At 38.8% G+C, this 72,089-nt stretch overlaps 1 protein-coding gene across 2 annotated transcripts; it reads left to right on the top strand.

The window, feature by feature from the left end:
• Nucleotides 1–21,499: 21,499 nt before the first annotated feature.
• Nucleotides 21,500–62,370, top strand: NUCB2 (nucleobindin 2). Of its 2 annotated transcripts, XM_043901896.1 has the most exons (14): nucleotides 21,500–21,646; nucleotides 26,746–26,899; nucleotides 39,488–39,631; nucleotides 40,239–40,346; nucleotides 44,097–44,223; nucleotides 50,502–50,605; nucleotides 51,651–51,836; nucleotides 52,123–52,213; nucleotides 52,787–52,845; nucleotides 52,943–53,035; nucleotides 54,180–54,269; nucleotides 61,318–61,488; nucleotides 61,760–61,838; nucleotides 62,255–62,370. In XM_043901896.1, the coding sequence occupies exons 3-13, from the start codon at nucleotides 39,488–39,490 to the stop codon at nucleotides 61,832–61,834; spliced, it is 1,248 nt and encodes a 415-aa protein (XP_043757831.1). In that variant the 5' UTR covers nucleotides 21,500–21,646; nucleotides 26,746–26,899; the 3' UTR covers nucleotides 61,835–61,838; nucleotides 62,255–62,370. The 2 variants fall into 2 exon arrangements, with proteins under 2 accessions (XP_043757831.1, XP_043757841.1); XM_043901906.1 differs by lacking the exon at nucleotides 26,746–26,899 and having other exon boundaries at nucleotides 21,514–21,646.
• The last annotated feature ends 9,719 nt before the right edge of the window (nucleotides 62,371–72,089 follow it).

The raw sequence follows: 72,089 nt of genomic DNA, 5'->3' as shown, positions 1-72,089 counted from the left end.
GAGGGCATTATGCTAAGTGAAATAAGCCAGACAGAAAAAGACAAACACAATATGATCTCATTATATATGGAATCTAGAAAATGAATATGAAAACAGGAACTCACAGATACAGAGAACATATTGGTGGTTGCCAGAGGCAATGTGGATCAAGATCAAGTGAAATGGGTGAAGGTAGTCAAAAGGTACAAACTTCCAATTATGAAATAAATAAGTCCTGGAGATGTCAAATAAAGCATGGTGACTATAGCTTATTTTTATTATTTTATTTTACTTTTCATTGGAGTATAGTTGATTTATAATGTGCTAGTTTCAGGTGAACAGCAAAGTGAATCAGTTATACATATACATATATCTACTTTTTTTTAAGATTCTTTTTCCATATAGGTCATTATAGACTATTGCATAGAATTCTCTGTGCTAAACAGTCAGTTGTTTATATAGTTTAAAATACTGTATTTCATATTTAAAAGTTGCTAAGAGAGTAAATCTTAAGTCTCATCACAAGAAAAAAATCTTATCTAGGTGTGGTGATGGACATTTAACTAGACATTGTGGTGATCATTTTGATGTAGGGACTAGCAATACTGGTATCACCTTGATATTTATGAGAAATGCATCATCTCAGGCCTCACTGTAGACCTACTGAATCAGAATCTGCATTTTTAACAAGACCCCCAGGTAGTCTATATGTACATTTAAATTTGAGAAGCAATGGATTAGGGGATTTGATGAAGGTGAAAATTTTTGCACTCAGGATACTGATGATAATTCTGGGTGAATTGTCAGGATCAGAGGTTAGCAAAAAAAATTTTTTTTCTCCCGTAACGAGTCAGGTAGTAAATATATTTGGCTTTGAGAGCCATACATTCTCCATTATAACCACTGAACCTTACTCTCGTGGTACAAAAGTTATCAGAAACACTACATAGGCAGATGAGGCTGGCTGCTGAGAATGGCTGTGTTCCAATAACACTATTTACAAAAAACAGGCAGTGAAGCAGTGTCAAAGGCCCTTGCTGAATCATCTAACTTCAGAGAAAACAAAACCGAACTTTAGGTCCCGCCCTGATGCTCCAGGCCGGTTGTATCTATCTGAGACTTATCACCTCCTGCCCAGGGGACTTATCACCCCCTGTTCTGAAACCTTCCACCCCCTACATCTGCCAAGATTTATCACCCCTGCCAGAAGACTTATCACCCCCTGCCCAACTACAAATGCCATCTCAACTAAAGAGTACCCCAAACATCCCACCTGACTAACGTTTCCCTTATCGCTTCCACAAACCTCCCTTTAAATATGAAGCCTCCCTGATCCCTCTTGCGCTCAACCTGGTCCTTAGGCTGACTGTCGCCCCTCCTTGCCTGAATAAAGGTAACCTACTTTCGTTGTGGTCGTCTCTCCTTCTTTTCTGCCTTGGCCCGAACTATACCTTACATTCTTGCTGCTGAAACCCGAAATCTGGGAGAGAGCGAGACACCTGTCTCCTTTCTCTCTCTCTCTCTCTTCCTCCCTCTATTGTTTTCCTTTTTCCTGGAGTCTGGGAGCCTGAACACCTGCAGAGCTCCTTTCTTCCAGGGCTCACAAGATCCCCTCAGGGATGCCTAGTGCCTTTGTGAACAGTACAAGCCTTTTTCTAAGGCTTTATTGGTACTTTGCATAGCCCCAGGTCTCGGCTCTACCCCCTTTCTCTCTCTCTCTGACAACCTCCGGAATAGGGAACTCTTGCCATTCAACCACTCTACATGCAACACTCCACTCAAGCCGCCCCCTAGATTAAGGTAAGATCCTGACCGTGTTCTAGAGGCGCCCTAGAACTCAGTCCTCTCTGTGTCGCAGGGAACCCCGGTCTAGGGCCACTCTGTAGGTAAAATGGTGGAGGATGTTCCACCTCGACACAGAGCTCTGTTCTCATAACTCCTATTGTGACTACGGGTGACGACTTGAACTCCCAATAGGAGCCTCTGCTTGCCTTTCAATTATGGGGTCTGGCCGATCTGTCCCAAAAGATTCCCCTCTGGCCTATGTTCTCAAAAATCTCAAATTGCTCTTACTCACTGAACTCAAAGCTAACCACTTAAAACAACTCTGTATACAGATCTGGCCTCAATACCAATTAGACAATCAAGACCGCTGGCCTGAATTTGGCACATTTGACTTTAATATTCTTCAAAATCCCACCAACTTCCTTAAACAGAATGGCAAGTTGTTGGAGGTCCCATATGCTCAAGCCTTTTGGGCCCTTCAGAGCAGGCCCTCCCTATGCAAAGCCCTTTCCACCCATGAGGTCCTTCTATACACCTTGCCTCCCAAGCAAAAGGGCTCTTCTTCAATTAACAGCCAACTGCAACCTTTCACACCCCCAGAGTTCAACCCCACGGACAAGCCCCCTCCCTACCCACCACCCTACCAACCCTCTCCTTCCCTCTCATCCAACTCACCTACTGACCCCAAACCTTGTCTGACTCCCCCTCGACCCTGCTACCCCATCTCCCCAACTCCCTCTGCCCCATTCCCTCCCCCTCTCCCCACATAGTCACGTACCCAACACGTTTCCCCTGAGAGAAGTGGCAGGACAAGAGGGCCCCACCCAAGTCCATGTGTCATTTTATTTTTTTTTATTTCCAATTAAAAAAAATTATTTATTTTAATAGGAGGCTAAGTAGTTTACAATATTGTAGTGGTTTTTGATATGAATCAGCCATGTGTGTACATGTGTTCCCCATCCTGAACACCCCTCCCACTTCCCTCCCCATCCCATTCCTCTGGGTCATCCCAGTGCACCAGCCCTGAGCACCCTGTCTCATGCATCAAAACCGGAATGGCAATCTGTTTCACATATAATAACATACATGTTTCAATGCTATTGTGTCAAATCATCCCACCCTTCCCTTCTCCCACAGAGTCTAAAAGACTGTTCTATGCATCTGTGTCTCTTTTGCTGTCTTGCATACAGGGTTATCGTTACCATCTTTCTAAATTCCATGTGTATGTGTTAATATACTGTATTGGTGTTTTTCTTTCTGACTTACTTCACTCTGTATAATAGGCTCTAGTTTCATCCACCTCATTAGAACTGATTCAAATGTATTCTTTTTAATGGGTGAGTAATATTCCACAACTCCATGGAATTATGGCCACCTCATGCGAAGAGTTGACTCATTGGAAAAGACCCAAATGCTGGGAGGGATTGGGGGCACGAGGAGAAGGTGACGACAGAGGATGAGATGGCTGGATGGCATCACCGACTCGATGGGCATGGGTTTGGGTAGACTCTGGGAGTTGGCGATGGACAGGGAGGCCTGGTGTGCTGCGATTCATGGGGTCGCAAAGAGTCGGACACAAATGAGTGACTGAACTGAACTGAATATTCCATTGTGTATATGTACCACAGCTTTCTTATACATTCGTCTGCCAATGGACATCTAGGTTGCTTCCATGTCCTGGCTATTATAAACGGTGCTGTTATGAACATTGGGGTATATGTGTCTCTTTCATTCTGGTTTCCTAGGAGTGTATGCCCAGCAGTGGAATTGCTGGATCATATGGCAGTTCTATTTCCAGTTTTTAAAGGAATCTCCACACTGTTCGCCATAGTGGCTGTACTAGTTTGCATTCCCACTAACAGTGTAAGGGGGTTCCCTTTTCTCCACACCCTCTCCAGCATTTATTGTTTGTAAACTTCTGGATAGCAGCCATTCTGACCAGTGTGAGATGTTACCTCATTGTGGTTTTGATTTGCATTTTTCTGGTAATGACTGATGTTGAGCATCTTTTCATGTGTTTGTTAGCCATCTGTATGTCTTCTTTGGAGAAATGTCTGTTTAGATCTTTGGCCCATTTTTTGATTGGATCACTTATTTTTCTGGAATTGAGCTGCAGGAGTTGCTTGTATATTTTTGAGATTAATTCTTTGTTGCTTCATTTGCTACTATTTTCTCCCATTCTGAAGGCTGTCTTTTCACCTTGCTTAGAGTTTCCTTCGTTGTGCAAAAGCTTTTAAGTTTCATTAGGTCCCATTTGTTTATTTTTGCTTTTATTTCCATTACTCTGGGAGGTGGGTCATAGAGGATCCTGCTATGATTTACATCAGACAGTGTTTTGCCTATGTTTTCCTCTAGAAGTTTTATAGTTTCTGGTCTTACATTTAGATCTTTAATCCATTTTGAGTTTTTTTTTTGTGTATGGTGTTAGAAAGTGTTCTAGTTTCATTCTTTTACAAGTGGTTGACCAGTTTTCCCAGCACCACTTGTTAAAGAGATTGTCTTTTTTCCATTGTATATTCTTGCCTCCTTTGTCAAAGATAAGGTGTCCATAGGTGCGTGGATATATCTCTGGGCTTTCTATTTTGTTCCATTGATCTATGTTTCTGTCTTTGTGCCAGTACCATAGTGTCTTGATGACTGTGGCTTTGTAATATAGCCTTAAGTCAGGCACATTGATTCCTCCAGTTCCATTTTCTTGCTCAAGATTACTTTGGCTCTTCGAGGTTTTTTGTATTTCCATACAAATTGTGAAATTATTTATTTTAATTCTCTGAAAAATACCATTGGTAGCTTGATAGGGATTGCACTGAATCTATAGATTGCTTTGCATAGTATACTCATTTTCACTATATTGATTCTTCCGATCCATGAACATGGTATATTTCTCCATCTATTTGTGTCGTCTTTGATTTCTTTCATCAGTGTTTTATAGTCGGACACGACTGAGCGACTGAACTGAACTGAACGTATATAGGTCTTTTGTTTCTTTAGGTAGATTTATTCCTAAGTATTTTATTTTTTTCATTGCAATGGTGAATGGAATTGTTTCCTTAATTTCTCTTTCTGTTTTCTCACTGGTGTATAGGAATGCAAGGGATTTCTGTGTGTTAATTTTATATCCTGCAACTTTACTATATTCATTAAGCTCTAGTAATTTTCTGGTGTAGTCTTTAGGGTTTTCTATGTAGAGGATCATGTCATCTGCAAACAGTGAGAGTTTTACTTTTTCTTTTCCAATCTGGATTCCCTTTATTTCTTTTTCTGCTCTGATTGCTGTGGCCAAAACTTCCAAAACTATGCTGAAAAAATAGTAGTGGTGAGAGTGGGCACCCTTGTCTTGTTCCTGACTTTAGGGTAAATGCTTTCAATTTTTCACCATTGAGGATAATGTTTGCTGTGGGTTTGTCATATATAGCTTTTATTATGTAGAGGTATGTTCCTTCTATTCCTGCTTTCTGGAGGGTTTTTTATCATAAATGGATGTTGAATTTTGTCAAAGGCTTTCTCTGCATCTATTGAGATAATTGTACGGGTTTTAGCTTTCAATTTGTTAATGGGTGTATTACATTGATTGATTTGCAGATATTGAAGAATCCTTGCATCCCTGGGATAAAGCCCACTTGGTCATGATGTATGATCTTTTTAAAATTTTGTTGGATTCTGTTTGCTAGAATTTTGTTAAGGTTTTTTGCATCTATGTTCATCAGTGATATTGGCTTGTAGTTTTCTTCTTTTGTGGCATCTTTGTGTGGTTTTGGTACTAGGGTGATGGTGGCCTCATAGAATGAGGTTGGAAGTTTACCTTCCTCTGCAATTTTCTGGAAGAGTTTGAGTAGGATAGGTGTTAGCTCTTCTCTAAATTTTTGGTAGAATTCAGCTGTGAAGCCGTCTGGTCCTGGGCTTTTGTTTGCTAGAAGATTTCTGATTATAGTTTCGATTTCCATGCTTGTGATGAGTCTGTTAAGATCTTCTATTTCTTCCTGGTTCAGTTTTGGAAAGTTATACTTTTCTAAGAATTTGTCCATTTCTTCCAAGGTGACAATTTTATTGGCATAGAGTTGCTGATAGTAATCTCTCATGATCCTTTGTCTTTCTGTGTTGTCTGTTGTGATTTCTCTATTTTCATTTCTAATTATGTTGATTTGATGCTTCTCCCTTTGTTTCTTGAGGAGTCTGGCTAATGGTTTGTCTATTTTATTTATCCTCTCGAAGACCCAGCTTTTAGCTTTGTTGATTTTTGCTATGGTCTCTTTTGTTTCTTTTGCATTTATTTTTGCCCTAATTTTTAAGATTTCTTTCCTTCTACTAACCCTGGGGTCCTTCATTTCTTCCTTCTCTAGTTGCTTTAGGTGTAGAATTAGGTTATTTATTTGACTTTTTTCTTGTTTCTTGAGGTAAGCCTGTATTGCTATGAACCTTCCTCTTAGCACTGCTTTTACTGTGTCCCATAGGTTTTGGGTTGTTGTGTGTTCATTTTCATTCATTTCGATGCACATTTTGATTTCTTTTTTTTTTTTCTCCTTTATTTATTTTTTTTCCCCAGTGGGTTTTGTCATACATTGATATGAATCAGCCATAGATTTACACGTATTCCCCATCCTGATCCCCCCTCCCACCTCCCTCTCCACCCGATTCCTCTGGGTCTTCCCAGTGCACCAGGCCCGAGCACTTGTCTCATGCATCCCACCTGGGCTGGTGATCTGTTTCACCATAGATAGTATACATGCTGTTCTTTCAAAACATCCCACCCTCACCTTCTCCCACAGAGTTCAAAAGTCTGTTCTGTACTTCTGTGTCTCCTTTTCTGTTTTGCATATAGGGTTATCATTACCATCTTTCTAAATTCCATATATATGTGTTAGTATGCTGTAATGTTCTTTATCTTTCTGGCTTACTTCACTTCATGGTTTGTCAATTTTGTTTATTTTTTCAAAAAACCAGCTTTTAGCTTTGTTGATTTTTGCTATGGTCTCTTTAGTTTCTTTTGCATTTATTTCTGCCCTAATTTTTAAGATTTCTTTCCTTCTGCTAACTCTGGGGTTCTTCATTTCTTCCTTCTCTAATTGCTTTAGGTGTAGAGTTAGGTTATTTATTTGGCTTTTTTCTTGTTTCTTGATGTAAGCCTATAATGCTATGAACCTTCCCCTTAGCACTGCTTTTACAGTGTCCCATAGGTTTTGGGTTGTTGTGTTTTCATTTTCATTCATTTCTATACATATTTTGATTTCTTTCTTGATTTCTTCTATGATTTGTTGGTTATTCAGAAGCGTGTTATTTAGCCTCCATATGTTTGAATTTTTAACATTTTTTCCCCCTGTAATTGAGATCTAATCTTACTGCACTGTGGTCAGAAAAGATGACTGGAATGATTTCAATTTTTTTGAATTTTCCAAGACCAGATTTATGGCCCAGGATGTGATCTATCCTGGAGAAGGTTCCGTGTGCACTTGAGAAAAAGGTGAAGTTGATTGTTTTGGGGTGAAATGTCCTATAGATATCAATTAGGTCTAGCTGGTCCATTGTGTCATTTAAGGTTTGTGTTTCCTTGTTAATTTTCTGTTTAGTTGATCTATCCATAGTTGTGAGTGGGGTATTAAAGTCTCCCACTATTATTGTGTTACTATTAATTTCCTCTTTCATACTCGTTAGCGTTTGCCGTACATATTGCGGTGCTCCTATGTTGGGTGCATATATATTTATAATTGTTATATCTTCTTCTTGGATTGATCCTTTGATCATTATGTAGTGTCCTTCTTTGTCTCTTTTCACATCCTTTATTTGAAAGTCTATTTTATCTGATATGAGTATTGCGACTCCTGCTTTCTTTTGGTCTCCGTTTGCGTGAAATATCTTTTTCCAGCCCTTCACTTTTAGTCTGTATGTGTCTCTTGTTTTGAGGTGGGTCTCTTGTAGACAGCATATATAGGGGTCTTGATTTTGTATCCATTCAGCCAATCTTTGTCTTTTGGTTGGGGCATTCAACCCATTTACATTTAAGGTAATTATTGATAGGTGTGGTCCCGTTGACATTTACTTTGTTGTTTTGGGTTCACGTTTATACAACCTTTCTGTGTTTCCTGTCTAGAGAAGATCCTTTAGCATTTGTTGAAGAGCTGGTTTGGTGGTGCTGAATTCTCTCAGCTTTTGCTTGTCTGTAAAGCTTTTGAATTCTCCTTCATATCTGAATGAGATCCTTGCTGGGTATAGTAATCTAGGTTGTAGGTTATTCTCTTTCATTACTTTCAGTATGTCCTGCCATTCCCTTCTGGCCTGGAGGGTTTCTATTGATAGATCAGCTGTTATCCTTATGGGAATCCCTTTGTGTATTATTTGTTGTTTCTCCCTTGCTGCTTTTAGTATTTGTTCTTTGTGTTTGATCTTTGTTAATTTGATTAATATGTGTCTTGGGGTGTTTCGCCTTGGGTTTATCCTGTTTGGGACTCTCTGGGTTTCTTGGACTTGGGTGGCTATTTCCTTCCCCATTTTAGGGAAGTTTTCAGCTATTATCTCCTCGAGTATTTTCTCATGGCCTTTCTTTTTGTCTTCTTCTTCTGGGACTCCTATGATTCTAATGTTGGGGCGTTTCACATTGTCCCAGAGGTCCCTGAGCTTGTCCTCATTTCTTTTAATTCTTTTTTCCTCTCTGCTTCATTTATTTCTACCATTCTATCTTCTACCTCACTTATTCTATCTTCTGCCTCCATTATTCTACTGTTGGTTCCCTCCAGAGTGTTTTTGATCTCATTCATTGCATTATTCATTATTGACTGACTCTTTTTTATTTCTTCTACGTCCTTGTTAAACATTTCTTGCATCTTCTCAATTCTTGTCTCCAGGCTATTTATCTGTAACTCCATTTTGTTTTCAAGATTTTGGATCATTTTTACTATCATTATTCTAAATTCTTTTTCAGGTAGACCCCCATCTCCTCCTCTTTTGTTTGGTTTGGTGGGCATTTATCATGTTCCTTTACCTGCTGAGTATTTCTCTGCTTTTTCATTTCGTTTAGATTGCTGTGTTTGTGGTGGCCTTTCTGTATTCTGGCAGTTTGTGGTTCCCCTTTATTGTGGAGGGTCCTCACTGTGGGTGGGGTTGGACGGGTGGCTTGTCACAGTTTCCTGGTTAGGGAAGCTTGTGTCGGTGTTCTGATGGGTGGAGCTGGATCTCTTCTCTCTGGAGAGCGATGAAATGTCCAGTAGTGAGTTTTGAGATGTCTATGGGTTTGGTGTGAGTTTGGGCAGCCTGTATATTGAAGCTCAGGGTATGTTCCTGTGTTGCTGGGGAATTTGCGTGGTATGTCTTGCTCTGGAACTTGTTGGCTCTTGGGTGGAGCTTGGTTTCAGTGCAGGTATGGAGGCTTTTGGATGAGCTCTTATTGATTAATGTTCCCTGGAGTCAGGAGTTCTCTGGTGTTCTCAGGTTTTGGACTTAAACCTCCTGCCTCTGGTTTTCAGTCTTATTCTTACAGTAGCCTCAAGACTTCTCCATCCATACAGCACTGATGATAAAACATCTAGGTTAATGATGAAAAGATTCTCTACAGTGAGGGACACACTCACACTGTGAGTGAACCGGAGAGGTTCACAGAGTTACATGGAGAAGAGAAGAGAGAGGAGGGAGATAGAGGTGACCAGGAGGAGAAGAGGGGGAATCAAAAGGAGAGAGAGCAAGCTGGTCAGTAATCAATTCCCTATGTTCGCTCCACAGTCTGGACCCCTCAGAGAGGTTCCCACAGTTACATTGAGAAGAGGGAGGAAGGAAATAGAGGTGACCAGGAGCAGAAAAGGGGGAATCAAAAGGAGAGAGACAGATCTAGCCCATAATCCGTTCCCTAAGTGTCCTCCACATCCCAGAACACACAAAGAGATTCACAGCATTGGGTAGAGAAGAGAAGGGGGAGGGAGGAGAAAAAGGAGAATCAAAGGGGGGGAGAGAGTAATCAAGCCAGTAATCACACTCCTAAGTAAAAATGGGTACTGAAGATTGGATTCTTAAAGGTACAAAAATTGGTAACAAATACCAGAAAGCAAAGATTAAAAATCTAGAGTAGAGGTTAGACTCTCAAAAATACAATCTTAAAAAAACCATACAAAGTAACAAAAATTATTATATATATATATATATACATATATATATATGAAGTTTGCTTTAAAAATAGAGTCTTTTTTTTTTTTGCAAGGTAATAATAGGTTATAAAAATGAATTAAAGGGGTAATAAAGAACTTAAAAATAAAAAAAAATTTTTAAATGATAATAATAAAAATACATCTAGGAATTTATCTGGAGCTGTTGCGGGCAGTGTGGGTTCAGTTCAGTTTCAGATAGTTCCTTGATCTGGCTTATACTTCTCAAGATCTATAGGCCCCTTCCAATGTAGTCAGTGCTAAGTACAGGGTTTTAACCTGTTGCACCTGTCACTTCCAAAGCAGTTCCCTCTGTTTATTTTAGCTTCTTCTGTTTGCTGGTCTCTTCAGTGTCTAATTTCCGCCCTGACACAAGGGGGCAAAGGTGGTCACACATTTAGGCTCACCTGTTCAGTCGTGCTGTGGGGAGGGAGGAACACTGCAAACAAATATCACTGGTGTGTGGGGTGCGCTTGCAGTGTCTCGGGCACACTGGGTTTGGCCCTGCTCTTGACGTGTGTGCTTTCTCAGTCTACACTTCTCAGGCTCTAGGTTGCTCTGCCAGGGAACTGTCTGAGGCGGGCCTTGGGTTGCGTGCACTTCGCAGGTCTAAGCTGCTCAGGTGCAGGTTCTCCATTACTCCACAAAGGTGCAGACTCAGTTGGGCCTGCGTTTTGTGCCCTTCCCAGGTCTGAGCAGCTCAGGCGACCAGGTGCTTGGCAAGCACCAGGTGGGCGGTGAGTCTTATCACCTCCCTGGTCCCAACCACTCGGCTTCCTGGGTGGCAGCAGGCGCACCCGTCTCAGGTGTGCCATGTGTCTGTCTCCTCTGGAGAGCTGGTCTCTGGCTGCAACCCTCCCGGCGGATGTCAACCGTCCAGAATCCCAAAAAGTGTTGGTTAGCAACTGGGAGCCTGCTCACAGTTTGGTAGAGGATGCCATCTCTGGGGCCGAGATTGCCCCTTTCTGGCTCTGGCTGCCCCCCACCTGCCTCCATGCCTCCGGTGGGGGTTGGGCCGGTCCACAGCCGGCTAGCTCTCCTCTGGTATTCACTTAGTCCCCTGTTCTGTTAGCGGGCCTGGCAGTGCCTCAGGTTAGGGCTTTTTGTGGGATAGTTCTCTCTCTCTCTCTTTTTCTTCTCTCTCTCTGGCTATCCCACAGTTTGGGTTGCTATCTCACATTAGTTCCCTTAGATTCCCCTCAGGGCATTCAGGCCCAGTTACCCTAAGCAGTGCAGCCCACGCCTCCCTGTTCAGCCCCTGATTGCTGGTGGCAGATGCAAGCGTCTGGGCTACTTCTCTGCTGGGAGTTGCCATTGGGCATGTAATCTGTAGGTTTTATTTATTTATTTATTTTTCCTCCTGGTTATGTTGCCCTCTGGTATTCCAAAACTCCCCACAGACCCACTGGTGAGAGGGTTTCTTGTCTCTCTTTTTATCTTTTAAAATATAAAAGACAAAATATGTCCTACCTCCTTTCGACGACAACAGGCTGCCTTTCTGAGTGCCTGATGTCCTCTGCCAGCATTCAGAAGTTGTTCTGTGGAATTTGCTCAGCGTTCAAATGTTCTTTCAATGAATTTGTAGGGGAGAAAGTGGTCTCCCTGTCCTATTCCTCCGCCATCTTAGGACCGCCCTTCATGTGCCATTTTCATTGTCAGACATGAGCCACATAGAAAAAAAGTTAGTATCATTTTCTGAAAATCCTACCAGATACAGAAAAAAATTCTTGAGACTCTCCCAGAACTATAACCTCACATGAAGTGACATATATTGTATCCTAAATGCCACTCTCACCCCAGATGAAAAAGACCGTATCTGGCAAGTGGCGCAAGCCCATGCCAATCACTTACATAACCAGGACTGGGATAGCCCAGTTGCTGATGTGGTGGTGCCTCAGTTAGATCCCCACTAGACTTACCAGCCTGGTGACCCAGGTTTCAGGAGATTCAATCATATGATTACCTGCCTTCTAAAAGGAATGCAGAAAAATACTCATATCCATGTCAATTATGATAAAGTCAGGGAAATCACCCAAGGGGCAGACGAAAATCCAGCCTTATTCTTGGCACGCCTCACAGAGGCAGTCCAGAAGTATACCAACCTAGATATTACCACCCCTGCTGGGTTACTCTACCTTCATGTTCAATTTATCAGCCAGTCCACCCCTGACATTAGATGCAAGCTTTGACAACTAGAGAAGGGCCCTGAGACCTCCCCCAAAGAGACCTTCTAGAAGTAGCCTTCAAGGTGTTCAATAATAGAGAGGAGGCGGCTAAGAGAGAAAAAGACTGTGAGAGAAAAGCTAAGTATGCATTTTTGGCGGCAGCAATTAAGGGAAGAGATCAGCCCGGCCCAAGTCATCCCAGAATGGGGGTTAAGATGCCACCCTGGACTCTGCTTCTGATGCAACCAGTCAGGACACTGGGCAAAGGCATGCCCAAACCTGCAGCCCCCCACAAAAGCATGCCCAACCTGTGGTCAATGGGGACACTGGAAGATGGGCTGTCCCCAGGGACACCCTGACACCCCTGTGGAGGTCACCACCTCCCAGACCTGGAGAGTGGAATGTCCACAGGGGCGCCCTGGCGCTCCTGGGGAGATCCCCACTTCTCCCCAAATCCCCAGCACAACCCTATGAGAGTTGTTCCAATGACAGGGCCCGGGTTCCAGCCCCTGACCCGTGTACCAGACACAAGCTCGGAACTTAGGGTAGATGGGGTAGTGGCCAGAAAAAAGACCTCCTTTATAGTAGACACTGAAGCTGCTTTCTTTCTCTTAACTTCCTACTCTGGCCCAACTCAAGACTCAGAACTCACAATCAAGGGGGTCTCTGGAGTTCCCTTAAGGCCAAAAATCAGCCCTCCATTACTCTGTCAATTTGGAAAATCGACCCTCATACACTCATTCCTCATAATGCCTCAATGCCTGATAGCACTCCTAGGGAGAGATTTGTTATCAAAAATGGGGGTCTTTATTACCATAGCCCATCTTGATACAGTCTCTATATTCTGTATGCAGATGGCACCTGGACCATCCCTATCCCTCACGCCTGACCTTCCCTTGGATCTACCCACTGTAGACCCCCAAATCTGGGACACTGATCACCCATCTATAGCCAAACATCATCCCCCAGTCCACATTTCCCTAAAGGACCGCTCGACTATAACCACCCAACAACAGTACTCTCTCATCCCAGAGGCCCACGAGGGACTTAAGCCTATCATAGACCGTCTTCTTCAAGCCTTTATCTTAATTCCTACCCATTCACCACACAACACCCCTATTCTGGCAGTAAGAAAGGGATCAAACTCTTGGAGACTTGTCCAGGATCTGTGAAAAATCAATGAGGCCATCATGCCAACATTCCCGGTAGTCCCTAATCCTTACACCCTTCTGTCTGCCATACCTCTGACTGCAACCCACTTCACGGTATTAGATCTCAAAGACACGTTTTGCACCATCCCCCTCCATGCCCTCTCCCAACCCCTTTTTGCCGAGAAGACCCCGAGACTCACATTTCCCAACAACTGACACAGACAGTTCTCCCCCAGGGGTTCAGAGACAGCCCCCACTTTTTTGGACAGGCTTTACAAAAGGACCTACAGACACTCGACCTAGCCCCGAGTCATCTCCAATACGTAGATGATCTCCTCCTTCGAAGCCCAACTCGAAAACTCTGCCTCCAACATACTGCCAAACTCCTTGGGGCCCTGGGATCCTGGGGTTATTGGGTGTCCCGATCCAAGGCCCAAATAGCCCAGACAGAAGTCACCTACCTGGGGCTCTCCACATCCCACCAACAAAGAACTATTCCCCTAGAGAGAATCCAGGCCTTAATTAACTGTACACTTCCAAAAACAAAAAGGGAACTCCTGTCTATCCTTGGCCTCCTGAGCTTTTTCCGTATCTGGATCCCTAACTTCTCCCTCATTACAAAGCCGCTCTATGAAGCAACTAAAGAATATCTGGATGAGCCCCTCTTTAACCCTTCCTCACTGGCCAATCCTATTTGCCAGCTCACCCAGAGCCTCCTCTGAGTGCCAACTCTCTACCTGCGAGATCACACCAGACCATTCTTTCTCTTTGCTCATTCCAACCAAGGACAGGCCCTAGGACTTCTATGTCAGCAGGCTGGAGACACCTGGGTTCCCATAGCCTATCTATCAAAACAGCTGGACATGGTGACCAAGGGGTGGCCTCCCTGTATACAGGCTGCTATTGCAGCCTTTGTACCCGAAGCAAATAAACTCTCTAGGCATGCCCCTTTAACAGTCTGTTCTCCACACACCTTCTGAGACTTACTATCACATCGGGCTTTCCTTTCCCTTCCCCCTTCCAGCGTACAGGTCCTACAAGCTTTTCTCCTCGATCCTCAGCTTTCATTCTCCCCCTGCTCTCCCCTTAACCCCGCCAGCTTATTACCCACATCCTCTACAACAGACCCCCTCCTACATAGCTGCAGCCTAACAGGAGATCTTACCCCAAACCCCTTCCAACATTTAATAGATCAGCCTATCCTAGACCCAGACACCCCACACTGGTTCACTGATGGCAGCTCTCAAAAATCCCCACCCTTCACAGCAGGATATGACATCATCCAGGGGACCTTCGTCACAATCACGGGACCCAGACAATTGAAGCTTCACCTCTGCCACCTCACACCACCTCCCAACAGGCAGAACTGATAGCTCTCATCAGAGCTTTGACTCTGGCTAAAAATCTAAGGGTTAAGATCCACGTAGACTCCAAATATGCCTATAACATACTTCACTCAAACATCCTAATATGGAGAGAAAGAGGTTTCCTAACCGAAAAGGGATCCCCCATTATTAATTCAGACCAGATCCACAAACTTCTAGAGGCAGCACTCTTACCAAACAAAGCCGCCATGTAGGGGACATCAAAAGGGAAGTCTCATATCAGCCTACAACAATGCTGCAGACCAGAAGGCAAAGGAGATAGCCCTGTCCCATCCTTCCCTCCAGTCCCCTGTCATCTTAGCCCTGACTCCATCCGACCCTCCCACCACCAGAGAAATCCTCTTTTATCTATACTCACTCTTTCATTCCTTGTCCAAAACACTCCAACAGTTCCTCCATAACCACTTCCCCATATCCACTGCTGACCAACAATATTTAGATAACCTTACCCGCTCCTGTCAAACATGTCAATGTACTAATCCCAATTCCAACCTTAAACTGACATCCTTTCCAACCCATCAAATGCAAGGCAGCTTCTCAGCACAGGAATGGCAGATAGACTTTACTCATATGCCCCTGGTTTGAAGAGTCAGATACCTCCTGGTCCTTGTGGACACCTTTTTGGGATGGGTAGAAGCATTTCCCACTACAAACAAAAGAGCCCACACCGTGGCCCAAATCCTCCTCACAGAAATTATCCCCAGATTTGGTCTGCCTTCATCCCTACAGTCTGATAATGGCCCGGAATTTACGTTCAAGGTCACCCAACAACTTGTCCAATCTTACAGATTTTTTTTTTTTTTTTTACAGATTTTTACAATCTTACAGGTATTCTTACAGATACCCTGGAAATTTCACATTCCATAGTGTCCCCAGTCCTCAGGAAAGGTAGAAAGGATGAATAGAATAATCAAAGAAACTCTTACCAAACTAACCCTTGAGGTACATCTGGATTGGACTAAACTTTTGCCAATTGTTCTCCTCAGAGTACGCGCTTTGCCCAGAAAGCCCCTAGGGCTGAGTCCCTTTCAAGTGACGTATGGAAGGCCCATGCTCCCTCCTGGACTTCCCCCTGAACCTCCTCCCATACCAAGCTTCCTACATCCCCCTCTGCTGGCGGAACTCCGCAATGCCATCTGGAAATATATTAACCACAAATTGCCCGCCCCTGACCCCCAAGCCCCCTTTACAAATAGGGGACATGGTCTATCTGTCTGATAATCCCCAGGGTGACCTAACCCCAAAGTGGCAGGGACCATTCAAAATCATCTATGCATATTCCTTACCCTAACTGCAGCTAAACTTGAGAAGGTCACTCCCTGGATACACCTCTCTCGCCTAAAACAGGTAACCTCCGATCCTGCGCTGCCCTCCTTAACTGACCCCTATCAGGTCTCCCTCATAGGATCAACCTCCTTAAAAATCACCTGGCGACAACCTCTGTCAACCATCCAAGAAGACACTGAATGACCTGGAAACTCTTCAACCTACAACTGTTCCTGACCCAACTACTACAAGACCTCTGGACCAGCGCCCCGACAGGAACCTCCTTCAAAGACCTGACCACATTGGTGTCTCAACTGTGGCTTCAGCGAACCTTCTACAACCTGACTCCAGGTGAAATTGATTTCTTTACTCTCATTCTCTACATCATTCTACATCCTAATGAACACTGTTCCTCCTCAGATTCAAGCAACCACCAACTTGGGGCCTTCTGCCCCTTGCCCTGACTGGCCTCTCCCCATCTTTCTAACTACAACTGCACTCTTAATCTTAGTCCTTGCTATAGGCCTAGTAACTGTCTCCCCTCAGGACTGGTCACCTATCCTTCGTCTTTTCGTCCGTATTGCCTACATTGTTAGCTGTGTTCTACTCCTAGGGTGCTACTTCCTCTGCACTGCCTAACTAACAGCCCCATGACTCCCCCGTTCCTTATCCTTGCTGCACTCCCCAGTCTTCTGGCTACTCCCTGCCCCTGCTCAGACATTTATTCTTATGTTCATTCCTTATGTTATAATATGGCTCCAAGATCATGCACCATGAACCTCAGTGGGGGGGAAGTCCAAATCCCTACTCACTGGTAAAGTACAAAAGAGAGGGAGTTTCATGAGCACCTGCCATAAGCCCAATGGAAGAAACATTTTTCTATCCCATTACCCATTGGGGGTACTCAGATGGGGGCAGGGTACTAGATCAAAATTGGGGAAAAGAAACAAGAACAAGTCATAAAGAACATAATTTCCTAGTTATAGGCGACCCCTGAAACTTATAAATGCCTAGACCTCCTTTCCCAATTATGGCCTCTTCTAAAACCTCCCTCTGGCAACCTACACCTTACCTGCCTTCTCAACTCTTCTTTCCAATTCTTCCAGTACACACAATACACATCCCAGTGTTGGATATGCATGTCACTGTCTCCCTCACCACACATAGCAATTCCCTTACCCTCAACCTGGCTATCACAGGGCAAGTATACCTCCCCTTCCCAACAAAAAACTACACAACTCATTGGGCCAGTCTCTGACAATGTCCTACTCTCAGCCTCTTCAAACCTGTATCAACTACTCTAGTCCCAACTACGCTGGTCTTACAAACTCCGCTCCCTCCTTCTGTTCCACTTGGGTTCTCTGGAACAGCACAAATAATTGCACCAAACAGGGACTCTTCATTCTCTGCAGGACCTATGCATATTCATGTCTCCCCCTGGACTCCCTTGGACCTTGCATCTTGGTCTTCCTGACCCCAGGTCTAACATTCCTCAAAGAAGAAGAGGTAGAACAAACAGTCTACCCCCAAGGGGAACTTTCCCTCAGGAAAGGACGAGCTGTCATATCCCCCCTCCTGATTGGGACTGGCACAGCAGCAGCCCTAGGCACCGGGATTGGGGACATCTCGACCTTGGCCCATTTTTACTACAAGCTGTCCCAAGAACTTAATGAAGACATGGAGCAGGTAGTGGAGCCCTTGTTTCAGTCCAAAGACAAATTAACTCATTAGCTTCTGTGGCCCTACAAAATAGGTGAGCCCTGGACCTTCTCACTGCAGAAAAGGGAGGGACCTGCCTTTTCCTAGGAGAGGACTGCTGCTATTTTGTTAATTAAATGGGAATAGTCCAGGGCAGAGTCAAAGAACTTAGAGACAGAATTGAATGCTGCAGAAAAGTTACAAAACCTTTACACTCCCCAAAACCTGTTCCAACAGATCCTCCCTTGGTTGCTCCCTTTCCTGGGACCATTGGTACTTATCATTCTATTCCTCTTATTTGGATCCTGTCTCTTCAATCTCTTTCAAAGGTTTCTCCAAGAACTGATTTGGGCCATCTCTCGAGACCAGGTCAAGACCGTTCTTCTTCTCAAGAGCCTCATCCCAAGCTCAGGAAAAGGAGACCCTGGGCCCTAGAATGATCCTCCATTCCAGACCCAAAACCATCACCCCTATCAAGCAGGTAGCAGCCAGAGAGATACGGCACTCTTTTTTCCATTTTTTATGATTTCAGGGTCTGGAATGAAGGAGTCTTTGGGCCTAGAAAAGAAAACAACAGTGTCAAAGGCCCTTGCTGAATCATCTAACTTCAGAGAAAACAAAACTGAACTTTAGGTCCCGCCTTGATGCTCCAGGCTGTATCTATCTGAGACTTATCACCCCCTGCCCAACTACAAATGCCATCTCAACTAAAGAATACCCAAAACATCCCGCCTGACTAACGTTTCCCTTATCGCTTCCGCAAACCTCCCTTTAAATATGAAGCCTCCCTGATCCCTCTTGCTCTCAGCCTGGTCGTTAGGCCGACTGTTGCCCCTCTTTGCATGAATAAAGGTAACCTACTTCCATTGAGGTCATCTCTCCTTCTTTTCTGCCTCAGCCCAAATTATACCTTACAGGCAGTTGGGTAATTTGGCCCAAGGGCCATAGTTTGCTGACCACTGACCTAGACCATATAAAACTACTAAGTCTTGGTGCCCATGTAGAGTATACTGTTGTTTTCTTCTTTCAGATTACTTACTGTCTCTTATAAGTATTACTGCCTCCCTCTCTTCCATTCCAAACACAATGAAGAACTTGGCCAGGTTATATCCTGTGGGACCCTAGAAAAAGGGAGAAGGGGAAAGTAGAAGTATTGAAAAGCCAGAATCCCCCTGACACCTTTTTGGTTTTTTTTTTTTTTTTTTCCCCTGGAGGACCCAAAGTATGGGGATAGGCTTCACATCAGCTGGTTCTCTGGAGTTGTTTCCCTTTCATTTTCTCCTGGCCTCTAGTAAACTCATCTTGAGCTTTTCACCTGAGTCAAGAAAAATCATGCAATGATATTTTGTCCTTGCTTAGACCAGGTTGAGCAATAGCCCCTTGATGGCAGTGGCAGGGTTAATCATAAAGGAGTTCAGAGGTAACAGGTTGGAGGCTTGTAGGGGTGGAGGGGCAGAGAAATAATGTCTACGAGCATCTCTTCTCTAACAGTTTACATACATCATTTGAACCCTTATAGTAAGTTCACTATTATGATCCCAGGTTACAGATAGAGAAACTGATATCAGTATTTTATCCAACATTAATATATGGGCTATGGACTTACTATGTGCCAAGCACCCCTTTGCTTTACAAATATGAACTCATTTAATCCTCACACGTTTATGAAGTGGGAACTATTATTGCCTCCATGTTATAAATGAGGAAGCTATGCTATGGACAGAGGTTAAGTTACTTGGCAGAGAACACTCAGGTAATAAAGATAGAACCGGGTTTTTAATTCAGGCAGGGTTGGGACCTAGTTTTGACTCCAAAGCCTTGTTTTCTTCTTTGAACAGTGCAGTAATGTGTTCTTCCGTCCTCCTCCCCATCAGGAGATTTTCCATTAGTGCTAAAGCCTGAAGTTTGGAGTTTTAACTAATAAATAAAGTAACATTTCCTTATAAGTCCCTCAGCCCACAGTTCCAGGGTTCATGATTAACATTCTTATTTTTCTCTATCACAAAAGCACCTTTACTAGTATAGATGCTGTTGCCTGCTTTACAGGCACATGACATACTGAAATATTTTCCTTAGTGATCTCTCCTAATCCTGAATCTTGCTGTTTCGTCTCTGTTTGCCCTGTCTTCCTGTTTTCTTCTTCCTTCACCCCAGAATATTGCTAAGAATATTGCTGACATCTCAGTCACCCAGTTATGGTTCTTTCTTTTTTCATTGTGGTGTTGGACTAATCCAATTTCTTATTTTCCATTGGGTTACTAGATAATAACAATAAATAATATTTATCTTGATAATAGTGTAGATAATTACCATATCTTTCAGGGCTTCTCCTTAAAGGGTTTAATTCAAATGTTAGGGCTTAGATCAAGCACAGTGTGTTTGGCCCTGTGGCAGATAATGGGTAATAAAAATGTGGAAGATACTTCCTGCTTTTGATGTATTTACAATTTAGTATTTTCCACAGGGATGGGATGTGGCTTGTCTCTTAATCTAACACTAACATTGGTCACTAATGACATATTAATATTACCAATACCCTCACATTAGTATTTATATTTTTCAGATAGAGATTTAGTGTTCCTACACCATAACTTCTTGAGCATGTTTTCTTACTGTAGTGCTTTCATTCTTCAATCTGTCCATCAGAACTGAGTATGATTATTTTCCTTACATTTGCCTCTGCTATTAAACCTTCAGTGGAGGCAGTCACAACATTCTAGGACTTTCATGACAGTAAGGGAGATAGTTTGAGATTTTAAGAAAAGGGACAAGCATTTCCTCCTGAACCTTAAAAAAAGCGGAACTTCTAGGCATTGTTCTACGTGTACAGATGAGAGTTGTGTAAGAGTAGAGATGGCTGGTCTTGGAATCTAGAGAGCTGAATTACAGTCGTGGCTCAGCCACTCACATGAGACTGACTAGCATTTATCGAGTATTTACTATGCGCCTGTCACTTTCCTATTTACTTATGCTGTAAAGAGGAGGATACCATTATTATTCTCATTTTATAGACCAGGAAAGTGAGGCACAGAGCGCTTAAGTAACTTGCGGCGAGTCAAGGAATTGGTTTCATGTGGGCAGTTGGGCTCCAAATAGGTGATTTAGCTACTACCCTGTATTATTTCCTGATTAAAAGCAGCTAACATTACTAACATATGCAGCAGGTTCTATACTGATTTTCTGGAATCTTATCTAATCTTCACTAACAACTCTGAGATAAACACCATTTTCACAAGCAAGAAAACAGCTTCAGAGAAAGATGCCATTACTTAGCAGACTCAATCGAAAGCAGCCTCGAGGCTCCAAAAGTCTCTCTAATCCTCGAGCCACGAGTATCTTTGAGGATCAGTTTCCCCATCTTTAAAATGATGGGTGTGGAACAGATGTCTCAGTTCTATAAGAAGGAGGGTGAGGAGAAAAGAAAGATACCGCAGACCGGTGTGAGAGAAGGTGAAACAAAAAGGAATCAAGCCACAGTGGCCCACGGCATAACAAAACCGGGGTAGGTGAGGTTACAAATACGGGTAAGATTCCCGCCATGGAGGAGGCCCGGGGTGTTAGACCCAAAGGAGGCCTGCGGGAGATAACCGCCTGACCCTCTGTCTCTGACCAGGCTGGGCGCTGCCAGCGCGCACCGGCGGCCGAGGGGTAGGAGACACCTGTTTTTTTGTCCCAGTCCCGGGTAAGCACCTCACCCACCCAAATCCTGCTCCACAGGATTCTCCATGAAAGCCCTAGAAGGAAGGGGCGCGGCTTCCTAGTCCGCGCCGCAGAGCGCCACGTCCCTCTTGGCTCACCCTCCTCGAGGCTCCTACGCCTTAGAGCTCCACACCGCCCGCCTCCTAGCCCTCCGGCACCGCCTGGTCTCCGCCCTAGCCAATCGGCACCTTCCACTCTCCCGGTGGGACCAATCAGCGGCTGCCGGGAACCCGGGCTGTCGCCATGGCAGCAAGGAGGCGGGAGCGCGCCGTGGGTAGAAGTACAGAGCAGAGCCGGCGGCTGGGGGCTTTAGAGGCCAGCCTGTTCCCTGCAAGCGTTCAGCAGGCGGAGCCTTGCGCTTGGAGACCCGGCTTCGCAAAACTGGCGGCCTCGAGGTGGGTGAGGATCGGGAGGCTGGGGCGGGTCCTGAGATAAAGCTCAGTTCTTCGCCTGCCCTGCCCCAGCAGTGAGGATGGTGGGAACTCCACTATGGACGGGCACCGTGGGGAGTAGGTTCCAGCTCTAGCTGGAGGCGCGGGGTCCCTTTCTCCGTTCCACTCTCTGCAGGGCACCGGTGCTTTCTTTGGGGTCTATCAAGGGGCAGGCTCTTGGCGAAGAGCAGGCGAGGGGCGCTAAGTGCAGGACCGAGTCCCAGGGTGGGCTCCAGCCTGGCCTTGGCAGGGCGATGGGCGAGGGAGGTGCTCACTGGTGAAGAGAGTACACCTACCACTTCCAGGCTGATGCTCACCACATCCCGCGACACCGAGCTAAGCTAGGCCGGTGAATCCTGCTCTTCTACCGGTTCTGTTAAGCCGGCAGCCGCTGACAGCAGGAGAGGAGAAAGTTCGTGCCAGTTGCGGTATTGTGTTCTCTAAGTGACAAATCTTTAGATGTGAGATGGTGGTATGGAGTTTGAGAAAGACGGTACTGTCTTGTTGCACCTGCTAAATGGTAACTGAGTGACTAAATATGCTTATTGTTGTGGTTGGTTCTGGGCAGTGGTTTTGGATGACAATTATTTTTATAAAGTCAAGCAAGAGAGGAAATATGAACTTGAACCATTGAACCATTCTCGTTTCTTGGAGACAGAAACCTCTTGAAAGTCTCAGAGTGTCTACTAAACTGCTAAACTGGATACTGTCCATTTACACAATTGAATAAGAATGGTGCCATCTAAGCCTTTTAGTAAAGCTATTAAATCCGTGGGTGAATATGAACACCAAACTATGTATTACTTTGGTTAGAAAAGGGAGAAGGAGGGAGAAGAGAGGTTAAATGCAATTATATCTGATTGTCAATTTTGTTTGAAGGAAATTGTGGACTTTCCTTATAAGAACTGAATTGATGAGATGGTTGCTTTAAGGAATGGATGAAAAATAATATGATTAGTGGTATAATAGATTTGGATCGGGTAGCTTATAGTGGTTTTTTTTTTTTTTTTTTTGCAGCCTGCTTAAATTCCTTGTTTCTTAAGATCCTCCCTCATAAATTTGATTGAATTGTGTGAGACAGTCTCCAGATTCTTGTATCTTGTTCCTCATAGATAGTGCCTTGGATTCATTCAGATTTAAGCCAAGTTGTATTTCTTGTTTTATAAATTTGAAAACTAAGTTCAACAAATGTTGAACAAACAGATATTTGAACAATTCTTCCTCAGTTAGTAGAGTTCCAAGTTTAAGAAAAACATGGAAATTTAGAATTAGAAATGAAATATCAAATAATATCCCTCTTGTTACTAGGGTGAACATAGGAACTTCTGTTTCTCATCTTGGTCTTGAAACTCCCCATGATCTGCTTCAGCTTTCCAAGATGAGTGAGAAATTCGTTTGTCTCCTTGTAGTTGTCCATGTTGTTCTCCATCTATTCTAGTTTTATCTGCTTTGCAAGGGTGGAGTCCATGTTGCGTTTACATATTTGATTTCCCGAGGTATTTATTGTTTATACCACACATTTTGTATATACCCTTTCAGTATGCTTTTTGCTAAGTTGATTTGTGCTCTGTAAATGCCAGTTAAAATGACTTGCACAATTAAGGTGATAAAGGTACTCTTCAAAACAGTGGCTATTGATTATGGGCACTAATATAGAGTATAGGTAGCATGCTCAATACCAGTGTCATTTTATTTTGGGGCATATTATATACCTCCTAGATATATCAAACTAATTTTTGTGTTATTTAGAATACGCACGTTCTAAGTGTTTTCCACTTTCTAAGGACCGTTTGGGTGACTGAAGTGTGTAAAATACCCTTTTAAGTATTGGGTAGCTGGAGGAATCAAGTGTAAGATTTTAAAATGTATCAAAAATAATTCTTAAATAAATAATCCTCTAAGTATTGTGAGTAGTTGAGTTGACTGTATTTGCATGATAGATGGTTAACTTTTTAAAAATAATTGAAGGTCTAAAATGGGGAAATTGTTATTCTTATGCTTAATACATGCAGTTAGTTTATAGACTTTAAAAAACAGGTTTCTAACAATTTCAAATAATTTATTCAAGGAAAAACCTTGACAACTTGAATGACTAATCTAAATTTTCTAAAACCTCCACAATCTGGTAAAAACTATATTTCATTAGAATTAATTCTAAAGGCCAGATTCCAATCCTGGCTCTGCCATGTGATCTTGGCCAAGTCAGTTAACTTCCCTGTGCCTTAAACCTTTTATAAAAGTAGGATCTGAACTGAACCACTTCTAAGATCATTTCTGATTCCAGCATGTTCTGATTTTAAAAATCTAAAGCAACCTAATGAAAAATTAAATAGCAGCTGCATTTCTTTTATTTTTTGGCAGAACTTTTTGACATACTGTATTTTAGTTATCTGAAGTACAGTTCAGTCGCTCAGTCATGTCTGACTCTGCCACCCCGTGAACTGTAGCACGCCAGGCCTCCCTGTCCATCACCAACTCCTGGAGTTTACTCAAACTCATGTCCATTGAGTCAGTGATGCCATCCAACCATCTCATCCTCTGTCGTCCCCTTCTCCTCCCGCCTTCAATCTTTCCCAGCATCAGGGTCTTTTCAAATGAGTCAGCTCTTCGCATCAGGTGGCCAAAGTATTGGAGTTTCAGCTTCAGCATCAGTCCTTCCAATGATCACTCAGGACTGATCTCCTTTAGGATGGACTGGTTGCATCTCCTTGCAGTCCAAGGGACTCTCAAGAGTCTTCTCCAACACCACAGTTGAAAAGCATTAATTCTTCGGTGCTCAGCTTTCTTTATAGTCCAACTCTCACATCCATACACGACTACTGTAAAAACCATAGCCTTGGCGAGACAGACCTTTGTTGGCAAAGTAATGTCTCTGCTTTTTAATATGCTGTTTAGGTTGGTCATAACTTTTCTTCCATAGAGTAAGCATCTTAATTTCATGGCTGCAGTCACCATCTGCAGTGATTTTGGAGCTCCCCAAAATAAAGTCTGTCACTGTTTCCACTGTTTCTCCATCTATTTGCCATGAAGTGATGGGACTGGATGTCATGATCTTTGTTTTCTGAATGTTGAGCTTTAAGCCAACTTTTTCACTCTCCTCTTTCACTTTCAAGAGGCTCTGAAGTACAGTATGTGTAAATAATGAAGACATTGTAATTTTAATAAATTAAAAAATTTTGCTGTTGCTTTTATGTTTATTGAATATACATGTGAGCAACAGTACTTGCTTTTCAGAAACTCATTATCAAGCATGCTGTAGGGACTGGGGAGAGATAAATTAGGAGTTTGAGATTAATATACACACATTATCAATTATAAAACAGATAAGCAGCAGGGACCTGCTGAATATCACAGGGAACTATATTCAATATCTTAATAACCTATAATGTAAAATAATCTGAAAAGAATATATATATACACCTGAATCACTTTGTTGTGTACCTGAAAGTAACACAACATTGTAAATTAGTTATACTTCAGTTTTTAAAAAGAGTTGATTTAAAAAAAATTAATACTATAGCCATCTGTTAAGATTGGGAAAAAGGCAAAGTACTGGTTTTCTTGATTGGTGTCCTTTTCTACAGATACGAGCATCAAAGACACTAGGATCTATACTGATATCTTGATATAGGGAAGGGTTAGAATACAGCTCAGCTGGTCATACATCTGATATTTTATTTTAAATCTCACTTTCCTATTGACTCACTTTCAAATGGAAAAATGGAGTTGAGCAGTGGGTTGCCTTTTGCCCTTTTCACTGCTGCCATGGAGAAATTTAGAAGCCATCTACTTTTCTCCACCCCACTCCTTTTCTCCGTCAGAATTCTGACACTGACAGTAGGATGAAACAACCCAAGTTTCCTGACTTGAAGGAAGAAACCTGGGTCTCTTTCAGAAGCTTTATTTTAATGTCAGGGAGGAAGAGATTGTATTCTTCTTTTGTGGGTTGTATTTTTTTCACTGACCTGCACCAATACTTTGGCTGTGGCAATGCTCTAGAGAGAGCTCTAATGTGGCCTTTCAAAAAAAAAAAAAAGACATTTTAAGGTTGTATGTCAAACTGGCTTATTGCTTTTTAAGTTCAATGACTTTGGGTGCTTACAACACAGATTTTTATTATTTAAATATATAGATATTAAATTTTCAAGATAGGAAGGGCATTACTATTTATGAAGCATTTACTGTTGCCATGTACTGTGCTAGTTCCATTGTATTCATTCTTATTTTCATCCAGTCAAAAACTTATGAAGAAGTATTAGTTTGATTTATGGATAGGCAAATCGAGACTCAGAGAGTCAAGTAGCTTGGCAGTAAATGGGAGTGGTTAGGATTCAATCTGCAGTTTATTTTTGACCATGCTAATAAAAGTCATGTGCCTTTCCAACATAACTTGCATATGATCACTCTCCTGCTTAGATAATTTTTTGTTAACTATAGTACCATGAAAAGAAATAAATATGTGTTCTTAAAATTTGAAGATATTTTATTTCTTTATTTTCTTTATATACTGCCTTGAAATAATTGATTATATTCACTGGTGAGTTTGCAATATAACTGCCTTATGTTTTACAGTTGGGTGGTGGGTTTCAAAAAAGAACTTGAGATGTTGTGCTTTATTACTGATCTCTGTGTTTTAGGCGTGAGCCAAGCTTAATTTTTAAAAGTGGTAATAACAGTAAAAAAGGATTCTAGGTAAAGATTTTAAGAAAAAATCCAGTTAAGGATTGAATGGGGAAACTTAGACTGTATATTGAAGTCTCACTGAAGAGGCAAAATAAGCTTTTAGTTTGAACTTTTCTTAACTATTTCAAAGAAGAGCAATATGGTAAAATCTTGGCATGTAAATAAATATCTTTGCTTATTTTGGTCTTTGATTCTATTTAGATAATATATTTCTTTTCCTTCCCCACTGGGATATGATATAGACTCCTTCCACCGTATAGAAATTTTGGCACCTTTTATTTTTACAGAATTTAACAAATATATACACTATAATGTGCCACTACCACTAATAAGCCTAAATTTATGTTCATGTTTATTTTTATTTATTTTTTAATATTTAGAACCTGTGAAGAGTCAGTTCTTACTGAAAAAGCATTGAGACAGGAGCCAGACCCACCTCTTCACTAATTTGATATTGTGCAAGTCACCTTACCTCTCTGGATCTCAGTTGCCTCATCTGTAAAAAGGAGATAGAAATTCTTAACCTGTTTGAAGGTAAGTGATCAGTTAAGAGGGCTTCCCAGGTGGCTCAGTGGTAAAGAACCCTCCTGCCAAGGCAGAAGATGTAAGAGACATGGGTTTGATCTCTGGGTCGGGAAGATCCCCTGGAGGAGGGCATGGCCACCCACTCCAGTATTCTTGCCTGGAAAATCCCATGGACAGAGGAGCCTGCTAGGCTACAGTCCATAGGGTTGCAACGAGTCAGACACGACTGAAGCAACTTAGCACACTTGCACGATCAGTTCAGAAAGCAAAACTGAAAACAGACTTAGTGGTGGCTTAAACATAAAATATTTATTTCCTCGTGTAAAGTAATTCTTAAAGTAGGCAATCTAGGATAGTAGCTTCATAAAGTTGCCAGGGACCTAAACTTTTTCCAGTTCTTTCATCTGTTATCCCTAAAATGTGGCCCTGGTCCTCATAGTCCAAAATAGCTGCCAGAGCTGTATCCATCAAAGCAAAGTTCCAGGTAGCAAGGCAAAGGCCAAGAAGGATGCAACCTCTCCCTTTAAGGAGATTATTCTGAACCAAAGGAATTATCCTTTGGTTATATAATAACCGAAAGATTGTCCTGAACCAGGGAAGCAGGGAAATGTAACTGAATGCATGGTTGCCTTGAATAAAATTGGGCTTTTGTTATTGCAGAGGAAGGGAAGATTTGGATATTGACTGGCAAATAGAAGTGTTTGCACAATATGAATCTTTTTCTCTTTCATCCCTGAGATCTGTGTGCTGTGATAAGCACTCAAAGAAGCTTCAGTAATTTGTCATGTCAGAGTTTTAAGTCTGGTCATTATCTCCAGAAGGAAATAACTTTCATCTAACAAATTGTTTTTCTTTTTTTATGTTTATCCCAGGATTCATTGCAGAAGGTTTCTGTCTTAATTGGGTATTTGTTCTGGTTATTAAAAAAAAAATTACCCATAAATATTCAATAGTATATGTTTGTTATATAGCTAACATTTATTGAGCCACTTGCTTTATGCAAAGTACTAAAAAGACAGAGATAAGTGATCCAAAGAGTATCACATAATAAATCATCAGGAAGTAAATTTATGTTGAAAATTGTTATCCACCTTAAGATACTTTTAAGTTCAATGTTGTCATGCAAGGAACATTGTTGCCTTTGTTGGTTAAAAGATATTGTTGTGGTTTTTTTTTTTAACCACTCAACTGTTAACTGTCTTGAAATTTCCTTTTACTTAACTACTCTCCCTTGCCTAACTTACTTAGGTATACCAATATTTTATTTCCTTCTAGAAGTTTATGGATAAATACTATGTAAATATACCCTATACTTGTCACATGAAATGATTCAATTGCCATTTTATCTGTAAAGAAAGTGAATTGAAATAAAATTTTGAGAAAAGGAAACTGAAATTTAGGGAATGGAAATTGGATGAGGGAAGAACTTAAAGATTCAGTTCATCATTTAGGGATATTAGAAAGAATATAAGGAGCATTTAGCATTGTAAGTCATCTGACTGAGAATATCTTATTTGCTGAATACAATTTTAATGCCTTAAATTTTTTTCAATTAATAGAAAGAATAATGTTATATGTTGTTCTGTAAGCAGCTTTTTTCAAATTGCAATTGTTTACTTAATAGGCTGCCTTCCACATTGGATTGAAAACCCTGTGAAGATAGAGACCATGTCTATCTCACTTACCTTTGTATCCAGCATGATATCTGGAATATAGTGGGTACTTAGTGTTTGTTAAATTAATAAATAACAGATAACAGAGTAAAGAAAACATACTTCAATTCAGTCTTAAATTTAAAAGCAATGGGAGTAAAACAAGAAGGTTAGAGGAAGAAAACAGTAGATGAGGAAGGAAGAGAGATTGTTGAAAGGAAAGCGAGACAAACTAGTTTCAGTTTTCTGTATTCTTCACCCTTCTTACCCACGACCATTCTTGTTAACCACTTCGAGGATATTTGTCCCTATAAGCAAAACAGGAAACACACACATACACACACACACACACACACACACACACACACCCCTACCCACTCACACCCACCCCCACCCATCCACACGCACCCCAGGTAGACTTAATCCAGATAATTACTGGTAAGAATCAGTAGTTGAGAAATGTGCTTCTGTGTATGAATGGGAATTTTGTTTTGGTGGAGACAGGACAGGAGAGAGAAGCTTATTTTTAGGAATTGGAAATTGAGGGAAATTATTTTGTATCTACTGAATGTTAGGAGAGGCTTAAGAACTCTGTTTATTTTGTGCTTTTGCTTAAGGCACCAATGCCTTTGGGATCAGTGCGTTCCATGCTGTCTTGGGATCACTGCCTGATTTAGAATTTCACATTATCCTACTTGAGAGTGATAATTCAGCCTATCCTGGTTTGGATCAGTTTAGTGTGTCAACCTCCTTTGGCCCAGGACTTTCTCTTTAGGTCTCTGTTCTTATGGACAAAGAGGTTGATAAAAGACAGGAGAAGACCATTCTTACTGATCTGAGAGTGGAAGAAAAGTATCAATAAATTAGTTTCCCTTTTTCTGCATTGCCTCTCTTTATCACTCATCTCTCCTTTTGTATGGCCATTCGTATATTACTGGATTCATGAAAATCTGGAAACTTGTCTCTGACACATTTGACATTATCTTGGCATTTAAAGAGATTTTTACAACATTACTTTTATACCTAATGAGCTAGAAAAATGTACATTTCTTTTGTTATGATAGCAGTTAACTTTTATTGAGGCCTTATTAAGGAGTAAATGTTTTAATTAGCTTTAGGCTGCAGTAAGTTAATTGTCCTAATTATTTATAAAAATAAACACTAAGAGATTCAAAATTAATAGAAGGGAAAAGTATATTTAAAAAATTCTTCATCAATCAAAAACAAAATTTAGACACAGGCAAGAAAGGAGAGGAGATAAATAGTAAAGAGGCAGGGTACATAGAAAGCCCCCCAAAAGGTGGTGTTTCATTGACTCTAAGACTCCATTCATGGGGTCGCAGAGAGTCAGACACGACTGAGCGACTGAACCGAACTGAACTGAAGACTCCATTTGTTGCAGGAAGGAGACTCCATCTCTTCCAGGGCCCAAAAGTGGGCTCTTATCTAGCACTTGGCAATGAATTGCCGGAGGAGACACATGAGCTGACAAAGTAAGAGGTTTTATTGGAAAGGGAGCCCAAGGGGAGAGCAGTAGGGTAAGGGAACCCAGGAGAAGTGCTCTGCCACGTGGCTCTCAGTCTTGGGTTTTATGGTGATGGGGTTAGTTTCCGGGTTTTCTTTGGCCAGTCATTCTGACTGAGAGTCCTTGGTGACACGTGCATTGCTTAGCCAAGATGGATGCCAGCAGGAAGGATTCTGGGAGGTGGTCTGACACGTGTTTCTCCTTTTGACCTTTCCCGAACTCTTCTGATTGGTGGTGGCTTATTAGTTCTGTGTTTGTTACTAGGACCTCCTGTCCTAAAACAGCTCATGCAAATGGTTACTATGGTGCCTGGCCAGGGTGGGTGGTTTCAGTCACTGTGCTTCCCCTAACACACTGATATTAAGACACACCATTTTATACCATATAGAATACATATTGCCCATAAAACTGAGTTCTTTATCACTTAGAATATCATTCTGTGTTTACTGAAAGTGCTTTTTAAGATATATTTAAACATACAGGTTTTTCTTACATCGCATTTGCAGATACATTAAGAAATTTAAAGAAGCTAAATAAATCAGTTAAGGTATTTCTAAGACTCACATTCATAACCTAAGTCTTCTGAAATGCTTCCTTGATTCAGAATTGTGAATGTTTGTGTTTTCCCACATGACATTTTCCTCTCTACTGTGGAGAGTGATGTGATTTAATTCTGGGAGTTTCTTTAAAACCATTTGCCTGGAATTTTCTTCCAAGCCTCTGACCTTCATTTTGCAAGCTTTGATTCCAGTGCATTCCTGAAGATGATCATCATCTTACAAGCTTTGATGCTGGTGCTTTTCAAAAGATGATGACGGGAAGTTGTCAGATTCATCTTCTTTCCCCAGTCCCTCCATCAGTGGTTTATTTACCACTGAGGGGTTACAGTTTGTCTAGACATAGCATCAGAAATAGCATCCAGTTGGGATGCCTTTCAGGTAACCTATTCTTCAAATATTCAGGTATGCAACCTCAGAATGCATCAAGAACTAAACTCACACACTTGGAAGGCTACTAAAGGCTCTTGGACATTCAAGCCAGCTTTAGTTAACCTTCCTTTAACTTAGCCATAATCCCTCTTTTACATGTAACAGTAGCATTTTTGGGAAATTCTTTTGTAGTTTAGAATTTAATATGGCAAGAACTTTTGGCCATAGATGCCTATGCTAGTGTTCAGTAATATGCTATTTCTTGTGTAACTCATTCTTGGAGTATCAGTCTCTAACTCTTTAGCATTACTGTATCATTTTGAGGGCTAAAAAGAGCATCAGGGTTTTTTCAGCATTTCCTATTGACTAAATTCATCTTTGTTTTTTCCTCAAAATTACTTGGAAGTTATGTGGCTTCTGTTCAGTGGTGGTTGGAAGTCTCTGACAAATTGACATTTGCCTTAATGATTCATGAATCCATCAAATCAGTCTTATATTCTATATAATTTTTTTTATTGGAGACATAGTTTCTGCTGCCTTCATTTGCGTTGTTTGAATGCTTAAAAATAATCTTGTTCTATCTCAAAATGTAAGGTAATTTTGTCTATTTGTAGATATCTTCCTGTCTGTAGTCAGGTGAAACTCTTAGATGTTCCTTTACAAGAAAATGTAAAGTTACTATTATTCCTTTGACATCAAATATTTGCTTTACTAATATCAGCTACTTCATTTCTATGTTTACAAAATAAATTTTTCTTTTTTTTTTTTTTTGGCCAGAAGGCTTGTGGCATCTTGTTTCCTGAACAGGGATTGACCCTGGGCAGTGAAAGCCCAGAATCCTAACCACTAGGCCACCAGTTGTTGTTGTTGTTCTTGTTCAGTTGCTTAGTCATGTCCTCTTTGTGAAGGCATGGTCTGCAGCACACCAGGCTTCCTTGTCCTTCATTATCTCTCAGATTTTGCTCAAACTCATGTCCATTGAATTGGTGATGCCATCCAACCGTCTCATCCTCTGTCATCCCTTTCTTCTCCTGCCTTCAATCTTTCACAGCGTCAGGGTCTTTTCCCATGAGTTGACTCTTTGCATCAAGTGACCAAAGAATTGGAGTTTTAGCTTTAGCATCAGTGCTTCCAAAGAATATTCAGGATTGATTTCTTTTAGGATTGACTGGTCAAACCAGGCCACCAGGGAACTCCCCCAAATAGCCTTTCATTTTAATGCCAAATCATAATTTAATCCTTTTGAAGATGTATTAAATGGCAATTAAATTCAGTTTGTGAGAGACCAAAAATGCAAAAACTCAGTCTAAAGTAATAGCAGTAGGAATAGCTATAATAAAGTTCATGTGTGTGTTGACAATAAAGATTATGTTGCTATTGCCACTTAATCAACCACTTTTTAATGTTCTATTAACTAAAAAACACTCTGATTTCTGAGATGTTAAACTGAGGAATTAAGTACATTGTCAGTAATTTGATTAAATATAAACAGAGAAAATACTCTAGTTGGAAAGACTGGTATGCTGAATTTTAAGAAAGTGTGTGAGAATGTGTGTGTGGGTGTGTATGTGTATCTACACACTAATAAAAAAAAAAAAAAAACTGGTTTAAAAACTATCAAAATAGACCTTAAGGCAAATTGGGATATAAAGGTCACTCAAATGTGAAAAAGATTAAATCTACCAGAAACCTAGAAAATCTTGTTTGTGTACATTTAAAAACATAGCCTCAAAATATTTAAAGGAAAATGGCCAGAATTATAAGGAAAAACAGATAAATCCAAAATTAAAGTGCAAGATTTTCACTTTTCTAGTATGATAATAGTCATTTTATCTAGACAAAAATGATTAAGAATGTAAAAACTGGATAATTATGAAAAGTTATAGAGCTTAGCTAATTTTAAAACTTACATCAGTTCAGTTCAGTCGCTCAGTCGTGTCTGACTCTTTGCGACCTCATGAATTGCAGCACTCCAGGCCTCCCTGTCCCTCACCAACTCCAGGAGTTTACTCAGACTCATGCCCATTGAGTTGGTGATGCCATCCAGCCGTCTCATCCTTTGTTGTCTCCTTCCTCTTCTGCCCCCAATCCGTCCCAGCATCAGGGTCTTTTCCAATGAGTCAACTCTTTGCATGAGGTGGCCAAAGTACTGGAGTTTCAGCTTCAGCATCAGTCCTTCCATACTTTGATAGTAAATTATGTTTGCAAATTGTAATTGTTCCTTTTTTAATGTTCACATTTCTTTTACAAGCTCAGGTTTTTTTCTCTATTTTTCATTACTTTAAAAAAAGTTGAAGTATGATTCACATATCTTAAAATTCACTCTTTAAAAAGTGTACAGTGTCTCACACTCTGTATCCAAAGTGTGAGACGTTCCTGGCTTTACTTCCTTTTTACTATATCTAGACAGGAAATTTTATTGGTAGTTGATTTTTGTGTTCTTTGTATCCCACCACCTAAATTTTCTATTTGATATACCAAGGCAGTTTTCAGCTGATTGAATAAGCAGTGTTTGGTTTAAAGGCATTTATAAATCATATAGCTTAATCATTTCTTAAAATTGTTGTGAATACAAGCAATTTTATTAGTATTTCTGATAATGTAGCAGAAAAGATCTACACTTTATTCAGTGGAATTAACTACTAATAGAATCTAAGAGCATAAATAATACTGAGGTCTTATAGCAAGTGGATAGTGTATACACCTAAATTTAATTTGCCTTACTCTTCTTAGGTATAACACCTTTTAAAAAAAATTAGAGTTTAACTGCTTTACAATATTGTGTTAGTTTCTGCTGTACTACAAAGTGGATCAGTTATATGTATACATATATCCCCTCCCCTTTGAGCCTTCTACTTCCCGCTAGTGGTAAAGAACATGTCTGCCAATGCAGGAGACTTAAGAGATGTGGGGTCTGATCCCTGGGTCATGAAGATCCCCTGGAGAAGGAAATGGCAACCCACTCCAGTATTCTTGCCTGGAAAATTCCATGGACAGAGGAGACTGGCAGGCTGCAGTCCATGGGGTTGCAAAGAGACTGAAGTAACTTATCATGCATGCATTCCCTTCCCCTTGAGCCTCCCACCTCCCCCGTCTCATCCCTCTAGATCATCACAGAGCACCGCGCTAAATCCCTGTACTAGAGAGCATCTTCCCACTAGCTATTTTACACATGGTAGTATCATCCATTTTTCTTTTCCTTGAGGATCCAAATTTACTTTTCAGATAAGCATTCTCTTTGTCTCTCATTGCAGAGGAGGTTTATGAATAACAGAGCTAAGGGAAGCAGTATGTTTTCAAATGTTAGCTACTTTGGAACCCCTGTATTTTAACCACTTGTTAAAATAGACTTTGCATCCCTCACCCCCCCCACCTCCCTCAAAGATTCTCTGATTTAGATGATCTGGAATAAGCCCTGATCATTTCTAACAAATTCCCAAGTGGTGCTGGTGCTGCTGGCTCAGGGACCACCATGCTTTGAGAATCACTGCTTAAAAGCAGACATAGGCTTTCAGTCACTCCCAGGTCCACACTCTGGATCTACCACTTACTGCCATGTGATCCAGTTCAAAATTTTTAACTGATATGTTTCAGATTCCTGTACTTTAAAATGGGAATAATAGTGTTTATTTCACAGGGCCATTGTAAGAATTAAATTAATGTAATAAAAAAATTTAGCATACTGATTAGTACGTAGTGTGTGTGTGTGTGTGGGGGGGGGTGAAAGTCGCTCAGTCGTGTCCGGCTCTTTGCGACCCCATGGACTATACAGTCCATGGAATTCTCCATGCCAGAATACTGAAGTGGGTATCCATTCCCTTCTCCAGGGGATCTTCCCAACCCAGGGATCAAACCCAGGTCTCCCGCTTTGCAGGAGGACTCTTTACCAGCTGAGTCACGAGGGAAGTACGTAGTAGACACTCAATAGATGGTTTCTGTTGTTGTTTATAATGAGCCTAGAACTCAGTTAAATGTTTATGTACCATAAACTCATCCACTATTTTAGAGCAGATTCTCAGACACTTTTTGTCACTTTGAGATGCTATCAGGACACATGCACACAGACATTTTCATATATACAAACACGTTCCTCCGTGACTCTCTTCATTTTATGATATACTTGAAAGAAGAATGAGAGAGTAGAAATGACAAATTGGTGAAGGGATTCCACTTCCAAGACTGTATTTAACTAAGGTTTATTTTTATTACTCTCAGGCTTCTATTGTGTATTGAAGTAAAGGTGGACACTATTAAAAAGGGCATATTTAACAGCATACAACATAGCTTCCAGTTGCTAAGCAGAACTGTTTATTAATGCATGTGTTGTATGGTAGGAAAAGGAGAGCCTGAGGAACATTGGAGATGAACCCAGGGTGGAGGAAGGAGTCTGTGTGAAAGGGTCTTTTAAACTCCGGATTGACTGTATCAAGTGATAGTAGTCACAGTTCCTGGTGGGGCTTGCAAAATGAAGTTATGGAGGTATAACACTGAGCTGACTTTCCACATGCACATTGTAGAGACTATTCAAATCATTTTTAGCTTCCCTGGTGGCTTAGTGGTAAAGGATTTGGCTGCAGTGCAGGAGCTGCAGGTTCTGTCCCTGGGTTGGGAAGAGCCCCTGGAGGAGGACATGGCAACCTACTCCAGTATTCTTGCCTGGAGAATCCCATGGACAGAGGAGCCTCGTGGGCTACAGTCCATAGGGTCATAAAGAGTTGGACGTGACTGAAGCAACTTAGCATGCATGCCCAAATCATTTTAGCAATTATTCATTTTCTAACTATATGTGTACTATGTTAGGGGCCATTGAGACTCAATTAAGCCCCAGAAGTATATGTAGAAGACATCAAAATTGACTTGAGCAGTTAAGTCATAACTTGGGCTTTTCAGTCGTGATTACACTTAAAACTCTAGTGTTGTCTAATAGTCATTTGGTCAGCCTGTTTACAGTGGCATAGGGGACTTGGCAAAGGTAAACAAAAATTTCAATTCAGAATTAAAAAAAAACTAACTCACACTTTTTAAATTTTTTAAAAGGTAAAATGTATTGCTAATAAATACTTGAAAACATGGTCAACATCAGTAGCCAATAAAACGCAAATCAAACTCACAATAAGATACTGCTTCACACCCAGTAGGTTAGCTATAATAAAAGATAGACAATAAATAGTATGTGTTAGCGAGGATGCAGAAATTAGGGCCCTTATATAGTGCTGGTGGTATGGGAAAAGATATAGCTGCCATGGAAAACAGTTTGGCAGTTCCTCAAGAAATTATAAATGGAGTTACAGAATTGATCTAGCAATTCTCCTCCTAGATACACAACAAAAAGTATTCAAGTTGTTGTGTTAAACACAGTAACTGGAACATAAATATCCATAGTAGTATTATTCATACTAACCAAAAAAAGTAGAAATAGGACTTCCCTGGTGGTGCAGTAGCCAAGAATCTGCCTGCCAGTACAGGAAACACAAGCTCGATTCCTGGTCTGGGAAGATTCCACATGCTGTGAAGCAACTAAACCTGTGTGCCACAACCACTAAGCCCATGCTTTAGGGCCTAAGAGCCGCAACTACTGAGCCCTGGAGCCTAGAACCTGTGTCCGCAGCAAGGGAAGCCACCATAATGAGAAGCCCGAGCACTGCAATGAAGAGTAGCCCCCGCCCCCTGCAACTAGAGAAAGCCCGCTCACAGCAACAAAGACTGAGTGTGACCAATAAATAAATAAAAATTTAAAGCAACAACAAAAAAGGAGACCATTTATTGTAATCTTTAATAAAAAAAGAAAGCATAAATAACCCAAATTTTCATCAACTGATGAACTGATAAACAAAATGTAGAATATCCATACAGTAGAATATCTATTCAGCTGTAAAAAAAAAAAAGAATGAATTGCTGATTCATGTTACAACATGGTTGTACCTTGAAAGCATAAGGCTATATGAAAAAAGCCAGATATAAAAAAGACCATATGTTATACGATTCCGTTTATATAAAATGTCCAGAGTAGGCAAATCTATATAGACTGAAAGCAGATTTATGGTTGCCACAGACTGAGAGAATAGGAGAAATGGGGAGTGACTGCTAATAGGTATGTGGTTTCTTTTTTGGTGTGATGAAAATGTTCTAAAATTGGATAATGTTGATAATCACACAGCCTTGTGAATGTACTAAAAACCACTGATTTGTGTGATTGAAAAGCATAAGTTTTATAGCATGTAAATTATATCTCAAAAGAACAGAAGCAAAGCATATACCTATAGTGGGCATGAAGCATGAAATGAGAAATAAACCTTTGTTATCATAAAAAATCGTTGTGAGAAGAGGAGGTGATTCATGGCCGGGAAAAGATTCTGTGGGAAGACAAATCATCCTTCTGTTAGAGATTCCTAACACTGAGTAGCCCGTCTCAAGTTCTAAAAGTCTTATGAAGATGGGAACATATTTAACTTCATTGAGCCAGTATCTCCCAAAATTTCATTATAAGTAACATTTACTCACAACAGTCGTGTTGAAGGACTAGTGTCCTAGAGAAGAGTGAGTCTTGGACTTGAGTATCCATATGTAGGGATCACTTGGAGTGTTTGTTAAAACAGATTCCAGGGTCCCACCCCAGAGATTCTGACTCCAGAAGTCTTTGGTGCAACCTGAGAATCTGCATTTCCAACAAGCTCCCAGATGATTTTATCCTTTAAGTTTGAGAACTAGACTTTGAGTAACATCTTTATAGAATAGACAAATCCTGTACCTTAGATGGAAGAATTTTATGGCAAGTGAATTGTATCTCAATAATGATGCTAAAAATTTTGATATACTAGAAATAGCACTAAAATGTGAATTCTAGTGATTTTGTTAATTCAAGACAATGCTGTGTGAGTGAATTATTTCCATTAAAATTTCTTCATCTGTAAAATGAGTCACTGCTATATACTACCTAGGGTTGTGGTGAAAATGAGGCAGTGTATTCTTCCAGACTGGGTTCTGTGGATAAAGACGTGTTACTTAAAAAAAAGTCCATGGCCAGCTAAGTTTGGAATTCTCTGAATTAAATAATGCATATTCCAGATTGACAGTCAGACCATTATTTTTGACTTGGATCCTATTATCAGTCTATGTGTATCAAATAAATTAAGTATGAGCTTTTCATTCATTCTAATTCTGGTAGTAGATCCTCTGGAGCTACAAATATCCTTATGAAGTAGAAAATTAATAAGCAAGATTTGAACAATATTTTTTTAAAAAATTTATTTATTTATTTTGGGCTGCACTGGCCCTTGGTTGCTGTGAGCAGGCTTTCTCTAGCTGGAGAGCAGGGCTTACTCTCTAGCTGTGGTGCTTGGACTTCTCACTGTTGTGGCTGTCTTGCTGCAGGGCACAGGCTCTAGGCATACAGGCTTCAGTAGTTGCAGCACATGGGCTCAGTAGTTGTGGCACATAGGCTTAGTCGCTCAGTGGCATGTGGGATCTCCCTGGACCAGGGATTGAACTGATATCCTCTGCCTTGCAAGATGGATTCTTAACCACTGGAACACCAGGGATGTCCAAGATTTGAATAATATTCTGGGACCAGCACTAGTTGTTACTCTTTTGCTTCAGCCCTGTTACATCCTGCTTGATATTTTATTGACCTATTTATTTGAAAAATTCTTGACCAAAAAGAACTTTGTCATATATGGGAAGAGAAGAGGGCAACAGAGGATGAGATGGTTGGATGGCATCACTGACTTAATGGACATGAGTTTGATCAAACTCCAGGAGATAGTGAAGGACAGGGAAGCCTGGCACGCTGCAGTCCATGTGGTCACAAAAAATCAGACATGATTTAACAACTGGACAATGAATAACATTGGCTATGATAAAATAATGTCTGGTAAGGTTAAGAGAATATTTTCAGCCAGTTATTTGTCTTTTTAAATCAATTTATGTTCATAGAGCAAATTACTTTCAAAATTAGATCAAAGCTAATTTAAATATCATATCCAGAAGTAATTTTGGCTCTTTAGTATTTTAATTGAGAAAATATATATATATATATATATAGTCTTCCCTTCTCCCTTTCTTAAACTTGGGCTATTTATTTTTTAAAAAATTGAGTCCCTCATTACCACCTTTATTTGAAGCTTTTTAAATTAACCAAATGTTTTCTTATATAAGCAGTTTAAACTTTAAAATTTTGTTTACTTGTTTTTTTAATCTTAGCTGAAAAGCATTTCTTTCCTGATTTTCTTTAGTGATCTATTTTAAGCATTATTTTTGATGTTATAATCTATTCTTAACCGCTTTCCTAGAATTCTGGAATTCCTAGAATTAAGCTCCCTAAAATCAAATATATTATATTATTAATTGTGGTATTATTAATGTGGTACTAATGTGGTAATGTGGTATATATATATATATATATATATATATACCAAAATGTGGTATATATATATATATATATAGTTTGAAAATGTTTTTTCAGAACCTTAATATGATTTTGCCTTTATTTCAGATGAAGTGGAGGACCATCCTTCCACAATGTTGTTTTCTCTTGTTTACGTGCTCACTTACTACTCTTGAAGCTGTGCCTATAGACATAGACAAGACAAAAGTAAAATCTGCTCAGCCTGTGGACAGTGCAAAGATAGAACCACCAGTAAGTGAAATGACAAAGATAACCTGGTGGGAAGAATTTTAGCTAAAATATTGCTAAGATTTGTTATTTATAAAATTGGAAATTTAGGAACTATTTTTCAAAAAGTAGTAAAATGTATAATAAATAAGTATATGTTGTTGTTTAATATTAGACAAAATTTATTTAATGTAGTTATGTTATATATATATATCTAATTAGTATATTAGATAGTATATAAGAGAATACATTAAATGATGTATTTCCAAGATGGAGATAACCAGCCAAGAAAACATTGTATTATATTCAGAGAAGAGACAGATAACAATGAAGGAGACAGGTAACAATGGGGTAAACTCAATAATTTTAATATTATTGGTTAAGTCTACTTTGTCTAAGTGATAGAGAAAATTGGCTTTTACATAGGAGTAAAACATGACATTGGTTCTGATACAACGTTCTTCATTTGAGAAATACAGTATTTTAACTTTGCCCAAACTGTCAAAGTAGGTTTGTCTCAGTACCATTTTTCTAGACATTTGTTTTTTTGTTTGTTTTTTAGGATTGAGATCTTTAGATACAGGGAAGGAAAAACTTTCAGAAGAGTTATTGTTTGTTTCTTAATTTGAAGGATACTGGACTTTATTATGATGAATACCTCAAGCAAGTGATTGATGTGCTGGAAACAGATAGTCATTTCAGAGAAAAGCTCCAGAAAGCAGACATAGAGGAAATAAAGGTAAATGTAATTAAATAATTGTTTGACAAATATTTAAGCATGCCAGACACTGAGCTAAGTATTGGGATTACAAAGATGAGTCTCATTCGCAGCCCTTAAAGAACCCTCAAGGGAGACTAATACCGAGAAAAAGATTACTACAATGAATATGTGATAAGTGTATAATGTATTTTGGAGATATAAGATTGGACACCTAATTCAGTGGGGGAAGGTGGGTCATATTTCTTCCTAGAGATTATGTCTATTGCTTAAAGATGTGGCTGAGAAAAGGAGAAAGACTGGGAGGCATCCCAGGTCAAGGTGCAGGAGATATATAGGAACCTGGAAGTAGCAAATGTTTCTGGAAGCTAGCCTGGGAAGTGGAGGCCATGATTGGCCTAAAGATGAGGTTGGAAGGAATCATGGGCTAGATGATAGAGGGTCTTGTACATCATGGTAAGAGACTTGAAACATGATGGGAGGCCAGCAGGAAGCTATTCAAAGGTTTAGAGTTAGTTTAGTTCTGGTGTTTAATCAGATCCAGATTAACAGAGGATGTAATGGCCCATATCTTATCTTAATAGGGGAGGTTTAATTAGCCTCTGTCCTAAGAACCCCATTTATTAGACATTATCTTAGTCCTAGACCTCTCCTTCGTACTCATAATAAAGAAAAGAGGTTGCAAAAACAAGATCTGACATGAGAGATTCTTTTAAAGCCCATCCTTGAAGGGTGAAAGTGAAAGTGTAGTCTCCCAGTCGTGTCCGACTCTTCGTGACCCCTTGGACTGTAGCCCACCAGACTCCTCTGTCCATGGGATTCTCCAGGCAAGAATACTGGAGTGGGTTGCCATTTCCTTCTCCAGGGGATCTTCCTGACCCAGGGCTTGAACTTGGGTCTCTTGCCTTGAAGGAGATTCTTTACCATCTGAGCCACCAGGGAAGCCCATCCTTGAAGGGTAATGAATCCATTTAATTTGGTTTATCTTAGAGTCAGAAGTAAAAAAAAAAAAAAAAAAAAAATTCAATGATTTAATTTTAAACTTTCAGTTATATCTCTCAAGATAGTTTTATTGGTTTGCTTATATTATTCTTATCTGTTTTTAACTTTCCTAAAAAATTATCTCAGCTGTTTCTAGAATCAGAACTAGAGAACTTCATTTGAAGGAAACATTCTGGATCAAGCATCCTTCTTATTTTAGTTTCTGTCCCTGGTCTGGGCCCCTTTTGAAAGTCTGACTGCATAAGGTTGTGGCTGCTATCAGAGCCTGTGTGTAGCTTTTAGTTCACAGCTTTCCTCTTGGAAGCTGTGAACTTTTCTGGGAGAATGGTAGCAGCCTTATGCCAATAATTCCCTTGAATTATCTTTATTTTATTTTATTTGAGAATTTCCTTTTTTAAAAAAAATTGACATATATTTGACATATGGTATTATATTAGTTTAATGTTTAGGACATAGTGATTTGACATTTGTATACTTTGGGAAATACAGGTCTAGTAACCATCTGTCACCTCACAAAATTAATACAATATTATTGACTGCACACCCCATGTAGTGTATTACATCCCCATGGCTTATTTATTTTATATCTGGGAGTTTGTACCTCTTGATCCCCTTCACCCATTTCATTTCTTCCCCAACCTCCCTCCACTCTGGCAACCACCAATTTGTTCTCTGCATGTGTGGGTCTGTTTTTCATTTGATTTAGTTGGTTTGTTCTGTTTTTTTAGATTCCACATATGTCAGGCAGCATTTTTCTTTCTCTGCCTGATTTATTTCACTTAGATAATACCCACAATCCCCTGAATAATCTTGTGTTTCCTTGAAAAATTTATTTGAGCTATGGAACTAATTTCCTGGGATGAAGGATATCTAATAGAGACCTTTCAGTGTCTCTTATCTACAATACTTCAGTTAGGACTAAGAGCATTATTTGAGGGCCAACAAAAATGTGGATAATGGGAGTTACTATATAGAAATAACCAGGGGAAAAAAGGCAGCTAGCTTGGCTTATTTGGTATGGGAATACTTTTATAACTGTCTTCCTTTCACAGTCAATTCCTTTTCTTTATGGGGTTGGACTGGGGAGGCGGGGAGAAAAAAATGGAGTAAGTTAAACAGTTATTTAATGAAAAAGAAATGAGTAAAACTAGACAACAAAACCCAACCCAACAGAATCATTTCAAACAGCTAGGCAGTTCCTCTTTTCTCAGGAAAAACTGGAGAAAAAGTTAGAAGTTGTCCTTTCCTTTTCAGCTAAGCATTTTGAAAGGAGACTCACACTACATTTCTTCCCTTACCAAACATTGCTAACTGGGAGGATCATGGCATTTCCTGTGCCACTTCCCCGAGTGTACTTTTGTGAAGGATGTCATGACTTCTTAATTGCCAGATCTAGTGAGCACATTCTATTCCTCTTCTTACTGGACTCCTTTATTTTATCTCAGTGGTTCTCAAAATTTTGAATTGTTAAAACGGATTTCTGGGCCCCACCTCCCAACTTTATGATTCAGTAAGTCTAGGGCCTGCGGATCTGGTGTTCCCAAGTGACGTTGGTGCTTCCGCTTGAGAACTATTGTTTTATCAATAATAGTGACCATCTCTCCTTGAAATATACTGCTCTTTTTGCTTCTGTAGCAGACTATTCTCTTGGCTCTCCTTTCCCCACTCTGAACATTCTTTCTTGGTGTCCCTTGTGGAGTTTCTTTCCCTTCCCTTCCTCAGCAGGCCCCCTTGACTCAAGCCTGAAGGGTTTGTGTGCCTGATTGCTAGCTAGACTTGCAGTTTATGATTGCAAATGCATTTATAAACAAGAGAAAGTAAACCACCAACTATTTCGTTTCTTAAAATTTGAAGCATGTATCTATTCGAATAATCTAAGTAATCAAAGGAGACAACCTAAAAAAAGATGAATTTTGATAAGTTTTTTATATATGGAATGACTAAAGCTTAAGGAAGCCATGTTACTTAAAAAAGCTTTATCAGAATATAATTAATATACCATAAAATTTGCCCCTTTAAAGTATACAATGCAGTGGTTTTCATATATGTACAGAGTTATATAACCATCACTACTATCTAATTTTAGAACAATTTTATTTCCTCTAAAATGAAACCCTGTAACCATTAAGCAGTCTATCTCCCTTTCCTCTCCTCAGCCCCTGGCCAACATTAATCTACTTTCTATCTCTGTGGTTTTGCCTGTTCTGTGCATTTCATATGAGTAGAATTATACAAAATTTGGCCCTTTGTGCTTGGCTTCTTTGACTTAGCATAGTGGTTTCAATGTTCAGCATATTGTAGCATATATTGGTATATTCCATATTTTATCAATTCATCAGCTGATGGGCATTTGGGTTATTTCTACTTTTTTGGCTAGTGTGAAAAATGCTGCTGTGAACATTCATATTTAATACTTTATGTGAACATATGTTTCTACTCTTTAGGTATATATCTAGCAATGGATTTGCAGGATCATATGGTAACTCAGTGTTTAACTTTTTGAGAAATTGTCAAATTGTTTTCCAAAGTGGCTGCACCATTTTACAATTTAAGTTACTTTTTGAGTTTCTTGTTTTTGCTTTAATTATGGCTGTTAGATGTCTTTATTTAGAGTTACAAACTGAATTTCTTCTGAAAGAAATGTTTTTAATATCAAATTTATCTCAAAGTATTTATCACTACTTTATCATAACCCTATTTTAGATATATTGTATCTTATCTAAAAATGTAATATTATAGATAACATTAATTTTTCATTTTTGTTAACAGAGTGGGAGGCTAAGCAAAGAACTGGATTTAGTAAGTCACCATGTGAGGACAAAACTTGATGAACTGAAAAGGCAAGAAGTGGCAAGGTTAAGAATGCTGATTAAAGCTAAATTAGATTCTTTTCAAGGTAAGTGCTAAAGAAAAGGTCTGAAAATTCCAATATTTGGTTTTGAGGTCAGTTTACAGACCATGTTCCTTTAGTCAAAACTTAATGTTAGAGTTGATTTGGCTTCTCTTAATTTTCAAAATGTCATTCAAAAATCAGAATGATTGCGCTTAAATAATTATATCAAAAAAGGAAGACTGGAACCTCTCCATCCTTCCTCGGGGAGCGTGGAGGTCCCTGGCCTCGGTACCCCTCCTCCCAGCCAGGGAGAAGCAGGTTCAGATAAGAAAGGAAAAGAAGAGCCTGCACCCCAGGAATTCTGCAGTGAGTGCCAGGCCATGGAGGAGGAGGTTGTGTGCCATAACTTGTGGGCTGAGAAGAGAGGCAAAGGAAAGGCTATGAATTGACTCTTCTTCAGAGGAAAAAGGCCAATGATATCCTGACAACCGGAAAGAATGCCATTCTCTTGGCTGATAGTCTGCATGTGGAGGAACAACATTTCACACACAGATGGAAGGGAAAGTTCATCTTCCTCAGTATAACTGCTCCTATGGCAAAAAGGTCATTTAATCACATGGGAGCAGCTAGACAAGATGATAATATAAAGCAGGATTCTGTGTGCTTCTAAATCATCGGGGCTTTATCAGCTGCCCCTACACCACTCAAGGATGGGAAACCCTGAGACGGTTAAACAGAAACATCAAAGAATAAAGGATGGATGTGCCTGTTGTCCTTTTGTATATTTTCACAGATATGGCTTAGTTCTTGCCTCTAAAATGAGAAGAACAGCAGGTTACATTTCTATGAGCAGTTGTGTTCACAACTGAAGCAGAACTGAATCTGAAATCCAGGGAGAAATTCACTTTCTCACTTTTAGTTTTGCTGCAAACAGAACTTGTAATATTACTGATTACTTTAACATAGTCATTATATTTAGTGTCATTAATAATAAAAAAAAACTTTAAGCCTGCAAAAAAAAAAAAAAAGGAAGACTGAAAAGTAATGAATTAAGCCATTGCTTTAAAGAGGGAAAATAACATCAAGGAAGACCAAAAGAAAGTAGGGGAGAGAAACTAATTAGAACAATTTTCATAGATGAAATATAAAAATTGACAGAGCTAGCTCCACAAAAACACCAGGTTCAGACAATGCCAAAGGCAATTCTGCTAAACCATTAGAGAGCAGATTGTCAGTGCTATTTAAAGTATTCCAGAGCACAAATGAAGAAGGAAACTTCCACACTCTTATCGTGTATTGATGCCAAAACCAAAATAATTGGATGTTAAAAGAATACTCTGTCATAGCAAGTGGATTTATTTTAGGAATGCAAGATTAACTTTTTAGGAAATCTAATATTATACATTATTATATGTGTAGATACAGGAAGAAAAAATTTTTTGGTGACAAAAGAACATGCAGAGTCAAAGGACAAATAATGAATTGGAATAAATCTTTCAAATTTGTATTTTTAAAAAAATTATATTTATCTATTTATGCATTTCTTTGGCTGTGCCTGGTCTTAGTTGTGGCATGGGGGTATCTTTGAACTTCACTGTGGCACGCGGGATCTAGTTCCCTGACCAAGGATCGAACTTGGGCTCCCTGCATTGAAAGTGTGGACTCTAAAACACTGGACCACTAGGGAATTCCCCTCAATTTTTTTTTTTAAATTAAGATTTTTATTTTTGGTACAATATAAGGTTCATAGCAAGATTGGGGGGAAGGTACAGATATTTCCCATATACGACCTGTCCCCAAATGTTCACAGTTTACCCCAATACCAACATCTCCCAACAACTGATGAACCTACACTGACATATCATGATACCCCCAAATCCATAGTTTATATTTCACTCTTGGTTTATGGGTCCAGGTAAATTTATAATGACATGTGTCTACCATTACAGTATCATACAGAGTAGTTTCACTGCTCTAAAACTCCTCTGGCTCTGCCTATTTATCCTCCCATATTCTAATTTTAGACTATGAGGAGATTACACAGCTAAGAAGCAGAGTTTTTGAAATGTGAAGATATCTGAAAGAAAGCTCATATGATCACCTCCATATATTCAGAAAAGGCATTTGACAGGAATTAACACACCTAATTAATTTTTTAAAAGTAATAAAATAGTAATCAATAGATATTTCTGTAACATGATCACATATGTCCTGCTCAGCTACACATACTTATTGGAGAAACACAAATATGTATTTTAACTAAAATTAGAAACAAAACAATGATGCTCGCTATGTCACCACTACTAATTAATATTGTATTGGAGGTATTAATCAAAGCAATTATACAAATGAAAAAGTTGGAGGTGAAGTAAATGGAAAGTAGGCAATAAAATCATCTCTATTTGCAGATAATAGGTGCTTGGAAAACTCAATGTAATTGTCTGAAAAACTTAGCATATACAACAGGAATATTCAGTAAGGTAAACAATATACAGAGGGCATCCCAGGTGGTGCTAGTGGTAAAGAACCCTCCTGCCAATGCAGGAGATGTAAGAGACATGAATTTAATCCCAGGGTATCTTTAGGGAAGATACCCTGGAGGAGGGAATGGCAACCCACTCCAGTATTCTTTTTTTTTTTTTTTCATTTATTTTTATTAGTTGGAGGCTAATTACTTTACAATATTGTAGTGGTTTTGGTCATACATTGACATGAATCAGCCATGGATTTACATGTATTCCCCATCCCGATCCCCCTCTCCCACCTCCCTCTCCACCCGATTCCTCTGGGTCTTCCTAGTGCACCAGGCCCAAGCACTTGTCTCATGCATCCACTCCAGTATTCTTGCCTGGAGAATCCCATGAACAGAGAAGCCTGGTGGGCTATGGTCCATAGGGTCTCAAAGAGTCAGATCTGACTGAAACAACTTAGCATGCACACAAACAATATATAGAAATCAGTGTTTTTTCACATGTGCAAAGAACAGCCAGTTAGGAGATGTAATGGAAGAGAAGACTATTCACAATACCAACAAAAATAAAATACCCAAAATAAACCTGTTAAGAGATGTGAAAGACTTACAGATAAAAACTTGAAAATGTTCCTGAAGGACACAAAAGTAGATTTGAAAAAACAAGGAAGACATAGCATTTTTCTGATACAAAACTCAGCATTATAAACATGTCAATTCTTCCTAGGTTAATTTATAAATTTAACATGATCCAAATAAAAAAGATGTACATTTTTCCCCTGGTACTGGCCAAGTTAATTTTAAAATTCATATGAAAAGGGAAATAAGCAAGAAAAGCAATATGCCTCTTAGGAAGAACAAAGAAGAAGGACTTGATATATTAGATATCAAAACATATCACTGAACACCAGACATTAGAACTCTATGATTTTGTCATGTAAGTAGAGGACCAGTGAAACAAAATAAGAATTCCAGAAATAAAATTAAATACATACGGAATTTAGTTTGCATTAAAGGTGGTATCTCATTATTAGATAAAGATTTAAAAAAATAAGTGGTCTTAATAGAGTTGGATAGCCATTTGGAAAAAGGTACAGTTAGATTTATATCTCATATATATCAGGATAAGTGCTTATATAAATCAAAGATTTCAGTGTAGAAAATAAAACCATAAAAGCAAAGTTGACAACATAAGTGAATTCCTTTATTGTCTTGGAATGGCCTTTCTAATTATGAATCAAAACCCAGGGGCCAGATTTGGCAAGTGAGATACCCTTCAAGTTGGCTCCTGTATCCTTGTAATATGCCTGTATAGGTTGGTTATCTGGGTGGTTCATTGTCATCAATAAATATCTGAATATTTACTAAGGGCAGAATATCAGTTTTTAAACTTCAGTTGCATAAAAATCACCTGGGGAGCTAGTTTAAAAATACAAATTACTGAATCTCACCTCTATATATGCTGCTTCTGGGGATAAGTAATATGCATTTTAAACATGTACCTCTGGTCAATGGATCATATTGGAGAAATTGTGTAGAGCAGTGGTCCCCAAACTTTTTGGTACCAAGGACCAGTTTCGTGGAAGACAATTTTTCCATGAACTGATGGTGATGGGGATGGTTTCAGGATGAATCAAGTGCTTTACATTTAATGTATACTATATTTCTATTATTATTACATTGCCTCCACCTTAGATCCCTGGAGAAGGAAAAGGCTACCCACTCCAGTATTCTGGCCTAGAGAATTCCATGGGCTGTATAGTCCATGGGGTTGCAGAGTCAGACACAACTGAGCGACTTTCATTCATTCATTCATTCTACCTCAGATCATTAGGCATTAGGTCCTGGAGGTTGGGGACCCCTAGTGGCTCAGACGGTAAAGCATCTTTCTACAATGCAGGAGACCCAGGTTCGATGCCTGGGTTGGGAGGATGCTCTGGGGAAGGAAATGGCAACCCACTCCAGTACTTTTGCCTGGAAAATCCTATGGACAGAGGAGCCTGGTAGGCTACAGTCCATGGGGTCGCAAAGAGTTGGACATGACTGAGCGACTTCACTTCACTTCTTCACTTCACTTCAGTGTAGAGGGTAAACTCTCTGCTGGTGAATAGACTTAGAAAACAAGTACCAAATACTCATTATCCTGAAACCAAGGACATCAATGAGAGGTAAACTAACTCATACCATCCTACTTCATGTAGTCAGACACACAAGGCGATTCTGTCCTTGAAGCCAGGCCTAAGGTGGTTTGAGATTTCTTTGCATTTAGACAACTTCCATCGTCCTTAATCTCGGAGAAGGCAATGGCAACCCACTCCAGTACTCTTGCCTGGAAAATCCCATGGTCGGAGGAGTTTGGTAGGCTGCGGTCCATGGGGTCGCTAGGAGTCGGACACAACTGAGTGACTTCACTTTCACTTTTCACTTTCACGCATTGGAGAAGGAAATGGCAACCCACTCCAGTGTTCTTGCCTGGAGAATCCCAGGGACGGGGGAGCCTGGTGGGCTGCCGTCTATGGGGTCGCACAGAGTTGGACACGACTGAAGCAACTTAGGAGCAGCAGCAGCCGCAGCATCTCCTTAATCTTTGCAATGTTTTCTTTATTCCAAGACGGGCTAGATTTAATTATCTAAAGTAAACTGTCTTACATCCTTAGAAAAGTTATGAATATTTTCTCCTTGATTCACAATTTATGAGTTAAAATTTCTGATAATTTGAAGAAGAGCTTAATGTTTCTTAATTTGAAAGTGAAAGTTGCTCAGTCGTTTCCGACTCTTTGTGACCCCATGGACTATACAGGCCATGGAGTTCTCCAGGCCAGAATACTTGAGTGGGTAGCCTTTCCCTTCTCCAGGGGATCTTCCCAACCCAGGGATTGAACCCAGGTCTCCTGCATTGTGGGTGGATTCTTTACCAGCTGAGCCACAGGGATTGGGGGGAGGTGTATGTGTAATTTTTAAAGTAGGCAATAGATTCATATGGTTTAAAACAAGAGAGTATAAGAAAGTTCCTGGATAGTTTTGTACATTATTAGTTTCCACTGCCCCCTAATACCATCCTTCCTGAGTTTCTTTACTTATATATAAGCAAATACAAATAAAAGTTCTCATTTTTCCTCTCTTTTTATGCAAAAGATATATGCAATATACATTTTGTGCTGTGTATTTTTCCTTTAATAATATATTTTGGAGAGCTTTCTGTATTAATATGCAGAGACCATCTTTTTTTTTTTTAGCAGCTGCATATATTTCCATTATATATATATCTATCATAATTTATATACAAGAACCTGTTGATGGATATTTGGGACATGGGGAGAGGGGAGGAGAGGGTGAGATGTATGGAAAGAGTAACATGGAAACTTACATTACCATAAGTAAAATAGATAGCCAACGGGAATTTGCTGTATGGCTCAGGAAACTCAAACAGGGGCTCTGTATCCACCTAGAGGGGTGGGATGGGGAGGGAGATGGCAGGGAGGTTCAAAAGGGAGGGAATATATGTATACCAATGGCTGATTCATGTTGAGGTTTGACAGAAAACAACAAAATTCTATAAAGCAATTATCCTTCAATAAAAAAATAAAAAGAAAAAAGTAGTTTTTACTGTAAGTTACACTGATAGTCAACTAGTCTTTCTTGAAATAACATTAAAATGCACACATTAAATTGTATTCCATTCCAGATTCAATGATATTATCTTTGCCTAGAATAATAATGTGTACAGTATTCTTTAAAAAAATTAACCTTTAATCTAAAATGTTGAGCTTTCTTATAAAATATGAATTTTTATCCTTATGTATCATTTATATTAATTAATGATTCTAGCTTCTAGTAACTTATTGTTTACAGTTTTCTCATTTTCTTTCAGATACAGGTATAGACCACCATGCTCTTCTAAAACAATTTGATCATCTAAACCACCTGAATCCTGACAAGTTTGAATCTAGAGATTTAGATATGCTAATCAAAGCGGTGAGAATAATTGTCAAAATATATTGTTTTTGTTGTAGCTTTGAGATTTTGTAATTTGACAAATTCCACGAAGTGGTAGTCTAACTTTTGTATACTCTCTAGAATATCTTTAAAGGGAGATAGTGTAACTCTTATAGTACAGATAATAATGTAGACATACAGATCTGTAATCCCTTGCCAACAATTCCCAAATCCAAAATACTATAAAAATGGAAACCTGGCTTGAATTCTAGTAAGGCAGTTTATAGTTTTTTTCTGAGCTTACTTAATATGAGTACTCATAGATTTTGATAAAGAAGTACTCATCTATTTGATTATACTCTTCATGGGTGTTACATAATATTGCATATATGCCATATATCTTTTCTAAAATCTTGAAGATTCTGAAACACATCTGGCCTCAGGAATTTTAGATAGCAGTTCATAGACCTCCTGTGTTGTACTGTTTGGAGTTAGTAGACTAGATGTTCTAGTCTGGGTATTCTTATATTTAGTTAAGTTGTTAGAAACCATTCTAGTTCTCTATATGGTACAGATTTGATACAGTCTCTTCCTTTTTCTTCTTTTTAAAATGAATTTATATATTACTTGCTTATGCAGAACTTCCTAAGGTTGAAACTAGCTTTGAACTTTTAGCTTCTTTGAATGCCTACACCTCTGATGGCGTTGATTGGTTTAGTTGCTAAGTCATGTCTGACTCCTTTTTGAGCCCATGGACTGTAGCCCTCCAGGCTCCTCTGTCCATGGGATTTCCCAGGCAAGAATACTGGAGTGGGTTGCCATTTTCTTCTCCAAGGGATCTTCCCCATGCAGAGCGTGAACCTGCATCTCCCACATTGGCAGACAGATTCTTTACCACTGAACCGCCTGGGAAGCCCATCTCTGACAATAATGACTAAATTAGAAGGGTAGAATTTAAAACAAAAGTTGAGTATGTTTTAGCCCTCGTATACTACCTTCTGTTAGAGAGTATGCTATATGGAAGAAAACTTTTATTTATATTTTCAAGCACATCTTCTTATTTAATTTAAATACTGCTTTATAGGCTACAAGTGATCTGGAACACTATGATAAGGCTCGGCATGAAGAATTTAAAAAATATGAAATGATGAAGGAACATGAAAGGAGAGAATACTTAAAAACACTGAGTGAAGAAAAGAGAAAAGAAGAAGAATCTAAATTTGCAGAAATGAAGAAAAAGCATGAAAATCATCCTAAAGTTAATCATCCAGTAAGGACTGTGACTTTACCTATGGCTGATTCATGTTGATGTATGGCAGAAACCAACACAATATTGTAAAGCAATTATCCTTCAATTAAAAATAAATTAATTAATTAAAACAAAATATATATAAAATCATAATTAAATGAAGATACTTCTTTGTGCCAGATAGTAGAATTTTATCATGTTATTAGTTCTTAAAATCTTGAGTTAATTTTTCATAGTTTTTCAATTTTGCATTTGAGTCTCTATATATGGATTACAGTTTATGTGTTTTTTTAAAATTGATTCACAGGGAAGCAAAGATCAGCTTAAAGAAGTATGGGAAGAGGCTGATGGATTAGATCCTAATGACTTCGACCCCAAGACATTTTTCAAATTACATGGTAACAGAGTTGATTCAAATATTAATATTTATATCATCTATTTGAAAAATAAAAGATGCTTTAGTCTTAATTGATTTCTGCTAAACTTTCCTAGTTGAGTCCTATTGATAGTAAATATTTAGAGTTTTTCTCAAGGGTAGTATAATAGTCTTTATTACTGGTCTGCAGTATAAAATATTTTAGTTCAGTAGCTATCTTTATACTTGCTTTTATTTTTGAATCATTATGTGACTTACTGCAAGTTTCTCTGTAAAGTGACTAGCTAGGTTGCATCTAATAGACTTTAGGCTGTGATATTAAAATATAGTCTTAAAGCACATTGCTTTATATTTTGGGAAAAATTGGTTAACATGTATTTTTCTCAATAACTATGGTGAATTATGAATAAGTAGTGAATTGTTATCAGTTGGACTGATCGGAGGCTTCATAAAAAGAAAGAAACCTTTTTCTGTAGCATGTTGATACTTTATGTAAGTAATATTTTTGTAAACCACCTGTAATTAGTTGTACTTTAATTATCTATTTTCTAAGGCATTAAAATCAGTTTTTGCATTTGTAACTTTTAAACTTTAGATGTCAATAGTGATGGCTTCCTAGATGAACAAGAATTAGAAGCCCTATTTACTAAAGAGGTAAATGAGTTCATTAAGTATTCAGTGGCTTTGCTCTCTCTTTTTCTCTTCTATTATCTTCCTTTCTTTTATGTTGGTTTTAAAATTTTCCTTTTAGTTGGAGAAAGTATATGACCCCAAAAATGAAGAGGATGATATGGTAGAAATGGAGGAAGAAAGGCTTAGAATGAGGGAACATGTAATGAATGAGGTATGTTTGAAATGTTTACCTGTTACTTCTGCAGATTATTCAAGTTCTTGCAATAAATCTTATTGTTAAATGGAAAACAAATATACAGAATAGATATATAATTGTATTTTGCATTTTGGATTATTAACACTCAGTAGATTCCCTTAGTGTAAATAAAATTATTTTGTAACAACTTTAAAATGTTTTAAAAGATTAAGATGCTCTGCATATAAAAGAATGCTATACAACATTCTTTAGAAGTAAAAAATTAATTTTTGCTAAGAAATTAAAAACTCAATGCCTTAATGATTTATAACAACAAATATTTATTTCTTGTTCATGTTATTAAGCTAAAAACTCTGAAAGAGCTATCATAGACAGGATAACTTAAGCCCACGGTTTCTGTTTTTGTCTGTGCTGCATAGCTTGTGTGATTAGCTTGTGGGATCGTAGTTCCCTGAGCACGCTTGAACCCAGACCTTTGGCAGTGAAAGTGTAGAGTCCTAACTGCTAGACCACCAGGGAATTCCCCAAGCCCACTGCTTTGCTTCAGTGATTTTCACCTGATATTTGAGCTATTCATGGTAAATTGGGATTTCTGTTGAGTGCTGGCATCTTACATAACAAATGAATTTCTTTGGCCATCATAGAGTTCAATTTTATAACTGAATTTGCCATAGTCTATAAGAGCCACTGAGAAGGATTTGGAAAGGTTGTCAACTTCATCTTTGATTTAGTTAGTTGTTTGTTTTTAGGAAAAAAATGCTGTGAGCATTTAACTTAAACTCCTTTATTCTTGTCTAAAAATGTCCTTTTTCTGGGAAGATTGTTGCCCAAGCACTTAGCTTCGAAAGGAATTAGAAATGGTGTAGGGAGGAAGGAAAATAATATTAGTCTAACCAGTCATATCAGCAGACTCAAACTTGGTGATCTTTGGGGATTTCAGATATTTTCAAATTTGAATTATATAGAAGAGAAAGTTATCTATTTTCTGATGCTAGTATGATATTGAGTGTTCTGTTTTTTTTCTCCCTCAGTTTCTATGGATGTTAGGCTAATGCTAATTGCTGTATGTTTATGTAGCAGCATCTATTAGAAGAATTTCTAGTGTCTAAATAATGAGAAAGAGTAATTTTATTTTACATATACATTTTCCTTTAATCAGGTTGATACTAACAGAGACCGATTGGTGACACTAGAGGAATTTCTAAAGGCTACAGAAAAAAAGGAATTCTTAGAGCCAGATAACTGGGAGGTAAGAGAACCTACTTGAAATGGGATGTGTGGTTCAAGAAATTTATATCAGTTTATTCCATTTTAACTTTTATTTGCCATTATGTTTGCATGGGTAGTTTTACCATCTTGGCTTTTCACATAAAATGTCACTATAAAATAATGAACTCGATTTCATGAAAAGCTGTGTCAGCTGATCTCTACTAGTAATCACATTGCATGTTATTAGAAGTCTTTTTAAAATTGTACTTAAGTGTAAAATAATGCTCATTCTTGAAAATTAAAAATATGGATACATTTGAAGAGTGAATTGAAGGTTACATGTAATTGTGCCATCCAGAAATAGACACAAATTATGCATTGTGTTATGCAAGTTTGGAAATCCTTTGTGTATTTAGTATATGCATATATATAGCATACAGTGTATAAATAGTGTCTGTCCCATTTTTAGTTTACATATGTGCATAAATTCGTATCTATATATGTTTTAAATGGCTTTATACTATATAAATGACTTTGTGAAATTCTGTTTTGTAAAATTAGTGATATTTCATGAAAAATTTCCAAAGCCACGTCTCAAAATCATGATTTAAACAATGACCACTTAGCATGCAGTTGTGTGATAGCATAATTTTTATAGCCATTCTTCCAGATTTAGACTTTTGGTTTTTTTTCACTGTGATAAATAACATTGTGATAACTATCCATTTGTTCATGCATTTTGGGGCATCTGTGATGATTTCCCTAAGATTAACTCCTAGAAATAGAACTTTTCTCAAGTTTTATGAGCAGGTTTTAGTTTCTAAACATAGCTGCCAAATTGCTCCCCACCAAAGGTATTTGAATTTATGCCATAGTTTACTGTGTATAAGTGAGTGCAGACACGTCTTGAAAAGAATGGTTGACTCAATGAGGTACCATTACACACCAGTCAGAATGGCTGCTATCCAAAAGTCTACAAGCAATAAATGCTGGAGAGGGTGTGGAGAAAAGGGAACCCTCTTACACTGTTGGTGGGAATGCAAACTAGTATAGCCACTATGGAGAACAGTGTGGAGATTCCTTAAAAAACTGGAAATAGAACTGCCATATGACCCAGCAATCCCACTCCTGGGCATACACACCAAGGAAACCAGATCTGAAAGAGACACGTGTACCCCAGTGTTCATCGCAGCACTGTTTATAATAGCCAGGACATGGAAGCAACCTAGATGCCCATCAGCAGATGAATGGATAAGAAAGCTGTGGTACATATACACAATGGAATATTACTCAGCCATTAAAAAGAATACATTTGAATCAGTTCTAATCAGATGGATGAAACTGAAGCCCATTATACAGAGTGAAGTAAGCCAGAAAGATAAAGACCAATACAGTATACTAATGCATATATATAGAATTTAGAAAGATGGTAATGATAACCCTATATTCAAAACAGAAAAAGAGACACAGATGTATAGAACAGGCTTTTGGACCCTATGGGAGAAGGCGAGGGTGGGATGATCTGAGAGAACAGCATCGAAACATGTATATTATCAAGTGTGAAACAGATTGCTAGTCCAGGTTGGATGCATGAGACAAGTGCTCGGGGCTGGTGTACTGGGATGACCCAGAGGGATGGGATGGGAAGGGAGGTGGGAGGGGGGGTTCAGGGTGGGGAACACATGTAAATCCATGGCTGATTCATGTCAATGTATGGCAAAAGCCACTACAATATTGTAAAGTAATTAGCCTCCAACTAATAAAAATAAATGGAAAAAAAAAAGAAAAGAATGGTTGAGAGGTACCGACCGAAGTAGACTGAAAAGAGAACATTGTCTTTTTCTATATAAAATAAAATTACCTCTAGTTAGTTTGAAATAAGGTGGCCAACTGTCCTGGTTTACCTTGGATTGAGGAGTTTCCCAGGATGTGTAACTTGTCAGTGTTTTAACCTGGATGGTCTTGGACAAATTGGGACAATTGGTCATCTTAGTTTGAAGTTAAATAAATCAGCTTCTTTTTTGTTTTAAGTTTTTGTCTAACATTTGAACTATTTCTGGACATTGGTGAAGAAGAAGAATGCTCAGATTATTTGAACATGAATTCCCTTGAATGCTTCTGGTGAACTGGATCAATAGATAATCACATACCTTTTTCACTTTGACTTAATTTCAGATTAAAAAAAAAAGCTGCAAGAATAAACAAAGAATTCCCGAACACCTTTTATTTTGACAGTTGCACATGATGCTGCTTTAACCTTAAACACTTGAGGGTGTTTTTTCTGCAAAGATTTATCTTATATAATCACAGTAAGATTATCAATGCCATACGCAATACAATCTCTAATCTCTAGCTTTTATTGAGATTTTTGTTAATTTTCCCTGTATTGTCCTTTACAAAGGAAAATCCAAGATCATGCATTGGATTTAGTTGTACTGTCTTTCTAGTGTCATTGAATCTGGAAGTTTCTGAGTGTATCTCATAGCATTGATATTTCTAAAAAGTTGTTCAGTCGCCCAGTTGTGTCCGACTTTGCGACCCCATGGACTGCAGCACGCCAGGCCTCTGTGTCTCTCACCATCTCCCGAAGTTTGCCCAAGTTCATGTCCATTGCACTGGTGATGCCATCCAGCCATCTCATCCTCCAATACCCTCTTCTCCTTCTACCCTCAATCTTTCCAAGCATCAGGGATTTTCTAATGAGTTAGTTGTTCCCATCAGATGACCAAAATACTGGAGTTTCAGCTTCAGCATCAGTCCTGCCAATGAGTATTCGAGGTTGATTTCCCTTAAGATTGACTAGTTTGATCTCCTTGCTGTCCAAGGGATTCTTAGGAGTCTCCTCCAGCACCGCAGTTCAAAGGCATCAATTCTTTGGCACTCCACCTTCTTTACGGTCCAGCTCTCGCAGCTGTATGTGACCACTGGGAAGACCATAGCCTTGACTATACAGACCTTTGTCAGAGGAGTAATGTCTCTCCTTTTCAAAACACTGTCTAGGTTTGTTATAACTTTCCTGCCAAGAAGCAAACATCTTCTGATTACATGGCTGCATTCACCATCCGCAGTGATTTTAGAGCCCAAGAAGAGGAAATCTGTCACTACCTCCCTCTTTTTCTCCCTCTATTTGCATGAAGTAACTGATATTTCTAAAAAGTACAGACTAGTTATTATGTGGAATGACCCTCAGTTTGAATTTGTCTGCTGTTTCTTTATGATTCCTACTTTTGGTAGGAATATCACTGAAGTGATGCTAAGTTCATCATATCAAGAAGCATATGCTGCTGATTATTTCCATAACTGGCTAGGTTAACTTTGATTATTTGGTTAAGGTGGTGTCATCCAGGTTTTCCCAATGTAAAATTACTATTTTACCTTTGGTAATATGAAAAGTAACTTGTCTAATCCACTGCCAGTATCCTTAAATAAAAATCATTCAACATCATATCAAAAGTATTGGTAAGCATTGTTTTAATAACTTTGCAGGTACTTAACTGTTTTCTGAGGGTTAGACATTTAGGTTATTTCCAATCTTTTATTGTTACTTAAAAAGATAGTGCTGCTATTAACACATTTTTATATTAAGTTTTTTTGTGTTCAGGATTATTTTATAAGATAGATTCTCAATGTAGTATTCCTAGGACCAAGGAAATATTTGTAAGGTTTTTCATGGGAATAATATTTACTTATTTCTTCAATCCTAGGATTTACAAAGAGTTTCAAAATTGCTAATCAATATCTCTGAAAAACCAGACTTTAATATTTGTTTACATTTTTTGTCATTGTTTTAACCTAAGCACGTATAGTCCAAATACTGTGATCACAAGTTTCTTGGATTAGTTCTTTTTTTTCCCCTCCCCCTTCTGTGAAGTATTTTGTTTACTTAAAAGTATTGTTTATTTGTTTCTATTTGTATTCAATATGGAGAAGTTTTCTGTCCTTATGGATTTTGTTTGTTTATTGAGCATGTGAAACATTGACATATCACCAGCAATCACATCTGTGCAAAAATATTTATTCAGAGAAGTATGACTTTCTTTCTCACATTTTCTTTGTCCTTACCACCCAGTTCTCTATTTATTCTGTAGGTAACCAATCTCATTCAGTTCAGTTCAGTTGCTCAGTTGTGTCCGACTCTTTGCAACCCCATGGACTGTAGCATGCCAGGCTTCGCTGTTCATCACAAGCTCCAGGAGCTTGCTCAAACTCATGTCCATAGAGTCGGTGATGCCATCCAATGATCTCGTACTCTGTTGTCCCCTTCTCCTCCTGCCTTCAGTCTTCCCCAGCATCAGGTTCTTTTCCAATGAGCCAGTTCTTTGCATCAGGTGGCCAAAGTATTGGAGTTTCAACTTCAGCATCAATCCTTCCAATGAATGTTCAGGACTGATTTTCTTTAGGATTAGACTGGTTGGCTCTCCTCGCAGTCCAAGGGACTCTCAGGAGTCTTCTCCAACACCACAGTTCAAAAGCATCAATTCTTCAGTGCTCAGACTTCTTTCTAGTCCAACTCTCACATCCATACATGACTACTGGAAAAACCATAGCGTTGACTAGACAGACCTTTGTCGGTAAAGTAATGTCTCTGCTTTTTAATATGCTGTCTAGGTTGGTCATAGTTTTTCTTCCAAGGAGCAAGCGTCTTTTAATTTCATGGCTGCAGTCACCATCTGCAGTGATTTTGGAGCCCCCCAAAATAAAGTCTGTCACTGTTTCCATTGTTTCCCCATGTATTTGCCATGAAGTGATGGGACTGGATGCCATGATCTTAGTTTTTTGAATGTTCAGTTTTAACTCAACTTTTTACTCTCCTCTTTCACTTTCATCAAGAGGCTCTTTAGTTCTTCTTCACTTTCTACCATAAGGGTGGTGTCATCTGCGTATCTGAGGTCATTGCTATTTCTCCTGGCAATCTTGATCCCAGCTTGTGCTTCATCCAGCCTGGCATTTCACATGATTTACTCTGCATATAAGTTAAATAAGCATAGTGACAATATACAGCCTTGATGTACTCCTTTCCCAATTTGGAACCCATCTATTGTTCCATGTCCAGTTCTAACTTCTTGACCTGCATACAGATTTCTCAGGAGGCAGGTAAGTTGGTCTGGTATTTCTGTCTCTTTCAGAATTTTCCACAGTTTATTGTGATCCACACAGTCAAAGGCTAAAGCATGGTCAATAAAGCAGAAATAGATATTTTTCTGGAACTCTCTTGCTTTTTCAATAATCCAACAGATGTTGGCAATTTGATCTCTGGTTCCTCTGCCTTTTCTAAATCCAGCTTGAAATCTGGAATTTCACAGTTCACATACTGTTGAAGCCTCACTTGGAGAATTTTGAGCATTGCTTTGCTAGCCTGTGAGATGAGTGCAACTGTGTGATAGTTTGAACATTCTTTGGCATCGCCTTTCTTTGGGACTGGAACGAAAACTGACCTTTTCCAGTCCTGTGGCCACTGCTGAGTTTTCCAAATTTGCTGACATATTGAGTGCAGCACTTTCACAGCATCCTCTTTTAGGATTTGAAATAGCTCAATTTGAATTCCATCACCTCCACTAGCTTTGTTTGTAGTGATGCTTCTTAAGACCCACTTGACTTCGCATTTCACAATGCCTGGCTCTAGGTGAGTGATCACACCATTGTGTTTATCTGAGTTATGAAGATCTTTTTTGTATAGTTCTTCGGTGTATTGTTGCCACCTCTTCTTAATATCTTCTCCTTCTGTTAGGTCCATACCATTTCTGTCCTTTATTGTGCCCATCTTTGCATGAAGTGTTCCCTTGGTATCTCTAATTTTCTTGAAGAGAGCTCTAATCTTTCCTATTCTATCATTTTTGTCTATTTCTTTGCACTGATCACTGAGGAAGGCTTTCTTACCTCTCCTTGCTATTCTTTGGAACTCTGCATTCAAATGGGTCTATCTTTCCTTTTCTCCTTTGCCTTTAGGTTCTCTTCTTTTCTCAGCTATTTGTAAGGCCTCCTCAGACAATCATTTTGCCTTTTTACATTTCTTTTTTTGGAGATGGTCTTGATCCCTTCCTCCTACGATGTCTCGAACCTCTGTCCATAGTTTTTCAGGCAATCTAATCCCTTGAATCTTTTTGTCACTTCCACTGTATAATTGTAAGGGATTTGATTTAGGTCATATCTGAATGGTCTAGTGGTTTTCCCTACTTTCTTCAATTTAAGTCTGAATTTTGCAATAAAGAGTTCATGGTCTGAGCCACAGTCAGCTCCCGGTCTTGTTTTTGCTGACTGTACAGAGCTTCTCCATCTTTGGCTTTGAGGAATATAATTAATCTGATTTCAGTATTGATCATCTGGTGATGTCCATGTGTAGAGTCTTCTCTTGTGTTGTTGGAAGAGGGTGTTTGCTATGACCAGTGCATTCTCTTGGCAAAACTCTGTTAGCCTTTGCCCTGCTTCATTTTGTACTCCAAGGCCAAATTTTCCTATTACTCCAGGTATCTCTTGACTTCCTACTTTTGCATTCCTGTCTCCTGTGATGAGAAGGACATCTTTTTTGGGTGTTAGTTCTAGAAGGTCTTGTAGGTCTTCATAGAACCATTCAACTTCAGGTTCTTCAACATTACTGCTTGGGGCATAGACTTGGATTACTATGATATTGAATGGTTTGCCTTGGAAATGAATAGAGATCATTCTGTCGTTTTTGAGATTGCACCCAAGTACTGCATTTCAAACTGTTTTGTTGACTAAGAGGGTACTCCATTTTTTCCTAAGGAAATCTTGCCCACAGTGGTAGATATGGTCATTTGAATTAAATTTGCCCATTCCAGTCCATTTTAGTTCACTGATTCCTAATCTCCTGTGTGACTACTTCCAATTTACCTTGATTCATGGACCAATAACCAGTCTCAGTAGTTTCTGGATTTTTCCTTCCTGTCATACTTTTTGCCCAGATAAATATAAGTATATATTTTCTTTTTCCCCTTCTTTATTACCCCAAAGATATAATACTATAGATATTCTTTTGTACTTTGTTAATAATAGAATTTGAAAGCTGAATCAGAGCTTTTTGTTTTATTTCTAAGGTTATTCTTTTCTCATTGTTTTTTTTTGTCTTTTAGACATTGGACCAGCAACAGTTCTTCACAGAGGAAGAACTGAAGGAATATGAAAATCTTATCTCCGTACAAGAAAGTAAACTTAAGAAAAAGGCAGATGAGCTTCAGAAACAAAAAGAAGACCTACAACGTCAGCATGACCAACTTGAGGCTCAGAAGCTGGAATATCATCAGGTGGTATTTTGTAAAAGGCTTGTGGCATTAAACAGGATTCTAGGGTCTTTGCTACATGCCTCTGTTTTTGTACTGTAATATTTCAAGTAGCTGTTATATTTTAAATTTTAGTATTTTTTAAACTGCATTGTTGACTACTCTAAATTTTAAAATGTGAATATCTCATTTTGGACAACAATTTTTAGTTAGTTCGTTGTGCTTTGGCAAAGGTCATCCATATCAGAAAATCAAATAATACTTACTTTTAAGACATTCTTTTTCCATTCACTAGGTTGTACAGCAGATGGAACAAAAAAAATTACAACAAATTTCCCCATCAGCACCTGGTGGAGAATCAAAGATCTAGCCACGTATGTAATTTTATTTGTTTGTTTGAGAAAATTTTAAAAAATGGAATAAATAGAAATTTACTTTTGTTACAAATATAACTTCAAATCATTAATATCTGTGCAAAGTAGCACTCTTTATGTGTAGTAATAGAACAATTTGTATTATAGAAAAGTGAAAAGGCCTCTAGAATCTTTATATACTAGTACGTTTCAAAAGCTATGTAATTTGATAGCCATATACATGGTGAAATGATTTTTTTCAATATTACTCATAATTCTTCCTAATCAATTATTGATATTATCAGAGAACATGTTTTTAAATTGTGATCTGTGATTAAGCATGGTTAAGAAACAAATACTTAATATGTCTATGTATAAATATTCAGAGTAAAGGAAGATACCTTTAAAATGAGGGCATATATTTTTCTTTTGTACAGACATTTAAAGTCTGAAGTCCACCAGAACTTGGAAGAAAATTGTTGAATCATCATCATCTGAGTCATCTTTTTACCTCCCTTCCTTCTCCTCTGCTCAATAAATATTTTAAAGCATATATGGAATAAAGGAAGATACTTTTTAAACGGGAACATATTTCTTTTAACACAGATATTTAAGGACTGAAGCCTATCAGAACCAGCAAGGAAACAAACTCAACACCTACTGTCATTTTCACACCTCCCTTCTTTTCCCTTTGTTCTCCTTTAGTTATTTAATTAAGCAGCCTATGCCATAATTTAATGAAATTATTAGTAACTATTTAAGTGAGAAAGCTCCATCCATTGCTTTTAAAATAAATTGCTTTCATTTATTCATAAAGATAGATACTCTTATGGGTGCTTATCATCCCTTCTCTCAATAAAAGTCTCTTTGATATTAATGATTCTTCTCCTAAGAATACCATAGTATTCCTCAGTGTTTGCTGGTAACATTTTCCTGAAACTTTTAACTTTCAGCAATATTAACTGCTAGAAATTCTTCTATCAAACAGCTTCTCCTACCCCTTAAGATCATTTTTCATTTACAGTATTTTTGCATTATAGTCTATCATTCAAGATCAGGTTTTGCTACATGTAACAGAAAAGCCAAAGAGAATGCCGGTTTAACTAAAGAAGAGTTTTTGCCTTTTACATAAAAGAAATCCGTAAGTAGGTAGTGTCCAGGTTCCCATCTTTCTGCTCTGCTCTCCTCATTGCATGGTTTTTATTCTCAAGTTATTTCATTTTCATTGTCCAAAGTGGCTTTTGGAAGCAGTGGGCAAAGGGCAACCAAAGGAAATTTCCCCAGCTGAGTCAGCATCCTGGGTGCAGTTTTCCCAGAGAACCACACAGCACTTAAATTTACATCTCGTTGGCCAGAGCTGTGTCACATTGCCATCTAGCTGCTAGGGAAGCTGAGAAATCCAGTGTAAGTGAGACCAGCTAAAAGTTAGGATTTTTTAACTAGGGAAAAATTCCGTTTCAAAAGGGAAGGGGGAATGTTTGATGGGCAACTATAGTTCTGAAAACTTAATAAGCCTTTTGGTGACCTAAATATCTGTGTACATTCTTCTGAAACAGAGAACGCTCACTTCCCCCACCATAAAAGGAAACCACCAAAATCAAATCCATTAATGACTGTAACACAAAGCCTATGATATCTGAGTATAGTCCCCTTCGTGAGGATAGAATGTGGTTTCTTACGTTCTGGCCACTTGCAAACTATAAAGCAGCGTGTCTGCCCCCTGAGCACCGTATGCATAATGAGGTAGGTACAGGATAACTGCAGTAAAATCAACCTTTTAAAAAAGAGGAAAACGGGAAACAGAGTAGTCATACATCCATGGAAATTAAAAAAAAAAATACTCTGTGGCAAAAATAGCAAGGTGCTAATAGCTCTCTGCTTTGTCCATAAATACACTCTTTGGTTTTTCTTTTTTTTTTTTTTTTTTTTTATTTATTTTTATTTTTTTATTTTTTTTTTTCTTCTTTGGTTTTTCTATCAGGTAACCCCTGCTTCACCTTTCTGGGAGGAACTCCCTTCTCTTATGTCCTCAGGGGCCCTTGGCATTGCCCTCTAGGATGTTTTTATTGCCCAGTAACCTTCAAGGACACAAGTGGCCTTTGGAAAGTGTCCCTTTCTTGAAGAGTGGACAGCTTTTACACTTTTCTTCCTGTTATTATGGGTTTAGGGCCTTGGGGATTGTTTTAGATAGTTACAGGCTGTTTCAGCTTGGGCTTAGGGTTTTTATTTGTTTTTTGTTTTCTTCTGCTTTTTGGCAAAACAGTTCCCTAAAAACTTATTAGGTCTCTGGTCTGTTTTCTTCCATTTTTACCAAGAGAAAGCACAAAGATCTTATCAAGATTGCTTTTAACAAAGAACCTCATCTTTTACTTGCTGGCCTCTATGTTCTTTCTCTCCCTTTGGGTCTTAAATGAGTGGGACCTACTTAGGATTGTTTTGAACTGTAGGCTGGGATGGGATAACAAGAGCCTTACTCTAATCTTTTTCTTTAGGATGGTTCCCATTACTTGGCAGAAAATTCTTAAGGGAAGGTTCTTGGAAAGGTTGCGAAAGCTTTAGCAGCTTCCTCAGAATCTTTATTTATAATTGTTTTAGTCTGGAGTATGGTAGTACAATAGTTGCCTTTTTCAGTTCTTCAGGGCTCCAGATATGGGACTTTATCAATTTATTTGGTAGATAGCAGTTCTCTCAGCAAAGCTACATTCCCTTCCATATCTCTAGACCTGATCATTCTTAGCCTAAGTCACATCTATCTTGTTGGACTTTGCTGAAAGAGGGAAGGCAGAGCCTACACGTGCTAGCATTTTGAAATTCTACTAGCATTTTCTCTAATACCTGATCCTGAGTTTGCATAAGATACCACTGCCCCAAACCTGACCTCCTCAATAAGCAAGTTCCATTCTTAATATCGCTTTACTTGCTGTACCTTACTTCTAGTTACCAAATTCTCTACAGGTTAAGATTCTTCATTGTAGGTCATTGAATCTTCTTCAGCTATCAAACAGAACTGGATTAATGTGGGAGGGGTGTATAGATAGCTCACAGCATCTTTGGGAGGGCTGAAAGAAAGGAACTTAGTCTGAGCTTCTAGGAACTGCATCACAAGACTAGGCTGCTGAAGAAGCTGCTGCTTTGGGAACAGGTGAGAAGCTGTCTACTAAATCAGGAAGCCACCCACTGGATTAGGAAGCCATGAAGTTGCCAGCTCCAGAACCACACCACCACTGCCACACTTCAGATCAGCACAAATGGATACTTCATGTCCTGCTTCTCTCCCCATGGAACTCAGCTCTGAGTAAAAGTTTCAAGTGAGTGCAACCAATTGTTTGAACCAATCATATATGGAATCCCAGCTGCAAGGGAGGTTGGGAAATAATATTTAATTTCCTACCCCTGTTGTAGCATGCTTACAGCTGCTAAGTGAACAAATCCATAGTAATACTTCAAAATTTTAATTGCTTCTCTTAACATTAATAATTTTAAAAACAGTTCTCATTTTATAAATTTTAAAATAATCTCCTTCAAACACTTCAGATTTCTTCCCCTTAAATCATGGATCCTAGAATTGACTGTAGCAATCTAGAAAAGTTCTACTTATATGTATCTTTAAAAAAAACCCACAAAATCACTCAGCAGAGTAATGCTATTTTTCTAGAGATGGGGAAGAATTCCTCTCTCTGTTGTTTAAATTGTAGGAAATATTTTTAAATGCTCTGGGGTATCCTTTTGTTGATAGCTCTATATGTAACTGATATTGTGATAAGACAGGGATTCACATAGGATGAAACTTTTTAGATGTTGGACTGGGGTGAAATCAGAAAGTGGTGGAGACAGTGATATTGGACTTTTACGTGACAAAGAACAATACAACAGCAGTCGCACTGCATATGTGCTAAGTCACTTCAGTCATGTCCACCTCTGTACAACCCTACCGGCTGCAGCCCGCCAGGCTCCTCTGTCCATAGGATGCTCCAGGCAAGAATATTGGAGTAGGTTGCCATGCCTTTCTCCAGGGGATTTTCCTGACCCAAGGATGGAAACTGTGTCTGTTACGGTTGCATTGGCATGTAGGTTCTTTACCACTAGCACCACCAGGGAAACCTAGCAGTCATATTACAATACATTAAATATATCAAAGTAACATGTTTTACTGAAGAAGAAAAATGGCAACCCACTTTGGTGGAATCCCATGGACAAAGGAGTCTGGTGGGCTACAGTCCATGGGGTTGCAAAGAGTTGGACATGACTTAGCGACTAAACAATAACATGTTCTACACCTTAAGTTTACACAGTGTCATATGTCAAATATATTCAAGTAAAAAAATTAATTGGAGGAGAGCATAGAGAAATTTTTAAAAATACATTCTTGGCATGAATAGATAAGGGACAGATGTTAATGTAGATATACCTCAGTTTCCAACAAATTGTAATTTATTAAAAATAGAATTGTTAGCCTAAGATTATTTATGGACATAAGGAATTCCAGTTGTTATAAGTGTTGGGCATTTATTACTGAGGGTTATTTCTTAAAGAGTTGCTAATCGTATTCTTTCCAGCTCTCTTACAAAGTATTGGCCCTCTGTTTGATTTACCCCATTCGTTTTTATATTGTTTAGATATTAAAAAGTCTTTGGCTTAGTTGACTTAGTAGTGTGTATAAGTAATTTGGAATTTTGTTTCACGTATGAATTTCCATGAAACATTTTATCGTATACTTGTTTTTATTTAGTTGTTAAGTCATGTCCAATTCTTTTGCGATCCCATGGACTGTAACCCACTATGCTCCTCTGTCTATGGAATTTCCCAGGCAAGAATACTGGAATGGGTTGTCATTTCCTTCTCTAGGGGAACCTTCCCGACCCAGGGATCAAACCTGTGCCTCCTGCACTGGCAGACGGATTCTTTACCACTGAGCCACCGGGAAGCCCTATAGCATACTTAGGTATATATAATTAAAACTATATTTTCAAAGACAATAGTCCTCTATAATATTTGACTCTCACTGAAGGAAACTGAAATTTAGAAGTTTAGAAGTAGTGGTAAAAGATCTTTTTGAGAGATGGCTCTTTTCTTTTTAAACCAAGATTTGTTTACAACAGCATTTTTTCATGCTAATTGAACATATTTGTATTACCATAAATCTAAGAGCAAGTCTGTTTTTCACATGAAAAAGAAAAAGAAAAAATTCACGATAATGTGACTTTTTTTTAAGATAGTCAAGCTAATAAAAGAGGTGATGAGAAATGTGTGTGTGTTTAAATATTTATTTATTTATTCTTTGGCCAGTTTGGGTGCTCGTTGCTGTGTGTGGGTTTTCTCTAGTTCCTGCACGTGGGCTTCTCATCGTGGTGGCTCCTCCTGCTCCTGAGCGCGGGCCTCAGGGTGCGTGGGCTTCACTGGTTGGAGCACATGGGCTCAGTAGTTGCAGATTCTGGGCTCAGGAGCACAGGCGCAATAGTTGTGGCTCATGCGCTTAGTTGCTCCGCAGCATGTGGGACCTTGGTGGGCCAGGGATGGAATCCATGTCTCCTGCATTGGCAGGTGAATTCTTTACCACTGAGCCACCAGGAACAGCCAAAATGTGTTCTTTTAGGGAGAAATATTGACAAGTCTGGGCTTTCCTGCTGGCTCAATGGTAAAGAAACTGCCTGCAATGCAGGACACATGGGTTCAATCTCTGGGTTGGGAAGATCCCCTGGAGAAGGGCATGGCAACCCACTCCAATATTCTTGCCTGGAGAATCCCATGAACAGAGGAGCCTGGTGGGCTATAGTCCATGGGGTTGTAAAGAGTCGGACACAACTGAGTGACTAAGCACATTGACAAGTCTAGTTCTGGTTAGTGCCTGAAGTTTAATTTCTCTTTTGTAGCTGTACAGTAAATAAAGAAGAAATTGAAAAAGAAGCAGTTAGATGATGACTTTTATAATTTTCATGCAAGATTTGTGTCTCCTGAAAAAGCTGCTGGAGAAGATCATCTTTACCCTTAACCAAGTACGTCAACTTGATACTTGAATGCATTTGTTTTGTTGGAATTGAGAGACTAAGGTGTATTCAGTAAAATGCAGAGTTCCTGTGGATGATAAAATGGAAGACTATAATGACAGCTTGTTTTCAAGGTATGAGATTTGAAGGAAATCAGATCTTTGCTTTTTGTTTTTTCTTTAACAATATCATTAGCAGGACTTCAGTCTTTTCATACTGTTTTAATTAATCAATTAGTTAATGAAAATCCAACAACTTAGATCTAATAAATGGCAATTTTTTCCAGCTTTTAGTTTTTAAAATTTCGTATTGAACTATAGTTGATTTACAGTATTGTGTTAGTTTCAAGTATATAGCAAACTGATTTATATATATATATGTATATATATATATACACACACACACACACACTTTTTCAGATTCTTTTTCATTATAGGTTTTCACAAGATACTGAATATAATTCCCTGTGCTGTACAGTAAATCCTTGTTGTTTATCTGTTTTATATATAGTGTTATGTATCTGTTAATCCCATATTCCTGAGTTATCCCTCCATTCCTCTATTCCCCTTTGATAACCATGTTTGTTTTCTATGTCTGTGAGTCTGTTTCTGTTTTGTAAATAAGTTTATTTGTATTATTTTTTAGATTCCACATATGAGTTATATAGTTATCTTTCTCTGATTTATTTCACTTAGTATGATAATCTCTTGGTTCACCCATGTTGCTGCCGATGGCAATATTTCATTCTTTTTTATGACTGAGTAATATTCCATTGTTTTATATACACACACACACACACACACACACATACACCTATATATATGCCACATCTTCATTATCCATTCATTTGTTTATGGACACTTAGATTGCTTGGCTATTATAAATAGTGCTGCTATAATTTATTTGTTGTTTTCCATTAAAATTTTTTTTATTGGAGTATAATTAATTTACAACATTGTGTTAATTTTAGGTGTACAGCAAAGTGAATCAGTTATATATATATCCACTCTTTTTTAGATTCTTTTCCCATATAGGCCATTACAGAGTGTTGAGTAGAGTTCCCTGCACTGTACAGTAGGTCCTTATTAGTTATCTATTTTATGTATAGTAGTGGGTATATGTCAATCTCAACCTCCCAATTTATCCCTCTATGCACGTAACCCCTGGTAACAATAAGGTTGTTTTCTATGTCTGTTAGTCTGTTTCTGTTTTATAAATAAGTTCATTTGTATCATTTATTTAGATTCCACATATAAGTGACATCATTTGTCTTTATCTGACTAACTTCACTCAGTATGACAATCTCTAGGTCCTTCCATATTGCTACAAATGGCATTATTTCATTCTCTTTTATGATTGTATAGTTATTATGAATTAGTAACCATGCTTAGAGAATTCAAGAACTGAGCCACAGCAAGCAGAAGCGGCAAGTGGTGAAGACACCAAATTGAAAAATTTGGACTTATGGTTGCCAGCACTACCAACCTGTTTATTGAGACAAAAACAAAGCAAAACCAATAAAACCTTTTATTACATCTTAGAAATTTAGGATTTCCCTCCAAATATTTCCTATTAGAATTATGTAGAAAAACACTTAGATTTCATGTTTCAGTTCAGTTCAGTCGCTCAGTGGTGTCTGACTCTTTGCAACCCCATGGACTGCAGCATGCCAGGCTTTCCTGTTCATTACCAACTCCCGGAGCTTGCTCAAACTCAAGTCCATTGAGTCAGTGATGCCATCTTACCATCTCATCCTCTGTCGTTCCCTTCTCCTCCTGCCTTCAGTCTTTCCCAGCTTCAGGGTCTCTTCCAATGAGTCAGTTCTTCACATCAGGTGGCCAAAGTATTGGTGCTTCAGCTTCAGCTTCAGTCCTTCCAGCAAATATTCAGGACTGATTTCCTTTAGGATTGACTGGCTTGATCTCCTTGTAGTCCAAGGGACTCTCAAGAGTTTTCTCCAACACCACAGTTCAAAAGCATCAATTCTTCAGCACTCAGCCTTCTTTATAGTCCAACTCTGACATCCATACACGGCTACTGGAAAAACCATAGCTTTGACTAGACAGACCTTTGTTGTCAAAGTGAAAAACAGAGGCTTTTTAATATGCTGTCTAAATTGGTCATAACTTTTCTTCCAAGGATCAAGCGTCTTTTCATTTCATGGCTGCAGTCACCATCTGCAGTGATTTTGGAGCCCCCCAAAATAAAACATTTCATGTTTACAGACATTTATAATTTTCACAAATTTATTTTGTATTTTAATTGATATTAGTCATAGTCTGGATGATGCACCGTGTACCAGCTTGGTCAGCCAGCCCTTGACTGTTATTACAGGCTCACCGTTCCAGTTGCTTTCCAAGCTCTGCCTGCCTGTCAACAAGGTTTTTTTTTTAAAAATAATTTTAAAAATAAGTTTTGTTTTGTTTATAATTTGTTTACAATCTACTATAAGCAATAGATATGACTTTTGCTGTGCAAATTTTCTTCCCTCTGGTTTTTTTTTTTTTTTGGCCATGTCACACAATTTGTGGCATATTAGTTCCCCAACCAGGATGAAACCCAGGCTCACAGTAGTGAAAGTGTCGATTCCTAACCACTGGACCATCAGGGAATTCCTCCTCCTTTTGTTTTATCCTTAGTGATGAGTATGTTTCCTAAGACTGTCCAGGATTGTGAAAATATATCTTGTAATTAAAGTGTTAGAATATTTCATTTTAAGGGACTGTTTACCCCCTCTCAGTGTCTATGTTGAGAGCTTTGTACTTTCCTTCTTAATAAATCCTATTTGCTTGCAAAAAAAATTTCATTTTACAATTCTTGAAATTTTTAAATGAATAATTTATTTTCCACGTGATTTTAAAGTTCTAATTTTAAAGTTTCCTTGTCTGAGTGTTTTAAAAATAAGGGAGAAAAAAAAATTCCTTCTATTAGTATTCTTTGCCACCTCCCGGGAATCATTGTATTAAAATGTTACTTTTAAATTTTAGTCCATTTAAAATGTTCTTTTTGAGTGATATGAGAATATGTGCCCTTTAATTAAATCCTTATCCTCACTTTAGAGTCCCTGCGTATGGAGTAAGAAACTTGTGTTCAGCCTATGCCATTCTGTTTTTGTTTTGTTCCATGTGACTTTACCCATTGTGCTGTCCACTGTTACACTACATTTGTTAAAGTGATCTAAGTTTGCTTTACTTTTGAACTTTATCCTTTCTTTTCTTAGGATTGTTCCTTCATAAATATTTCCTTATTCGGATAGTGATATTTTAAAGATTATTTCCTTTTTGAGACATATTTGCCATGTCCCTTGATGTTTTAAACATTTTTAATGGTAGTATTGAAGTATTTTTTCCTTCTTGTTCTCTAGCATTGAGTAAGGTATCTTAGAATTTGTATTTTTAACTCTTTCCCTGACTAAAACTCCGTCCTAATCCTGTATTTATTTCTTGTTTCCTTTGATGTGTTTCATTCTCTGAAAACACATACACATCTCTGTTTCATTGAGAGTCAAGAATTGATCTTGGGGAAAAGAAAACCATGTTTGCAGAAAAGTCAGGTTTTCTAGGGCTCATTAGGCAACAAGGCAATCTTCCTTGTGGTTTCTGAGCTCAGAGTGGTTTCTGCTCAGAGTGGTTTCCGAGCATTGCAGAGAGTGTTTCTAACCCTGAAGAAAGTTTCTGACTCATGAGTAGAGATGTCCTGACTTCCTCCCTTTAACAGAGTGAAACAGAAGGTTATGGAGCAAAAGCATCCGTTCAGACTGCAGTAAATGTCCCTTGTCCAATTCTTTAGCTTTTTAATACCCTCCTTAAATAATAATAGTGTTTATGAAAATACTTTGTGCATCCCAACAGACATTTTCCATCTTACAGTTGTTAGTAAAGGAAAATAAGTATTTTGGGGAACAGGAAGACCAGGACATAAATTTGACAATCTCTGATATGAAGAGAGGGGCTTCCCAGGTGGTGCTAGTGGTAAAGAGCCCACCTGCCAATGCAGGAGACTTAAGGGATGTGGGTTTGACCCCTGGGTCAGGAAGATGCCCTGGAGGAGGGCATGGCAACCAGTGTTCATGCCTGGAGAATCCCATGGACAGAGGAGTCTGGCGGGCTACAGTCCATAGGGTCACAAAGAGTTGGACACAATTGAAGTGACTTAGCACATGCACTCACTGATTAGATGAGAAGTAGCATAGTGTATTGTTGAATTATTACTTTTGCCTGGATGATCTGAGTTTTAATTAAGTTCTTTCCTCTCTAAGTACTCTACCATTTTTCTACTGTTGTATTGA

The sequence above is a fragment of the Cervus elaphus genome, chromosome 1 (assembly GCF_910594005.1).
Source record: "Cervus elaphus chromosome 1, mCerEla1.1, whole genome shotgun sequence".
NCBI classification, from domain to species: Eukaryota; Metazoa; Chordata; class Mammalia; order Artiodactyla; family Cervidae; genus Cervus; species Cervus elaphus.
This window is presented reverse-complemented; position numbering and strand designations above follow the sequence as displayed.

Bases quoted from the DNA above. Each gene is read 5' to 3' on its own strand.
- NUCB2 (XM_043901896.1), top strand. From the start codon at position 39,488: ATGAAGTGGAGGACCATCCTTCCACAATGTTGTTTTCTCTTGTTTACG. The intron at 39,632-40,238 runs GTAAGTGAAATG...CTTAATTTGAAG, and splicing joins GTGCAAAGATAGAACCACCA to GATACTGGACTTTATTATGA. The intron at 51,837-52,122 runs GTAAGGACTGTG...ATTGATTCACAG, and splicing joins ATCCTAAAGTTAATCATCCA to GGAAGCAAAGATCAGCTTAA.